The sequence below is a fragment of a genome, unplaced genomic scaffold, assembly GCF_019419815.1.
Source record: "Pyrus x bretschneideri cultivar Hongxiangsu unplaced genomic scaffold, Pyrus_bretschneideri_v1 Contig1, whole genome shotgun sequence".
NCBI lineage: Eukaryota > Viridiplantae > Streptophyta > Magnoliopsida > Rosales > Rosaceae > Pyrus > Pyrus x bretschneideri.
The window spans coordinates 6,318,386-6,378,153 of record NW_025999390.1 but is presented as its reverse complement, the minus strand read 5'-3'; the positions used below and the strand labels follow the sequence as shown (position 1 = coordinate 6,378,153).

The window sequence follows — 59,768 nt, the reverse complement described above, 5'->3', positions numbered from 1 at the left end:
CAAGTGATCTTTTGAAAGTGAAATCTAACATGTTTCAACATCTATATGCACTACATGATTAGGATTTAAGAAGATAGTTATTTGCAAGTGGTGGATTGTCTTGGTGATTCGGATCTTCTTCTTCAACGCAATGCGTTCCTAATTAATTATCCTTCATTTCCCTTAGTGTAGATTAGTGCTGAATATATCGTTTTTACTTTTTTAAAAAAATAATTTTAATATAGTTTTAGCAAGTGGTGGATTACCTTAGTGATTATGACCTTCTTTTTCAACACACTGCGTTTCAAATTAATTATCCTCTATTCCCCTTAGTGTAGATTAGTGTTGAATATGGTACGTAATCATGGCAGTTGTGTAAAATTCTCAATTAGATCAAGGTCCTATTACAAAGTCAACTTCAAGAGGGTCACTAAGTCTTCAAAAGAGGACCCCAATTTGGAATTTGCTACATCTTACTCTTCACGTGTCCTAGGAAGAGGGTCACTAAGTCTTCATTCGAACATAGAAAAATTATAATAACCAATGATTAAGCTCAAAATCTATTAGTTTTATACAAAATTTTGAATCACGATAATGTTAGTCATTAGCTATGCTCACTAAATAATATGTTATTATACGTGTTTAGTATATTATTTATTTGATACAAATAAAGTTTTGAAAACATCAGTTTATTAAAGGTTAGGAACACTTATAAGTCTTAATAACTTGAGTACCAAAAACATCATTTGATGAACAAATTTAGAGTTTGCTAACCGTACTCATTTCAACTTAATTCATGTGAATTTCCAGGGGAGGGTTGTAACCAAGGAAGCTCCAAATAACTTCTTAAAAGTGGAGGTAGCTAGGAAGAGGTAGTCAGAAGGAATACTCATGAAATGCTCATCCCACTTTGTGAGTGGGTTGCCCAATCCCTATCAACTCTGCAAAATAGTTACACGTATGGACTTCACAGTTGTCGCACCAAGAACATTTCTGATTTCCTGGTAAAACATTTTGCAGTTTAGGGTAAATTAAAGAGTTTCTTCCGAGAGCAACTTACATGGTACATGTACATTTTTATTGTAATGTTCCGTATTAATGGTATACGCTATGTATGAAAAAAAACTCATACATACAGTTTTATTATTAATACAAAACGTTACAGTAATAGTGTATTCATATTATAAAAGTTGTTCTCTATAAGATTGGGACAAGGGGCATGCCCACTTCTGAGAATCATCTTCCTAGTGATGCGGAAGAAAGCACTGTGAAGCCTTCATATCTTGAGCAGGAGCAGCAGAGCCAATTATTCTCATGGCATCTTTGCTCTCTACCTTTCTTTTCTCCCAGTGTCGTCTGCTTTTGCATTTCCATGTCAATAATCTCTTGTTATTTGGTCGTAAAGGTTTCCATTTGGAGGGACGTAAACGAAGTAGGTCGTGGGCCCTGCAGGAATCAAAACCCTGGACCAGTGTACTACGTTACGTTGATATACATTTTGCAGAATAATATTGAACTATATATACAGGTATAGCTAGCTAGGGTTTGAACTTTTGAGTGGCAAAGCAAAGATGCTGCTTAGTAACTATCATTCAATAAAAAACCATGTGTATGTATAGTTTTTCTTGGCATGTGACAGTAGAGAGTGACAAAACAACTCCGTAAATTATAAATAAAAAACAAATCATAAACTTTGAATGCATCAAGTTTTAGTTTTTTAGCAATTACCTTTACCATCTGACAAAAACAATTCTACGTTATTTTTTTTCTCTACAAGACAAGGATGGTTTGAATCATGTGAGTTTTTAGGGCTACAGTAATTTGTAGGTGGTACATAGGGCTGGGCGGACTGGGGTTGGCAGTGCCACCTCCATCCCCCACCTCTATTGTATTCGAATTTGCCCCATAATCGCATCCATTTGTAAACGGGGATTCTCCGCCCCCGCAGGAGAAGGTACCTCCAAATTCGCACCAGTGAACCAACCTATCACTTCTTTATTACATGTCGAAAAACTTAATGCTCTCTACAAAACATAAGTAACTAGCTAAAAGCGTACATGACCTTGTGCTAACATAAAAAAATAAAATTTTCTCCATAAAAGTTGTAGTAGAAACTGTAGATGCATTAGATGGGGGATAAGATTAGGGTTAAAGTGTTAAAGACCAAAACCCTATACTTAAAGTGAAACCGCATACTTTTCTGTGTTTATTAATACTAATTCGTAAAATTATATAAATATACATATATAATCAGGTCAGGTTTGAGTTTAAGAATAAAAAAAACCATCATCGTTCCATATCTGGTTCAGATTTAAACAAAAAAAACTCTAAACCCACCTCATACTCATTTAATGTCTTCCATACCGAACACCGCGGAGTTTTTTGTCATCTCTCGTGGTACGGGCTGCAACTAAACATCCATACATACAATCAAATTAGAGAATTAAAAAAATTAATTAGTCCTAATCAATTGAACTGTAAACTGACTTTTGCCGGTGGAAAGTTCATTGCTTTACGGTCCACGTTCTTTCGATGCATCGTACAGCCTTCAAGTACAATGTTCCAATGAATTCTTTTTATTTATTAATTTTTTTTGCTTGATTTACGCTCTAATGAAAGGACTAATGGCTGGATTGAAAATTAAGCTACGCTAATTGCTAAGATAAATAAGTAAAAATATATTCCATCGATCCAATTGTCCGCAACCACATGTACATTGGGGGATAAAGATTTTGCCAATTAGATACCAACGGAAAAGCAGGTGATGAAAGTCATTTGGAGGCTTCTTCTTGACGAAAAATCAGAGGTTGTTTTTCTTTGTTTTAATAGAGTAAGTCACTCTCAGTTAGCATCATCCATCATCATTTTAAGAGAGATCGCCCCTTTGATTATGGGGTACGGAGGTATCGTACTATTCAAGTCTCTTGTTTTCATGCTTTTCTTGAAAGTTTCAAAGAAGTTGTAATTAATGGGATTTTTTTAATTCTCTATTCTCGAAGATGGATCAAGAGACTGGATCTAGTCGTAAGAATAATGTTTTTTTTTTTTTTTTTTTTTTTTTGAAAAGTCGTAAGAATAATGTTTTGACTAATAAACAACCTACTTGATCAATGCGATGTAATGTCTTTATTTAAACTCTCAATTAATCAAGTCAATCAATGAGTTTATTTGATTAATATTAGCCATTTAGCGAGTTTTTAAATTATGGAGATACATAAGTGAAGGAGTATACTACCTTAAAAAACTTAGCTACACCAAGATCCGCTTAATTTCTTGTTATTAGTGTGAGTGTAAAGTGTTATATCACTGAACATAAACATATAGAAGCCCTCATGATAAAATTAAGAGTAATGTTAGGGAAACTAAATTTGTAGATTAAATTTTGTAAACTAAATGATATGAAAGTTGGTGATTGGATTATTATTTAATCGTTGATAAACGTGCGGTGATACCTCATTTGATTTGCTAATTTAGTCTCCCTATCATTACTCTAAAATTAAAGTGTTACCCTAATTCTCTTTTCAATTAAGTTTGAAGGATCCAATAAGTCCAAACGCAAAAGAGTTTTCAAGGATGCTTCTCTGTGATTAATGTCCAAAGTGTGTGAAATCTATATAGTCAAAACCTCCACAGGTACGGTGGTTGTACAATTTTGACCAAACCCAATATTCTTTGTGCTACTAAATCTAAACCGTTGGATATTACATAAGATCTAATACCCTCTTTCTTCTTTTAAGTATGCTTGTCTTTTTATTATGTTACTGGAAGTCTTCGATTTCATATTGTTTAGACCAATGATTTTTTTTTGGCCATACAAATAGTCGGACAACAAAACCATCACGCCAAGGGATTGTAGACATACGGAATGTGTGGTGCTATTCACACGCTCATTTTTACCTTTTATATATCTTTCTTAATTTTTGACCTACAAATCAAATAATTAATTAAAGAACATCAATGATAAAAAATTAACAAGAGTGTGGTGGAAGTAAAAAAAGAATGTGTGAATAGCACTATCCATATGGAATATGGCTATAAAGTCTGTGATTTTAAAGAAGAACAATTAAATATTAATATCTTTCTTTTGGGTGATAAAATTTTAGGACCCATTTGCTAAGTATTTCGTTTTTAATTTTTACTTCTTTGTGCTTGAGATATGATGAAAATGTATGTGAGAGTTGGAGGCTGAAAAGGGTGGTGTAGAGAGTAGAAGAACTAAAGAAGAATTAATAAAACAAAATCATGAAAGTAAAAAATTTAGTTTTTATTTGTGTCTTGTGTTATACATTTCTTATACATATATCTCACAATTCTTCTATGACCCTCATTTATTTGATGTATTGTTCCTCTATTTTTGACACAAAAATAAAAGTAAAAATAAAAATGGTTATCCACTACAAAAAAAAAAAAAAGGTTGCTTTGCGGAAAAAATTCTGAAAACTAAAATGCCGAAATGATTACCCACTACGAAATTTGACATTTCTCAACGAAAATTTTTACCAGCATTGTCGTCGGGAAAATTTTCGTCAGGAAAGCATGGAGAGGCAATTTTTTTTTGTAGTGAAGCATCATCGGCTATATTTGCGTTTGGTTTAGTGGCACCGAGTTATTACATGTTTGAAGTGCCTGAGTTTAAAATTTAAATCCCAATCCAATAGAGTCTTCTTCTATCTGACTATTAACATCAGTAATCACAAATGTTTTTAACAACCCTAAGCACTAAACAGATATGCTAAAGACTAAGACTTTTCAGCTCCCTAAGTTTTCAACCCCCTCCCCAAATAAGAGGAAACCGGTGTAGGGCCCTTGTCCGTAAAAAATTAAGGGGTCAATTAGCCTTTGAAATCTTTGATCACCACATAAAAACAAATAAATTTAAATAAGAAAATGCACACCAATTACTCGAGAAAAATTACACTTAGGGCAATATTATATTATGGTCCTGCCTCGTACAATTAATAATTCTGCAATTTCAATTAAAAAACCATCACATTTTCTTCTTCCCAACTCCAATTTCTCCATCAGTTATGGTCATTTTCTAGTGTGGAGACTTTATTAGTTACTACTAATTTGACTTTCAAAAAGATTAATTAAACACAAACATGAGTGGGTTAGAAGAAACAAAGATAATAATTGCATCTTAAAAAACCATTGAAACTAATCCATTTGCAGCCAAGCTTTGTTTAGGAGCAAGAGAGGAATTTGGCTTTCTTGTTCACAATAATAGTAGAAGCATATCAAGGAAATCTTATTAGTTTGGGATCGCCTTGTTCACAACAGGTCTTCTTGACCCTCGCAAACCGAAGAGGAATTTGGTCCCGATCCTCGCAAAGCGGGAAGCTTTGTTAGGTTGGGGTTGCCTTTTTATAGTAGAAGCATATCTATGCAAAGAAAAACCAAACAGATGTTTCATAATTGGTATTAAACCATAATAAATTGGAAAAAAAACTACAATGACGATAATCCGGCCCTTTAGGATACATAATTTTGTGAATTAACCTTCAAATAATGCTCAAGTCTTGTATGGTCAAATTGGCTAAAGTATTATTTTTATCTAGAAAATAGCCGAATAACTCTGAAACCCCTATTCTGTAACGCACATAATGTAAGGGTATTCGCACACCATTTTTACCCTCCACACACCCTTATTAATTTTTGTTCATTAATCTTCTTCAATCAATTCGATATGACGGAAAAAAAATTAAGAGGCGATGTGTGAAAGATAAAAATGAGTGTCTGGATAGTACTACCCAGAATTAAATTGTTAAAAAAATACACATATAAACTAATAAATTAATATGAAAAATCTTTTGTGCTTGTCTTTGGAGGACTGGGAGGATATATTTTTCATTGTGATCGGAAGACGACATGAGTGGTACACCACGTGTTTTTATATAAATGATGGAAAATTTTATATTTTAATTTATTAATTTTTTAATACACATATATCGTCATTTGTATAATGACACGTTGTGTATTATCTCGTGTCTCGGTTACATTAAAAAAATCTCTCGACCGGGAGGGCATGGAAGCTTCCAGCCTTGAGCAACCGCATTGGACACGTAGTCCCACTAAAAAGGCCGGATTAGAGGATTAATTGACGGATTACGATCGAGATAGATTTCCGTTAGGCGCAACATATGTCACCCACGCGGGCAGGTTGGGCGCGTCCTCGTCACGATCCAGTCCTCGTCACACATTAAGGCGTACAGGGCCTAATTTCTTATATGACAAAGAAAATAAGAGTAAATTGCCCAAATACTTCCTGAATTTGGTATTTAAACTTCCCAATTTTTATTGTAAATTAATGATTCAAACTTTTTTTTTTAGCAAATTTCTCTTTAACGTGCATAACATAATTTTTTTTTTATAATTAATCATTAATATACGTGTTTTCATAATATAAGTGTAGTTGTAACACTTTTATGTATTTAAAAAAAAGTGTACTTGTAACACCTATTAATATTCTACATATGTACACCTATATTATGATAACACATATATTGTCACATCCTAATCTCGATTCTGTCATAATACAATATTGTCCGCTTTGGGCCCCAACCACGTCCTCATGATTTTGTTTCTGAGAACTCACACGAGAACTTCCCAATGTCACCCATCCTAGGAAAGAACTCGCTTAACTTCGGAGTTCCGATGGAAACTGAAGACAGTGAGTTCCCAAAATGCCTCGTGCTATATGGAGGTGGGCATGTACATATAAGGCAGATCACCCCCTCTCCGTTGGTCGATGTGGGATGTTACAATCCACTCCCCTTAGAGGGCCCGACATACTCATCGGCACACTCGCACCACACGACAGAGTGGCTTTGATACCATTATGTCACATCCCAGTCTCGACTCCGCCGTAGCATGATATTGTCCGCTTTAGGCCCCAGCCACGCCCTCATGATTTTGTTTCTGGGAACTCACACTAGAACTTACCAATGGGTTACCCATCCTAGAAATGCTCTCGCCCAAACTCACTTAACTTCGAAGTTCCGATGGAACCCGAAACTAGTGAGTTCCTAAAAGGCCTTGTGATATATGGAGGTGGGCATGTACATATAAGGCACATCACCCCCTCTCTGTTGGTTGATGTGAGATGTTACATATACTATATAGGCACATCACTCCTTTCTACGTTGATAGATGTGGAATGTTACATATACTATATATTACTCGTATTTTGTTGAGGGATTCTTCAAATAAATTTATTTGAGAGACAGCAAGTGATGCTCAATCTATAATGAATTCTAATAATTTGATCGTTGAACATACATTTCTGATGCATAAATCACCTTACAAAAATTCATCAAAATCGAAAAGCATTTTGACAACTCAAAATGAACTCCTTGATCTGACTAATATTGATGGCACGAGGTATTTTATGTTGATAGATGATATTTCTCTAGTTTAACTTTAGAAGTATCTTTCTCTTAACATTAGTTGATGTCTAAAATGTACGCTCGTTAACAAATATTTTTTTAGTACATCAATAACATCAGTTTGTTAGATATTTAATCGTTAGAAAGAAGAAGAATCGGTGATGATTGATCAATACAAAGTTGCATATTTCGTCACTGCAAAAGATTCATCTGTCTCATTAACTAATATTATTCTCCAAATAATATATATGTTAAATTTGACCTTTATTCTTCGATTTTAAAACCTGCCACCATCTTTTTGGGAAGAATAATTCGTAAAGAAACTCTCTTCAAGACGAAGAGGAAAAGAAAAGAAATATTTCTGAAAATTGTCAGCCACTTTCCAATTCCCATGCTTCTTGCATACGTTAGTGATTAAATTATATGCTTATTTGTTTTCGAAAACAAATTTTATTCCTTTTTTTTTTTTGAGCACTACTGTTTTTGAGGTGTGATTTCTGCATGTTTTTTCATTTCATTTGCTCTTCTATTCAATGTAGTTGGTAATTAGAAGCCAAAAAAAAGTGTGGAAGGTGAAAAGAGAGTTAAAATCACTTGTTTTTAGACAATGCTGATACATTCTAAGCTTGATTAGGAAGAGGGTTTCAACCCGACACAAATGAGATCAAGAAGAAAGTTCTCCCCACCAAGAGAATACATCACTTACAGAAGAGTAGCATCATAGAAAAAAGTTTGGATGTCAATTTTCACACTTTTTTCGTTTTCTCTACTCACTCTCGTATTTTTAAATTTCGGCAGTTGAACATGTCAAATGAGCATGAAGACATAAAAGCAATGTAAATACACAAAATAAGAGTGTGAAAATAACTTTCCAATTAATTTTGGTAAGCAAAGAAATAAATGTTCAAAAGCTTCCTAACATGATTGCAATTAGATCTCTATATAGCTTGGTTTAATTAAAAGAAAAGTAAATTGTATAAGAGTTTTGTGATGACTGTGTCACCTAATTAACGCTCGGAAGCTGCGCCTTTCATAGTGGAACACTAGAACCACAAATGGATGATGATGCGGTTTTTCGATTTGGATTTTGTGATATTTTAATTGTCCATAGGGAGTACATACGAGTCAATTTCTAAATGAAAGACCAAATTATTTTGTGATAGCAATTTATAACATATTGGATGACCTAAAAAATGAAAAATTATTTTGTGGTATTGGAATATTATTTTGTGTATAGTCCATTCATGTTATAAACTTATAATATGGATAAATTATGATTTAAAAAAGGTGACCAACTATTATCTGCCGCATCATGCGGTCTTCAAAAAATAATTTAAAATTTTAGTCTCCCCAACTTATCTTAAAAATAAAAATAAAAAGTTGGGTTGAAAAAACCAGAACAAAAATTGGGACATGTTTATGCTTGACTATTTTCAGCATAGAGACGGCATGCAATAAGCTCGTAACGAGCACCATATGCTGACATGATGGAAAACCTTCAACATGTTGGCATTATGTTTGCAAATTAACTTTGAGCATATTATCACCACAAATTATTGGCATCCATCGATCAGTGTTTGTTCCCCCAATGCATGGGGAAAAAACTCAAAACCCCTTTTTACTTTAGGATTAAGCAGTGAATTTTTTTTTTGCAAACATCAACGTTGACACCAGGGGCGGAGCCGCATGAATGCCACAATAACCATGGCTCATATGGAATTTCACCCATTTATGTATATTGCACGCTAATTTTTACAATAAATAGTATATGGTATCAACAGTCATGTGAGCATCTCTAAAGTAGGCAATTAAATCTCTTAGATCGTGTGAGTTCCATCTTTAATAAAGAGCATAGATAACAATTTATCACTCATTGATAAGGTTAGAGAGATTAATTTTTTTTAAATTAAATTTACAAATCAAATGATATGGTTGTAGATAATTGAATTATTATTTAAATATCGATTAATACGTTTGTTTCTTATGATGATACATCATTTGATTTAAAATTTTGATATCTCTAACATTATCCCGGCTCGAAAAATAAAAAGATAACAAAACAAAAACAGAAGAAAAATGACCGTCACGGACTCCCCCACACTATTCCTCCACGCGCCGCATTGCGCAAAGGGGTGGCAGGTCAAAGACGCTCGAATATGGGCCCACTCATGGATCCCCACCTACAACCAAACTCAGATGTATATAAATCAAGCCAGTGTGGACTCCCTAGCTCTCCTTCATTCATTCATTCACTCCCACCATTTCACCCGCCCCAGCCGCGGGCTTCGAGACCGGAAAACCCTCCTCGGCTCCTCCCCTCATCCTCTGTAAACTTTTCATGGTAGGTGGCCTTACGTCTTCTCTCACTAGGACTCTCTCTCTTTCTCTCTCTAGACTCTAGGGCTTTATATTTTTCAGACTACATATACTCCGCCTCCTTTCTCCGATTTTTGCTCAAAAACTAATCAAGTCCTCTCTCACTGCAGCTCTGACCTCCTCCGAGCTCCCCAGCGACTCCTCCACCATGGGCAGCGATAAGGCCATCAGCCTCGAAGAGATCAAAAACGAGTCCGTCGATCTGGTATATATATATATCCATATCTATATCCTGTCCTTTTCTCTCTTGAACTCTGCTGCATGTGTTTGGTTTCCTGGAAAAAAAGCTAAAAGGATAGCAAAATTCCGATCTAATAGAATTTTTGGGGAATTTTGTTTTCTCTGTAACAGTATCGTGAGTTCATCTCACTCGCTTCGAAGATTTTTTTTTTAATAATTTTTTCCGCTTTCTTTCTCAATTTTTCTCGGCATTTTGCTTTTATTTATTTATTTCGCTAATTTTCTCGCCTGCCAAACGGTTGTTGATATTTTACGATCAGAGTTTGGGTAGCAGGAGATTTCGCATCGTCCTTTCAATTCTTCGAAAATAAAATATTTATATTATAAAAATTTATAAATTATCTCTTATTTTTCGTGGTTAAATCGGCGGCGTGACTTATCTGGTTTTTTAGTCTGTCATTCCGGCGATGATCTTGGAGAGACGACACACCAAACTTTCAGCCCATCTGAATCGTTGGGGCCGTTTGGACTCCCCTTCCGGTGGGACCAGACCAGAGCCCAGAACGAACGGCTCAGATGTTTCCCTACCATATCTCAAGCACTTTTTATTTGTTTATAATTTTTAAAAAAAATTATTATTAGTATTTTCAAAATTTCATTCTATAATCCTAACTTTCTATAATAAAAAAGAAAAATAAGCTTTTTAAAATGCGAATAATTTTTTTTTTTATGACATTTTCCGTTTTTGCTTTCGGAGAATGTTGTTAAAAAATTTATATGATCTGCGCTTTTTGGGGAGCGTGTGTGAGATACGCACCCGAAAATCACATGAAATCAGCGGCTTGACAACGCAACGCTGATGTACCAGAGAACATGGCTGGCAACCGAATATTAAATTACCCTCACGGGCCCTATTTGACGCGTGTTTGATACGCACCTCTTTTTTCGGTGATGCTTAAATAGTTTTATATAAAGAATAGAATAATTTTTGATATATGAGATTGAACAATTCCATATGAAGACCTGTGTTGATTTTATTCTATACTTGGGGCGTATTTTATTTGCTTTTTTGATTTGGGATTTGGGCGTTTTGACTGCATTCCTTGTACTACATATTTGATATTTGCTTGGATCTCTCATTTATAATTTAATATATTTCTTTAATTTTTGTTTTTGTTTGGTCAAACGTTAAATGTCTATTGAGGAATAGCTAAATTGTTTAGTAAATGATAATATCACACTATTTTTTTTTTCTGGTCGGTGAATAAATAAAGGGTATTGTTATCTTTCACTTAGTATTACGATCTAGTGATATTTCTCTTCTCTTATAAGTTAGATGTCTTATATTCGATTATTGTCACATGCCAATTTGAACCGCATTAAAGCTAAGCTCATCCCTTGCTTTTTAGTGTAGATCATTAAATTAAATGAACTGAAGAAGATTAATGATAAAAAAATTAACACAAAGATGTGTGAGAACTAAAAACGAAGTATAAATAACATTACCATAAATATAAAAACAAGTGACATAAACATGGGTGCGTGTGCATAGAGTAAAAAGAGCGTGTTTTTATTATTCATGATTGTATTTGTACCAGTGTTCTGGTTTGGTTTAAGCTGCATAAGGTCAAAAGTGTGTTCACAAGCAGTCGAAATATCATTGTTAACTGTTTTAATTATTTTAATTTACTATTTCTCGAAGTCAACAAGGGAGACAGAAGTGTTTGACTTTTTGTCCTTGAAACAATTGTCTTTTTCTTTTTTCTTTTTTTTTCCTTCGGGGAACCTGCGTGTTTTTTATGGTTCACATGAGGCAGTGAGCTAAAGCAGATCCCATCTGTCCACACATATATTTCGTGAATCTATTGACTATTAATCCGTGAAGCCTAACTGTTGAGGATTTTGTTGACTGAAGAAAAATCTTAAAATATCATCAACTTTTTTTTTGCTAATTACAAGTAAACTATGGTGCATTGGTGAATTCTTTCAGTAAGTTTTTAGTTTGAAATAATTGTATGTGTGTAGCACCGAACGTATCATGACGGATGCGATTTAAATATCGGAGCTGCATTCAAACGATTCAGATAAATTTTGAAATGGAAATGTTTCTGTTATAGGAATCATCTAAAAATTTCATGTAAAGAAAATAGGTATTGTTTGAATTTCATATTGTAGAAAACAGTTGGTTGCGTGCAGTTACCCCTAAGAAGTGAGCTGTTGATTCATGTGTATTTGTTCACAGGAACGGATTCCAATAGAGGAAGTCTTTGAGCAGCTGAAATGTACAAGAGAAGGTCTGACTGCAGACGAAGGAGCCAACAGGCTTCAAGTCTTTGGACCAAACAAATTAGAAGAGAAAAAGGTTTGTTACAGTTTCTGACATATTGAAATCTTTTGTTCCAAGTTTTTTTTTGGTATGACATGTGATGATTTTGTCTTCTGTAAACAGGAGAGCAAACTGCTCAAGTTCTTGGGATTTATGTGGAATCCTTTGTCATGGGTTATGGAAGCTGCTGCTTTGATGGCTATTGTCTTGGCAAATGGTGATGGAAGGCCTCCTGATTGGCAGGACTTTGTTGGCATTGTTGTTCTTTTGGTCATTAACTCTACTATCAGTTTCATCGAAGAAAACAATGCGGGTAATGCTGCCGCAGCCCTTATGGCCGGTCTAGCTCCCAAGACTAAGGTGAAGAAGTAAAATTGTTGAACAATGCTTATATTGGTACTGCCAATATTCTTATGAATAGTTTCCTGATTTTTTATGGTCACCTGATGTAGGTTCTTAGAGATGGTCGATGGACTGAGCAAGATGCTTCAATTTTGGTGCCTGGAGACATAATCAGTATCAAATTGGGGGATATTGTTCCTGCTGATGCCCGCCTTCTCGAGGGTGATCCTCTGAAAATTGATCAATCTGCCCTTACTGGCGAGTCCCTTCCTGTTACTAAGAATCCTTCAGATGAAGTCTTTTCTGGCTCAACATGTAAACAGGGTGAAATTGAAGCAGTTGTTATTGCTACTGGTGTGCACACCTTCTTCGGTAAGGCCGCACATCTGGTGGACAGCACCAATCAAGTTGGGCACTTCCAGAAAGTTCTCACTGCCATTGGGAACTTCTGCATTTGTTCAATTGCCCTGGGGATACTAATTGAGATAATAGTAATGTACCCAATACAGAGGCGCAAGTACAGGCAAGGGATTGATAATTTGCTGGTTCTCTTGATTGGAGGAATCCCAATTGCCATGCCAACTGTTTTATCTGTCACTATGGCTATTGGCTCCCATAGGCTTTCTCAGCAAGGAGCTATCACCAAGAGAATGACTGCCATTGAGGAAATGGCTGGCATGGACGTTCTCTGCAGTGATAAGACTGGGACTTTGACCCTGAACAAGCTCACAGTTGATAGAAATCTGATTGAAGTGTTTGCCAAGGGTGTGGAGAAAGAGCATGTTATGCTTCTTGCAGCAAGGGCTTCTAGGACTGAAAATCAGGATGCTATTGATGCTGCAATTGTAGGAATGCTTGCTGATCCTAAGGAGGTAATTGGTCTCTCACTTTTCTTTACTTTATCATTACTTTATGGTCCAAGCCTTCATAATCTAATCTTCTGTGTCGTATAATAAATTGGGTAGGCACGAGCTGGTATAAGAGAAATCCATTTCCTACCATTCAACCCCGTAGACAAGAGAACTGCTCTGACCTACATCGATTCTGATGGAAATTGGCATCGGGCTAGCAAAGGTGCCCCCGAGCAGGTAACCTTGTCTTAGCTCAATTCTAGCCATTGATTTGGGGAAGAATGTCCCTCTCCGGACATAACAAATGCAGATATTTCTTATCCTCAGATATTAGCCCTTTGCAACTGCAAGGAAGATTTCAAGAAAAGGGTGCATGCGGTGATTGATAAGTTTGCTGAACGTGGACTTCGTTCTCTAGCTGTTGCAAGACAGGTTTGAAAGGCAAACATTTATCATATGCTTATTGTTGTGTCAACTGAATTCTTGATATCATTTCTGTCATTAATTTATCTCCAGCAAGTACCAGAGAAAACAAAAGAGAGTCAAGGGGCACCATGGCAGTTTGTTGGTTTATTGCCGTTATTTGATCCTCCTAGGCATGACAGTGCAGAAACAATTCGCAGAGCTCTCAATCTCGGTGTGAATGTGAAAATGATTACAGGTAAGCTTCATTGCCCCTTTAAACTGTGTATTAAACTATGACTACATGTAGTCCCTCCTCCCATTTTTCTCCTGCCTGGGGAATTTCAATGCTTTATTCATTCTGTATAATTTGTCTCCCTATTGTGTAGGGGACCAGCTTGCCATTGGCAAGGAAACTGGAAGGAGGCTTGGTATGGGAACAAACATGTACCCGTCTTCCGCATTACTTGGCCAAGACAAGGATGCAGCCATAGCTTCCCTCCCCGTGGACGAGTTGATTGAGAAGGCTGATGGATTTGCTGGAGTGTTTCCTGGTGGGTTCTACCAGAACTTCTTTGTTCTTTCTGCTTTCTAATTAAACAAGCAATCTGTTTAATGAGAAGCTTTCTTGGTAGTAGTTTGCATTTCCAAAGCACTTGTTATTGGTTTAAATTCAGCCTAGACTCATGATGGTTCATAGCATTCATAATGATTTATAATTTAAACCAATACCAAGTACTTTGGAAATACTCCAGTACCGAGGATAATTGTGAGTGCCGCCAACAAGTAAAGAGGACAGAGCAACATTTAATTCAGTACTTGTTGGCGACACAGACACAATTATCCACTATTTTTTTCATTATTAATTAAATGTGCACAGTATATGAATGTTCTGAACTTGATATTGACCCTTGTTCTAACACATCCTTTTAATATTATAGAACACAAATACGAAATTGTAAAGAGGCTGCAAGAGAGGAAGCACATCTGTGGAATGACTGGAGATGGTGTCAATGATGCTCCTGCTTTGAAAAAAGCAGATATTGGTATTGCCGTAGCTGATGCTACTGATGCTGCAAGAAGTGCTTCAGATATTGTTCTCACTGAACCAGGATTAAGTGTGATCATAAGCGCAGTACTGACAAGCAGAGCAATATTCCAGAGGATGAAGAACTATACTGTAAGTTACATTTATGTTTATTGAGTGGATATAGTGGTAAATCTTCATGAATATACATATAGTTGTAAATCTTCATGAATATATGCATAGTGCTAAATCTAGTGTTTTATAAATCTTCCCAGGCCATTCTAATTATTTTGTTCCATTTGCAGATCTATGCTGTTTCAATTACCATACGTATAGTGGTAAGTGAAGCAATGATCGGTATTTAGATGCTAGTGTTTTCCTATTTTAGGCTGTGTGTTGGTTCTCACGTTGCTAAGATTTGTGCAGTTTGGATTTATGTTCATTGCTTTGATATGGAAGTTTGACTTTGCACCCTTCATGGTATTGATCATTGCCATCCTAAATGATGGTAAGATCATCCGCCTATCTGTTTGTATAGGTTACCATTAGAACACTATAGCTCTAAATGAGTCTGATTTGTTTCTGCTAGGAACTATCATGACAATATCAAAGGATCGAGTGAAGCCATCTCCACAGCCAGACAGCTGGAAACTGAAGGAGATCTTTGCTACTGGCATTGTCCTCGGAGGTTACATGGCACTAATGACTGTAGTCTTCTTCTGGCTTATGAGAGATACCGACTTCTTTTCGGTAGGAATATAATCTTTCTATTTTCCATTAATAAATAAGGTAATCAGGTCACAGTTGTTTTGGCAAGTGTGTTCATTCTTCTGATTTTATTTACTTTTTTTCATAATGCAGAATAAGTTTCATGTGAGACCTTTGAGTGATAGGCCTGAGCAAATGATGGCAGCGTTGTACTTACAAGTGAGTATTGTGAGCCAAGCCCTTATTTTCGTCACAAGGTCTCGCAGCTGGTCGTTTGTTGAACGCCCTGGACTTCTCTTACTTGGAGCTTTCATGATTGCTCAACTGGTAAGCATTTGTGCCAACAGATTACCTTGATAATGTTACCTAATTGCGCTACTGGATGCAAAGGTTTTATAATTCGTAGTAATTTCCAATAATGTTAAGAAATTTGTGCCTTTTCAAAGTAAAAGTTCCCCTGTTAGCAAGCTTAATACCTGTATGATGTTTCACTTGGTCGCAGTTTTACACGTAGGACAAAAAAGAATTTTCCCTTTTCTTATAATAGCTCATTCTGCAAAATGGCAGGTTGCAACTCTCATAGCAGTGTATGCAAACTGGGGTTTTGCACGGATAGAGGGAGCTGGCTGGGGGTGGGCTGGTGTCATCTGGCTTTACAGTATAGTGACATACGTCCCTCTTGACTTGCTTAAATTTGCAATCCGATACATTCAAAGCGGGAAAGCGTGGAATAATCTTTTGGAGAACAAGGTATGTTGCATTCCACTACATTGTAAGCGCTACTCTACATTATATAAGTTAGATTCATGTTTCTTGCCACAATTTACCTTATTGTGCCTTCCCAACAGACTGCCTTCACTACAAAGAAAGATTATGGAAAAGAGGAAAGAGAAGCACAGTGGGCTGCAGCACAGAGGACCCTTCATGGTCTTCAGCCACCTGAGACGAACAACCTTTTCAATGAGAAGAACAGTTACAGGGAACTTTCCGAGATTGCAGAACAAGCCAAGCGGAGGGCTGAGGTTGCAAGGTAAGGACCAGTTGTACTCGTACATAGATAAAGAAGCGCACATGCCTGGATAATGATATCTGCCGGTTCTGTGTCTTGTTCCCGTGAAAATGCTTCATCTTGCATCATTTCCCTTTGCTGGTTTGACTTGTTCTTAATTGAAATCAAGTTCTAAGAGAGTTTTCCATTTTTCTGCAGGCTTCGGGAGTTGCATACTCTGAAGGGTCACGTCGAGTCAGTTGTGAAGCTCAAAGGACTCGACATCGATACAATCCAACAACATTATACGGTTTGATGAGCCTTCCAAAAGGGAAACACAGAGAGGCTTAAGCTTCTACCTTGGAAGAGTGAGAAGCGATAATTAATGACGATGATGATGAAGCGCATATCAATAACCTTGTGTCTATAGATTAGGTTGCAACTAGTTTACTTGATGTTAAATATTGGGCAGAGGTTTCTCCTCTTTCGTAGCCTAAAAACATGAATTTTACAGCTTTCGTTGCTTTTAATCAAATATCGCCCTTTTCTTGTGACTGCTGCTTGCTTTTGCATTATTACTGCACAGAGTAGGAGCCTACAAAGCAAGTAATAAGGAAGGACCCATTATTTTATGGGTAGGACATAAATCTTAGCTTTCACTTTTTTGATGGTCGATAAGAAATTTGCAAAATCCGTGTTGGAATTTTACAAGTTTGATACTAAATTGTTACAGCATTGTGACTTACCCAAAAATTGCATATTTCATCTCTTGGAAGCTTTTCTCAAAGCTGTAGAAGAAAATTGTGTTTTAGAGTCGGTATTAATTATCTTATTGGGCAAAGCATTATTTTGGTTCATGTAGTTTAGTGAAGTTTTACTTTGTTCAATTGTTGCAGCTTAATTCATGTTGTTTACTAAATTTTGCAATCCAAGGACAATAATTTCAATTTCACAACGTTTGTAATGGAATTAGCAAGTGAGGGGCATGCACGTAACACTATACCTTATAAAATTTGTGATTTATTAACGTAATAATTATGTTATAAATAAGACGATGGTATACAAAGATGAGCATTAGAGTTCTCAAGTTCAAATACTCTGTCCTCGATATTGCTTGGATTAAAGAAAACAAAAACAAGGGAATGCTATAGTTTATGACAGTTTTCATGGGTTTTACTAATTTATTTATATTGTTTTTTTTGTGGCAAGGGAAGGGACACAAAAAGGGGAGAGAAATTTGAACCTAGTAGATGTCGGATAAATGCTCTCTCCCACTAGAGCTACAATCGCGGGTAAACCTATAACGATGATTATTATGATAAGCAACTAGTACTTATCGAACTCAGTGGATTAGCCTAGCAAACAAATTTTTTGCAAACAAAACCATAAATATACGGAATAATCTAGTTCACAGCAGCGCAATTATGCCTAATCTCCCCCTGCTTTCCAGTCTTGATCCCTACTCGTCCAAGCTTTGTCATAGCTGCCACAAAAGCTCGTTCGAAGGCGGCGGCATCCGCTGCGAATTTGTTGACAATTTTTCTTGATTTGGTTTCAGTGAACAAGGACTGATCAGAAGTGAACAACCCTTTCCCTTGCTGAAGGTTCTTGTAGTACACATTGTCGAATCTCTGCGGTGTGGTTGGGTCCATATTAACCGCAATTCTCGGATCAACATTTTTGGGACACTCTTTTCTGAGCTCCCTTGCATATGCGATGTTCATCGTTGGATCGATTCTGTTCTTGCTCTTGAAGTTGTAGATCCGGTGAGTGAATCTGTTGCAATGTGAGAATCCAATTGTATGTGCTCCTGTTACACATAGATGTTTTATTTAAACTACGCTCTGGACATGAAAAAATGAAGTGAAAATATTTTTTTCGGATTCAGGACGTGACAACTTTTCTTTATGTACCTGAGAGTGCGACGAGATCAGTTAGAGAGAGACCGTGTTTGGCGAACAATGAATCAAGCTCTTCTACCTTAAAATCAGGATGGGGAAGATGTTGTCTCACGCTTGCTTTTGTAGAAGTCCTCCCATCAAGTCTTCCCAATTCAACTTTGTAGAATGGTCCCCCAGTCTGCACCCAAAGAATATATGCTAACCTTTCTCTAATTCTCTACTTAGTATTATTTGATTAGTAAAAACAATCATAACTTTTGACTTAATCAGTGACTTATAGGAAAAAGATATTCCTTTTTCAAGCAGTAAAAAGGAACGAATTGCTTTTGAACTTGATTAGCATAGAGGTTAAACGTTCATAAAAAAAGAGGCGACTCTAGACCAACAAGGCTCTCCGCTTTGCAAGAGTTGGGAGGGAGAGTGTGGGAAAGAACATCTATCGTACGCAGCCTTACCTTTGCTTTGCAAAGAGGCTGTTTCCACAATTCAAACATGTGACCTTTTAGTCACAAATGAACAACCTTTGCGTTGCGCCAAGGTTCAACCTCTGAGGTTAAAAGTTCATAATCCACAAAAACAAACCCCACATTGAAGTGAAAATGGATTATGCACTGAACAGTAATAGTTGTGGATTATTACAGTGTATGAAAAGTTATCATTTTTCTCAGTAAAACTGTAAAATTGTGAGAGAGAGAGAAAAACCCCACATTGAGGTGAAAATGGATTATGCACTGAACAGCAGTAGTTGTGGATTTTTACAGTGTATGAACAGTTCTCATTTTTCTCAGTAAAACTGTAAAATTGTGAAGCTTTAAAGCGTTGAAGAGACAATATTGTGCTTATTTTACCAGTCTTATGACATCCCTTGTGGCCAAGGCCAGAATGTCAGCACAAGAAACCTTGTTCCTGCAATTAGGCACTCTATCAACAGCAGCCTTGGCTTTGATCACCGTGTCAAACCCGTCTCCGGCGAGTGAAAGGTTATCCGAATTATCCTTCTCCGCTGAGTTGTTCCGAAACGCTAGCATTATTGAAGCATCACATCCCTATCCAAAAAACAAAATACTTCACACACACTGCACATACATCTTTGATAGCACAAAAGAACTTCGAAGCAACGAAAAAATGTAAGTTTTATGTATGAAAGATCAAAGTTACCTGAACAAAACAATCGTGGAAGAAGAGCCGGAGAGTGGCTGGGGCTGTCACAAAAGTCTGCTCAAACTTCTGCCTGACTGCAGCATGAACAATTGATTCAACATTAGGGCATGATTTTCTGTAGTGCTCTACATGAAGTTGAGCAAAAGTGCTTTTGAGGAGGAGGTGGAGAAGAAAGAGTAAAGGAAGATAGAAGGTGCTTTTGGAATTCATTTGAAAATTTGAATACAGTAGGTTCTTGATTGCGTTAGTGTTATGCATGTGAAGCATGTCTATATAAAGGTTAATTAACGTGAGGTGGCTTTGTCTGTGAAGAATATTCAAAGAAAATAATGAGAAATTAAGTTTAAAGAATAATAAGATAAAATTTTTAAATAAATAAATAAATAAAAACTCATAAAGGAGTTGGTTTAAAAAAAATGATGTGACAAAATGGCAAGCACGCTAGCATGCTGATAAAGATGTTTGGATTTTTGGATGTTTAGTGTTTTCAATTTTAGATTCTTCCATACAATCGTACATATTGTTCTATATTATATATTGTAATTTTCTTATGGTCCTCATGAAGATCAAGAGTTGATGAGTGCTATAAGTTTATAGGATGATCATGTAACTGAGTGCTATAGGAAAAAAGAAAATATCTTTCGGAATAATTGTCTTTCTCGTTTCATAAAATCTTTAATGGTGGAATAATGAGTATGATAGTTACTTTTGCAAATAAAAAAATTCATGCATATTGAAAGTTGTACTTACGTGTGCTAGGATGGTACCCAAATAAAGTAAAACCCGTTCTTTTGTAAATTATATGACCATTTAAATAATCAAACTGCCTTATTAAATTTTTTTTGTCAGAATTATGAAAGATTAAAGTAAAGTAATTGGGTATTGTGGGAGTGTCATTGTCCAATCTATGTGCTATTTGGCATATGAAGCAGACAGTACTCAGAAAAATGCATATAAGGCCATAACTGCTCTACAGAATATGTGCTAAATCCAAATTTACTGTCTTTCATTCCTGTCACCATATGGCCTTTGAGGAACAACAAATGATGTGTATAAAGATTATAAAAATAAAGCTTTAAAGTAGGTTATAAAGAATGGTTTATAACTGGTGTAATTGTATAAAGTAGAAGGAATTCTATCGGATTTAGAAGATTTTTTTTTTTTTTTTTTGTATTATTCGTATAATACAACAAGATTTACCCATCAAATCTCCTTCTTCTAGCTGGCCACCCTTTCTATCTCTCTCCCAATAGTTAGTTTTGCAACAAGATTTACCCATCAAATCTCTCTTCTATAGCCGGCCACTCTCTCTCTCTCTCTCTCTCTCTCCCCTCCCCCCCCCCCAATAGTTAGTTTTACAACAAGATTTACCCAACAATTAAAATCGTAGTGAGAAATGTTGTAGTGCTTTTTTTGTAGAGTGAAATTGTTTATGGGTATAAGAATATAAGTCACATAGTATATTATTTCATGTGTTATAATAAATATAGACGATAATGTTGATATATCATACTTTTGGAGTATATTAATAAAAAAATAAATTTATATGTTATAATTTGAGTGAAACAATAAAGTTACGTGATCGTATGAATACAACAAAAATTACTCGGTTTCTACAATACCAACCTTCAAACATTGCCACATGGATAACCCAGAAAATAAAATATTAGTTACAATGGAATATTATCTTTGTTTGAATATAGGGCAGCCCACGTGGTTCAATAAGTAATATTGGTGAATCAAAGTAAAAAAGCAACCTTCTATGTCTTGCCAAATGCTATTTGCCGGCAATTGCATCATGGGCATATCATATGTAATAAATTTCTCATATTTCTTACATAGAAAGGGAAAAAAAACTTGTCATAGTTTCAAAAAGAGGAGAGGAGATGCCAAAACAAATACAGATAAAGTTTTAATAGGTATATCGAAGTAATTTATTTCTTATCCATATGTTAATGTCTGATATTTGGATTGATACTGATTTCTCACTTAGATTTAAAGATACAATCATCCAACATTTTTGAGAGTTCAAACATGAAACATAAGCTTGTAGAATCTCTTAATACCCTAAACGAAACAATCATGTCTATAATTAGGTCAAAAATTGGAAAAGAAAATTTGTGAAAATAGGAGTCGAGCGAAAATAAAACACAACTTTGACCTTAAAATATAACGAGTCAGTTGATTGGCCATGGAAGTTAGATGAAATTCAAAACATTAACGTTCAGATAAAGAAAATTCTTGTATATCAAGAATTATCTCAACAGTTTAGATGTGAGATTTAAATTTGATAGTTTAGAGGTGAGATCACTGTGAGGCTGTGGGCTGAGCTATACCTATATAGATTCGGGCTCATTCATAATTTTTTAAATCACCCATCTAATTTTAGCCCTAATCTGACTTTGGGACCCTCAAAGCGGCGTGTCGTTTATACCAGTCAAGACAACGACATCCAGTGAGAGTGAGTCAGTTTCCCTTGGTCAGCGCACAGCCTAGAAAGCGAGGGAAAAATGGCAGCAGCGTCGTTTAGGTGGCTACTGCAGCTGCACAAGGACGTGCCAAAAGCCGCTCGGTTCTACGCCGAAGGGTTGGACTTCACCGTCAATGTCTGCACTCTTCGATGGGCGGAGCTCCAGTCCGGCCCACTTAAGCTTTCCCTCATGCAATCCCCCAAGTAAATTCTCTCTCTCCCTTCTCTGAGACTCGGTGCTCGATGCACACCAGGTGTTTGATGATTTGTCTAAACCAACTGCTTACACGTTCTTTGCCGCAAATGTTACAGTTCGTTCGTGTTTTTCGTAAAAACGGTATAGTTGAAAGAGACCCAACTCAAGTTTGTGTCGATTGAAAGCGTAAAACATCAAAATTTCTTGGTTTTTTTTGTTTTATTTATTTATTTTATGGTTCTTGCAAGTTTTGCTAATGTGGCATAGTAATTGGATTTGAGCTTTGGGTTTGGAATGAAATGGCATCTGCTAATGATGAATGTTTGACAGGGATCATGTCACGCAGAGCGGAAACTCTTCACTGTTGTCCTTCACAGTGCCAGACATTAATCAAACGGTGACCAAGTTGATTGCGTTGGGAGCTGAACTCGATGGCCCTATCAAATATGAAGTTCACGGCAAGGTGATGACTAAATTTCTGAACGAAACCATTGCGATCATTTATTCATCTATCATCGCTAGTCGGGTACTCTGGATGCATAGATTTTAATACGATCACATTACAGGTTGCAGCCATGCGATGTATTGACGGGCACATGCTAGGCCTCTATGAACCTGCTTAGGAGTTTCAGAAGCAAACCCCTTGAAAAAGTGCCACAAGCTGAAGACCAAAAATAGGGTGCTTGGAGCCTTCGTTAGTGAATCATGAAAATTTTACCCCATTGAGAAGATTTGAGAAATTGCCAATTCTCTCGGATTCCCTTCAACGATTGTTTTTGTTTGATCATCCAGATATTGTGCATAGCGTGTGAATTATTGTGGGGCTTGGAAAGAAAGCAAACAGTGTAACCAAACCTGTTCGCCACTATGACGCTATCCCAGACCAGTAATGCAATGTCATCCGGGGAGACACTTACACATTGTGTAATTGGTCTAGAACGTCATTGTGGCATCTGAAAGTGTGCAAGATGAAAACAAGCGACTGCAGGAATTGCTGTTCCTTTTTCTGTCACTCTTTTTGGTAGAAATCTAAGAATATGAAAGATGCTGTCAATTGATTCAAGTAAAATAAATAGCCTTCGATTAACCTGAAGGGGATGTGAGAAATCTCTGGCCAATCTTCCCCTCTCTGTAATCGTCCTTCTGGCAGAGGAGATTGCTCCAACTCTACGATGCTTCCCTTAAATTTTTGTAAACTCCTATCATTTCCGTTCAGCAGTTCATGAGAATGCGACGGGTGGTGAGATGACGAGGATATTATAGGGAAAACGAAGGTCAATTAGAACGTAAGAAGCTATCAAAGTCTAAATGGCCTCAATTCAAATGATGACACAATTTAGATAGATCAAGGCAGCAAGATACAGAATTCCAGTGGGAATGAGCAGGTGAAACTCAGATATACAAATTGCCGAAATTGAATCTGTTCCTATTGTACTCTACTGCTAAACAACCAGAGCTATTCCTGCACCACTTTTGGCTATGGCTTTGTACAAATCCAGATGTTCCGACTGGTGTAGCATTACGAAGAGTTCCCCTCGCATATTTCCCGAAGAGTTTGGGGCAAATTCAGCACTATGTCAGCGTATGCTGGAGTGGGATCACAAAACAAATACAAAAAAGTAACAATCAGAAAATGTAGATGCTCACAAAGCATACATATGAACTGTTCAGTAAACTGTCCACGATCCATAAGTCTTGTTTATAAGTTTCCATAGAAAATTAGCACCTTACTGACATTAGCAATAAAGTTGCAGCGGTTTTTTTTTTTTTTTTTTTTTATATATTTCAAATGTAATCCTAGACCAAAAACTTTATCAGAGTTTGCCAAGTATCATCAGGTAGGGTTGAGAAAAATGTTCATCCAAATTTGAAATGTCATTTATATTGGTAGAGCAGTAAGCGAGCGAAAAAGTCATCAACCAGAAAGAATACCTTCTGGTAAGCTCTTAGTTCGCAAGGCATCCTCTGCATAGAAGAGGGTGGTTGGACCTTCCAATGTTCCGTTTTCCTTTTTGTTCATGGATGATATATTTAGACTGCTTTTTCTGGGTTGACACACTGGCCACGCTACCACACTGACATGAGTTGGAAGCACAGAAACAAGCTCTGCATATTTAAGCTTCACAACTACCTTGCTGCAAACAGAAAATCACATTCTTCAGGATGATGGAAACACATTTACTCGTGATGATGTATGCATAACCATGCCTGCTACCAAGATGGCACTCAACCACACGTAAACTAATAATTGATTCGATTATATGATAGGATAATGGATATAAAAAGCAAACGCTATCATCAACTACTTTTGTCTTGTCAAAAGAATACATAGAAGTGAACAAATCTATCATTGTCCTACTCAAGACAAAGCTATATTAAGTGCCAGATAGATCAAGATATGTTAACTCAGATGCGTTAGTAACAAATTACCGAGCTCATACAAGTACTCTAAAAGGGACTGGCAAGGAGTATGAATACGCTGACATATAATTACGAATGTGTTTAGAAAATCAAGATATTATTCTATTGATGCTTAAAAAGCCAAATACACAGTATAATGCAGGGAACAAAGCACCAACCAATCAAAATCAAGTATTGAAAAGACGATTAAGCTGTAGGGAAGGGTAAAATGAATTTCTTTGATCTGATTCCCATATAACTCCTTGACAAGCCTAACCTGCATGACAATCAGTGAACTTAGAGTAGTAAACAATTGAATAAATAGGTGTAATGGAACAAAGCTATAGTATCCAACCCACCCACGCCTCAATCCCATGTCTCTAATTTGCACATCTCATCCAGCATATGTTTATCTCTTCAATATTTGGCAACAATGCAGGTAACCCACCCTTCACCCTCCTCTAACCAACTATTTTTGCATATTCTAATAATTACAAATTCGTTTTAGCTTACATAAGCCAACAGCATACCTGTTCCCTTCTGTCCACATAAGCCTGTAACATCTCTCCAATGTAATCTATAAATTTCTGAAAGCACATCATAAACGACAAATAATCAGACCAGGGGCACAATATTGAGTCAGCAAGGCTAATGCACAAACCCAATCATACCATAGCATTGGAGGAAAGAAGATCATTTTCTGCTTCTCGTATTGGCAAGAAGTACGGAATGGTGTGTTCAAGGACTGTCATTTTCTCAAGAAACGACTTGCTCTCAAGCACACAATGGTATAGGTCACAAGGTTCTCCTGCGTCATTGCAGATACATATGAGTCAGCATCCCCACCGCTAAAGGCCAAAGTGATGAATGTGTTACAACCTTATAGCACATATTTTTTTTTTCTTCCCAAAAGTAAAGTATTTTTCTATAACCTATCTTGATGAATGTGTTACAACCTTATTGGAGACTGATCCAACTGTTACACCAATCTTGATAAATAGAATTATCAACGATTACCTTCAGTTCACTTATGGAATATTTTACACCACAGAACAATGATCTCAGATGGGAAAATGATGTTTTTTGTGCATAGATAGAAAAATGACATGATACCATACTAGACACTTAAAATACTAACTAATTGAAAATAAATTAATTACTTCGCAGCACACCTGCATAAGATGTCTCATACAGTATGCCAATTCTTGCCCCTTCCAAACAGCAAATCACCTGTCCACAGATTAAACCAATATTCAGGAAACTTCTCACAAAAACAATACTCAATAAGTTTATGAAATAAAGATTACTATATGCATATGCTATATCTAACATATAAACTCTACAATTAGATTATAACCAAATAAATAACCTTGAGTCCTGGCATTATTGTTTGTATTTATATTCACTCTTAATTAGAAATTACATCTACAAGAAATTATTAAATTATCAGGAACCGATTGACAACAATGCACAGTTATTCTACTACCAGAGAAGCTTATTTGCTGGCAAAAGGACAGTCCTCCTGTTACTGATTGAAACAAACTTCTCAAAATTACCTTATTTCCGGTTTTATACGTAATTTTTTCTTGACCAGGCAACATGTTTATGTCTCCCGCCATTGCCTTTCTTTCAGCCTCCATGTGAACCTGATTAAAATCTAGACCAATTAGATAACGCAATTTTTCACCTATATTATGAAAAAATGAAACACAGGAAAACGAGATATCAATTCCATCACCAAATTCTAACATCAAAGCTTAAGGAAGCCACGGTAAATCTCAATCACTTTAAAGTATTGAATGGAACCGTACCCGCTCTCTTATTGTTGCTAGTAGTCCATCGTTCCATTGTTCACCATCCAAATAAGTCTCTGCAACAAAGAATATATTTCAAGTCTTACTCAAACCAAAAGATAAACCAAAGTTTTTGCACAAGTCAACCCAACCAACACACAACTCCTTAATGAATAGGAAAACTTGGTAAAAAAAATTCAGAATATTCAATAAGTTATATTGCTTAAATCAAGCTTATTATCACGTTGGTTATTTATACATTCTGCTTAAGTTACATATAATAACCATAACTTTGAGCAATACAATAATTCCAACACGGGTGAGCCATCAAGACAGCACACTAATTTGTCCCTTGTAGGACTGGAGCCATAAAAGTCTTCCCCTTCAGTCGCTGGTATCCCCATCAGGAGAAGGTTCAATCACACACTTTGCCACGACAAGCTTTTGGTCAACTAAAATACCACAACCTGCTAGTGGTTGGGTTCCTTAGGACTGTATATACTAAAGATGACTACAGTGCACAGATGATGTGGGACTTGAGGTATCACACCACATATGTGCTCTCCTCCAACAGCATTTAGGTATCACACCACATAGTAACTTGACATAATGCGAAGCTAGATTCTACTGATTCCAATTACATTTGAAATGAAACATTAAACATAACACTTTTTAAAAGATACCTTGAGTTTGTGAAGCCCGTGCAGCTTCAAATTCCTTCTGTAGACGCTCATAAATTATCTTGTCAGCATCCCTGTTAAAACAATAGAATCATGAATAAATTAGTAGTAGTAATATACAAGTCCACCAATAATGTACTATTTCTAACTGGAGTAATGATGAACAAGGGCTCCTTTTTCTATGGAGGCAGTCAGGCAGACACACAGAATCGCCTTCGAATTCTTAGCCTATTTTATTAAGGCATATATCCACACCTCATAAAGAAATAAACAAAGACAGGTGCGTGTGCCAAGTATTTTTTTTCACTGGTGTATTTAATAAGTAAGCATGTATGTACACATGCGTGTGTCTGCAATATATGTATGCACAATTGCGCATATATGCTTACACATACAAGATAAATAATACTAAAGTTACTTGCAAACAGATTAGACAACTCTTTACTATAAAGTCAGTTAAGACATCTTTAACATTTAATCACAAGAAGCCCGACAACCATAGTGTGGTTTTTTATATTGAAATTTCATGTGGATATTTCAAGAACATAAAATTGCATTACCGATTCCAGAATCCAGAAGTAGCTTGTTGTCCCAAATTCACAAAAATCACAGGAGAACATCAGGTTATTCAGAAAACTTGTTAGTCCTTTTAGAAAAGATACTTGGAATTTCAGTGACCTACGAATCATAATCAAATTCATACTCAAAATAGAAATATATGAAGAAACAATGCTACCCACATTTTTTAGATAATCAAAGGAACAACTGGACTTCATTTGGGGCGAGGCAAAAGCATATAAAATGCCTGCAGTTATAAACATAGACATACAATAAGAATTCTTAGTAGATTTGTTACTTCCTTCTTCCACTCTTCGGTGATATTCTTTTCTCCTATTTCGTTGCACACGTAATCTCTAAATACGATTTGGTAAGTGAAACTCTACAAAAACATGTACCAGAAAGAAAAGGAAAACAAAGAAAAAAAGTTTACAAAAAGCATATATCATTGAGCCTCGAGGAAGCATCGCCAGAAGGGCCTTGAGTATTTGAAGTCACTCAAAAATAAATTCTCAAAATACAAGCACTCCATAATCTTTGAAAGCGACGCCAGTTCCATAATATACCATGATCTCACAATAATAAAAAACGGCATGGTGAATAAAGACCTAACAATTGCTCCACGAATACTTTACCTAGAAAGACGCTCCGCTAACTCACTATGCCTTTTGAGAACATTTGTCCCTGTCAAATACAAGAAAAGCTTCAATGGCCTTCACAATAAGCAAGAATTCTTGTAAACGTTTGTGATAAAGAACAAAGACAATAAAATACGAATACGAAAAGGGTTGCTCACATCTAGCTCGTATGGCGTCTAAAGAAATATCTTCCTCTTGCATATAACCCTGTTACAAAACAACACAAAAGTATAATCTTTGTGGCAAAAACATACAGAGCTCCGGAGCACTATAAGTAACAACAATTTGACTGTGACCATCACCAAAAACACACTTCAACTCAAACAAAATTTAAAACTTGAAAATTGAAAATTCTACACCGCAAGATAACATAAATTGAGTAATAAATGATAATTAATACCATTTCTCCTAGGGCATAGGAACGTCCGCTCAGCGATTCAAGCTGCTGCAGTATTTAACAGAAATTGGAAGCAATTCGTATAAAATATGAAGAAAAAATTCGAAAAATCCAATCAATTTCTCAGCAAAAATAACAATTTAAAGTAAAAATAAACGGAGAATTGCAAACGAAAGAAAAAACTGACCCTGCGAGATGGGTCTCCGAGATACGCCATCTTCCTCGGTCTCCGCCTGAAATGCTCTTCTGCGTCGTCGCTGTAATCCATTCCTCACAGGAAAGAGAGAGATGAGAGAGAGAAGAAGAAGAAGAAGAAGATGCTCAGAATGGGTCGGACTAACCCGGAATCACAAAAATTAGGGATTTTGTAGAAAGTCGGGTAAAATTACTTGACCCGAACCCGAGAATAAAGTCAGGTAACGAACTGGGCCGCCAGGTTAAAACTTGCATGTCCTTCGCTCGCAGACGGGCCGCCAAGAAACTCACCTTATTTTCTTACCTCCGTTATAAATATATTTTTTTGTTGAAAAATGAGTTTTCTTTTCTAAAAAAAATAAACATATTTTGTTGACCTAACCAAGAAAAACAGAGTATTCAGTGTTTTTGGACAACAAAAAGAAATAGGTACAAAATTTGGACAAATTCACAAATATTGTAAGATTAAGCTTTCGAATAACATCCTATAATTTAGATAATTTTGGTTGAATTCTAATTTTTATTTATTTTTTGATCAGATAATACATTTTAAATTGAATTTGAAAAGGTTGTTAAAAAAGTGAGGTGCTAAAATATGCATTAGTAATAAGTCACATAAATAATGAAATTCATGGTTAAAGAAAGTTTATTCATATTTGGACGTCATTGTTGCACGTCATCTTGACATTTCTTGTCACTAAATTGATCAAATATTTTTTTTTCAAATTATATTGTTTTGAGCATTGTAATTATTTTTGTTTCAAAAATTATATGTCACTCATTTTAAAATATAAGTAACGATCATCAATTTAAGTTCCTAAATTACAAAGTTCATATCGTATGTACATTTTCTTAAATAATTATTTCGTTTTCAAATTTTTTTAAAATTAAAAGTTTAAATTTATACTAAAAATAAAATTATTATCAAACAGATTTTTTTGTAACTAAGAGTGATACGTGGACCTAATTTTTTTGTTAATACAAACGAGAATGCTACTCTAATCTACGCTAAAGAGGGAGAATGATTTGAACTCGAGATGCAATGATTTTTGTTTTGAAAAACGATAACATTAGTGGGTTAAATAATTAATTATTAGAATAGGGGAATTGGTTAATATCGACACTGCATCATGGTGCATAAGCATAATTACTTTCCGTTACTACGGCAAAACATCATTGCCACCAAAGCAATTTACCACTCCGTAGATAATTACTTTTCGCTACTAAGGCAAAACGTCATTGCCACCAAAGCAATTTACCACTCCGTAGATAATTACTTTTCGCTACTAAGGCAAAACGTCATTGCCACCAAAGCAATTTACCATTGTAACATCCTACATCGCCTAGGGGAGTGGATCATGTAAGCCTTATATGTATATTCTCATCTCTACCTAGCACGAGACCTTTTGGGAGCTCACTGACTTCGGGTTCCCGTAGGAACTCATAAGTTAAGTGAGTTCGCACGAGAGCATTTCCAGGATGGGTGACCCACTGGGAAGTTCTGCTTGCGTGTGTTCCCAGAAACAAAACCGTAAGGGTGTGGTTGGGGCCCAAAGTGGACAATATCGTGCTATGGTAGAGTCTGAGTCCGGGATGTGGTGGGGCCCGAGCTAAGATGTGACAATTTGGTATCAGAGCCAATCCCTGATCGGATGTGTGCCAACGAGGACGTCGGGCCCCTAAGGGAGGTGGATTGTAACATCCCACATTGCCCAGGGGAGTAGATCCTATAAGCCTTATATGTATATTCTCATCTCTACCTAGCACGAGACATTTTGGGAGCTCACTGACTTCGGGTTCTGTAGAAACTCTGAAGTTAAGCGAGTTCGCGCGAGAGCATTCCTATAAACAAAACCGTGAGGGCGTGGTCATGGCCCAAAACGAACAATATCGTGCTATGATGGAGTCAAACCCGGGATGTGATAGGGGCGGGGCCAGAATGTGACAACCACTCCATAGACTTAATTCTTAAAAAATAAGATTTCAAATTTAATGTAATAAAACCTCCTAAAACACAACAAATATGGCAAGTATTTTTTTAAATAAAACTAAAAATCCAGAAATGAGAAGAAAACAACACCGAGAAAGAAGAGAAGGAAGAGAGAGAAAATCAAAAGAAGGAAAGAGAGAGAGAGAGAGAGAGAGAGAGTATCAGCAGAAGCGATCGAGCTACACAGAGCGGAAGTTCGAATATAAATCAGCAAACACCAAAAAAATACAAAAAAAATACAAAAAAAAAAAAGCAGTGAAGAAATTTCAAAAATAAAAAAGCCCAAGAGAGATAGAAAGCGAAAGGCAAAGTTCCGAAGTCACTGAGGTTCGATTTTTCTCTGCAATTCGTCGAAGCTCGATAAGGTCAGAGTTCAATCAATCTCCCAAAACCCCTCGCTCACAAACACTCTTCCAGCTTTTCACTATTTGATTTGTCTGTTTTTTATTTTGGCGCTTCATTGCGCTTTCTCCTTTTGTTCGAATTCGATTTTCCTGCAATTCGAGCTCTGTTTCTTCACTTCAATACGCCGAAGTCACTGATCTCGTTCCCCCGACTTCAAATTTCGCGTCTTGAAGTTGAAAGCTTGCGAATTGGGGGAAATTAAATTCTGGGTTCGGATTGGCGGGGTGGTGTAATTCAAGTTTGCGAGGAGTTCGAACCCGAATTTTTGGTGATTCCAAGTTAGGGTTTTTTATTTGTAATGGTTATTTTTATTAATTAAGCTTGATTGTGTATAGTTTTGTTGGGATTTAGCGAGCTTTGTTACTTGGGTTGATCTCTAGGGTTTTGGGATTGAGAAGATGGGATTTGGGTTTGCATTGTATGGCTCGTGGGTGGGGCAATTTTGGGTCTTTTGGATACAGGGTTAACCGAATTCCGGTTCGAGATTGGGGGTTCTGGGTTTTTTTTTATATGGTAGATGGTTTGCCTCTGTTTGTGGGGATATGCAGAGTTTTGAGGATTGATTTGCAATGAAGGATATGGAGGAGTGCAAATTCTGGGTTTTCTGGAAACAGTAATAACGGTAATTTTGGCTTCTGGTGCGGTTTCGGGGGAGATTAGTTGTTTCTTGTGGATGGTGTATGAATCTGTTTCTTGAGAAATGCAACCTCAGCAGTTCTCTAGAATTGATTTGGGTGATCTGAAAGCACAGATAGTGAAAAGGATTGGGGCCGAGAGGTCAAAGCGGTATTTTTATTACTTGAACAGGTTGTTGAGTCAGAAGCTGAGCAAGAAAGAATTTGACAAGTTGTGTCACCGGGTGCTCGGGATTGAGAACTTGCCACTGCACAATCATTTCATACAGTCAGTCTTGAAGAATGCATGCCAAGCCGAGACCCCACCACCAGTCCATTCACCAGTTCCTGCGAAACCTGGGATACAAGCTGCAAACAGTTCTCCAAGTAGAGAAGATGGGCAGGAACAAAGCCTCTTTTCGCATCAAAATCAAAATGTACCCGCTTGGTCGAATGGGGCGTTGCCAGTGTCCCCACGAAAGGGTAGGTCCGGGATACGCGAATGGAAGCTAAGGGATAGGCCAAGCCCACTTGGACCAAATGGGAAGGTAGATACTGTATCACTTCATCCGACTGGTGCCGATGATAATGGCGGTAAGTTTATTGTTGAAAACGGGGATGTGCATGCATTTGATTATCAGAGACCAATGCAACGTTTCCAGCCAGTTGCTGAGCTACCTGGCAATGAAAGAGATGGTGCAGTTTGGCGGCCCATAGAAAAACTGCGGATACACAGCAAAGACCAGACTGACTTAGCTGTCATTGATCAGGAGGAAGAGGGAGAACAATCAAACCGCATGAGTTTCTCAAGAAGTCCTCTACTTGCGCCACTGGGGATCCCACTCTACCCAGCCAGCGTAGGTGGGGCCCGCAAAGCTTTTCCAGTTGGGAGCAGCGGTGATTTTGTTAGTTATTATGACAGTGGGGGATTGTCCGATACGGAGACACTTAGAAGACGCATGGAGCAGATTGCTGCAGCACAGGGTCTTGGAGGTGTTTCTACAGAATGTGCCAATATGCTGAATAATATGTTGGATGTGTACGTAAAGCGATTGATTAGATCCTGCGTTGAGTTGGTGGGAGGAAGGTCTACATCAGAGCCAAAAAAGAATGCTGCACCAAAGCAGCAGCAGCAGCAGCAGCAGATTCAAGGAAAGATTATCAACGGCATGTGGCCAAGCAATCACATGCATATGCAGAGCAGCAGTGGGCCCGTGGAAGAGCAAAGATCTCGGTGCTCAATATCTTTGCTTGATTTTAAGGTTGCAATGGAGCTAAATCCACAGCAACTTGGAGAGGATTGGCCATTGCTGCTGGAGAAGATTTGTATGCAAGCATTTGAGGAATGAAAGATCCTTATGAAGATAAGTTCATCCCAAAGTTGTGTTTGGGTCGGTCCGTTCTGGTTCAAAGGTCCTGAGATCACCAGTTGTTGGAGATAATTGGTTCAAATAATTATAATCCCATTGCCAGGATGCACCAGATGGTTCCTGAGTGGGTAAAGTTCCGGGTATTGCACGGTGAAATCATCTGTTTGAGCATCAAATGTCTGTAATTTCTTGCCACTGAGCCAGGATCCATCCAGAATTATCTAACTGCAGCCATTCAGGGGTGTTTTCAAACTGAATCCCCATGTTTGGTTGTTCTGTTGTATGTTTAACATAGATGCTGCTGTATTTGCTGCCGCTCCAGATCTCACGCTTTCGTGTAATTGCAGCCAATGGAAGAAATATAAGAAAATTTTGCAGGGACTGTGTTCTGTAGCTCGGTGAGAGGTACAATTGCTTGTGTAAGAGCTGCAGTATGCTCTGTATGTATTTTAGAATCTTAGATTGATTTAAATTTCAATATCAATAACACATCGACATCAATTGAGCTGTCCTTGACGGCATTAGTTTAACTTCCGTGTTCATAAATGACACTCAAAATATTTAACTGCCAAATTATCGTTCACTGCTCATGTGTTCTGGTTGACATATGTGAATGTATATTTAACCTTTGATCAAGCAAAACAGTTGTTGTGGATATATTTCTGCAGGTACACACAGAAACACAATCACTCACATTTCTAAATCTTAATTACTGTCAATTTGATTTTAATTAGTAAGCTGTTATATATTTCCTGTTGATGAAACGAAACATGTTTACATATGTCCCATGCGTTCTCTTTCATTTCCATTTCATCTGTAATCCTTGCTTATCAACACGCACTGTTTCTGTCTTCTTTTCTCCTACTCTTCTTTTTCAAGCTTCAACTTCGATCATCCTTTTTGTGTTAATTTCTCGTGGTAATTCTGATCGATTGCTGTAAATTAATTTTGGTATTTCCATTTTTATCTTTTATTTCATTTGCATCTATTGTTTTCTGTAATCATCTTGTAATAAAACTTACTGACCAGTAACAGGACGTTTGAGGCATGGTTTTCTGCATCTACATTGTTCTGCAATTTCTGGGAAGCTTCAGATTCATAAGTAGCACAACCTTGGTATTTACCGTTAAATCTTGGTTATTGTATTTTTTACCAATGACTTGACGGTTAAACCGTTTTCACTTTTCTGTTACAAACAATGAAGCAAAAGCAGAATTTCAGGAAAAAAAAAAAAAAAAAAGGGTTTCTTCAACATATTTGATGTGGCTGTTGGGATCATTTTCATAGGTTTCACTTGTCCTTGGAACTGTTGTCATTGGTTGCTTTTGATGGGTCCCGACACATCCTAGGACTTACGTCCCTGCTGCTGTTACGTTTGCAGTGGAAAGAAAAAGACCAGTCTGAGATACATGTGGCTTCATTTGACGACACCCATGTTTACCTGAGAAAGTAGAAGCTTATGGAAACCCCTCAGTTATTGCAGTTCCACAGTGGATAAAAGGGCTCTGGATATTTTCCTGAAATAGCATCACAGGATTTTGCAAACTGCTTTCGACTTTTGGGCTGTTTCCTGGTTTTGCACCATATTTGCATTATTCTTCTTATGTTGCTTTCTCTTATGTATCATGTGTCGCACAATCTCTTTGATTCTCTGGTCACATGACGACAAATAGTTTAAGGTGCTCCGGAGAAATGGACACTTCGAGTTTTTTAACTGTTAGATTTTAGTTTTTGTGTTTTTAAACAAAGATCTAACAGTTAAAAGTTCAAAGTATATAATACTCCGGAGTATCGTAGAAAATCCCCACTTGACTGACCATGAGATGAAAGAGACTTAAGAGTATACAAGTACGAATTGAGTTTTCTTTCCCTTTTTATTTATTGGTTACAAGTTACTTATGTGGGTCCTAGGGTAAAAATTCGAAAATTCTAAAGTATAATGTACTTTCAAGTTCTACTATTGGACGCAAACTCAAGAATTCGAGACAACGGAATGGGTGGATATGAGCCTCTTAAAAGGACAAGCTCATGAGCATGTGATTGAACATACAAACGCACAAGTACAGTGCAGGACCAGATAACTGTTGGCATCTCTTGTAGTTTGGAAGATCAAATGTTGGCCTTACATGTGACCTTTCTGGGCGGTACCAAAGTTGCCTGATGGAGACCGAATCGTAGGATCTAACTTTTTCCCATGTCACTTGAACAAACACAAGACCGCATCAAAATTGTTCTGTCGGACAATCTCATCAAATTACTTACTCGAATCGGAATTTTCAGTCACTTTACAACCCCCTTTCAAAATTTGTCCAAGATCAGATTCCGGTGACATTCGAATGCCATGACTAACAGACGGCGGCCATCTCATCCGATAATACGCATCGGTTTAGTAGAATGAAGTTTGAAAAACGAATGGTAAATTATCAAACTGTACTGAAAAAATGAGCTCTGTTGTAGATTATGGAGAAGCCTATAACGATCATTGCCAAAAATGGTTGGGATAACTAAAAACCCGACATCTTGAGCATCAAAACGATGCCTTCTAAACCGAAAACCGAAAAAGAAACACGTTTGAAGAAACAGCACCACTTTGTATAATTGTATGTATTCACAGTTCCACAAGTGAATGCGGATTCAGGCTTTAAGCCTGACAGCTTGGATTTATTAGTTGAATGAGACGAGACGGAAGAGAATCAATATGTACATGGAAAGGGTAAACTTTATAAAGAAGAAAGATACAATGAGGAAGTCTTTCCTCCAAATGATTTAATGACTTAATTATGTGGAGGGTGGCGAAGGCGAGGGTGCTGTTGCTGGTGCTGCCGCTGCCTTGCATATTGGGCACCAATTCTTAAGCCGCAGCCACTGGTTTACGCATACAATGTGAAAGCTATGCTCGCAGCGCAATCTTCCAACTTCATCTTCAGCCACATACTCTTCCTATGAAAAGATAGACTGATAAGTATTACTCTATATATAGAGAATTAAATTCAACTAGTACGACCCGAAACAAATCTAAAGTATATCTGATTAGATCCACACTGAATTTTATGACATGTTAAACAACATTTGGAAGCATGCTGAGCTAGTTATAACTTCTAACTTATCCGAGGAACTGCCTTGCACCAGTGTAGGTTCAGGGTGAAAACTTCGGGAGGCAACCCCTCTACGATAGCATTAAATAATCATCAGGTGCCCAATTTTCTTAACTTAGAGGTGCTGCTACATAATTACACTTGGTTTTAAAAGAAAAAAAGATCAGAGCTATTGGAAAAGGACCTGGCAGATACTGCATTTGACATCCTCCTTCCCATCGCAGCTTACGGATGCATTTTCTTGGGGTGTGGACTGATAGATACTTTTCTTAAGGCAATCGGACAATGCTTCTTCTGGCAATGCTGTGCTGACAGTACCCATCCTCTCTTCTAGAGCTAATAATTCCTGACATCCAAGTAGGTGAATACCGTATATGAAACAGATGAAGATAAAAAAGTTACACCTATTATAGTATTTTAAACCGAGCATTAGTTGATTATTTGAATTGATTCATTACAGAGGAACTGATCATAACAAAAGGTTCAGATGCACCCTGACCAGGTCAGAATATTATTCAAACATAAATGAACAATGAGACATACTACAGATTATTTCTCTGTGAAATGAATCGCAGTGCACAACAATAGCAAACCTCATATGTCATGTTGTCGATATCCAATCTCATGTCCCTGTGATGATCGTAGATGTTTAGGCTATTCAGGAACAAATTGGTCTCGAGAACAAGTATTTGCTGAAATATGAAAAAATATCAGTTAAAGAACAAAAATTCAATCATGCGAACACAAAAATCTACAATAAGTTAATAACTACCTCAAATGATAGCTCTTCATCGTGTTCAATTCTCTCGAGTGCTAGCAATACCTGCACAATTGTTTGAAATAAACAGATTAAGAAATGAAGGCACAACTACGTAAATTCTTTAGTGCTCCTTCCTATACAAGGCAACACATTGTAAGACCACAAAAATGTTCATCAAAATTTCATATAATACCTCCGCTATCCCATCCATGTTGTAGCGTCGCAGTCCATCCTGATTCATTAGAGAGCGGGAAAACCCAACATCTGAAGCACCAGCTCGCAGAATGCCATGAAAAGTACCACTGCTACTACCTGGCCGGCTATAAGAATTCTGCCGAATTAAAGGAACTTCAGCAGATAACTGTTGTGATGAAGTAGAAGCATTTGAGTTGATAGACATTTCAGGTTGAGACGTATGTGGGCCAACTGCAGAGAATCCATTGGATGACGAGTTGTTTCCACTTCCTTGATGAGGAAGCAGCCTTCCCCTCGAGTGACCAGTGACAGTTCTCCGAGTCCTCACTGATGCAACACCATTGTTATCCCTGTTAGAAGGCATATTTCTAGCTCTTCTTGAATCAGAAATTGAGATGCCATGGCTAGAATTGGAATTTTGTGCTGACGATGACCCATTCATCTTCTTCCCCTTAGCAGCAGAACTACTTTCTCCTTCGGAAGTTCTTTTCTTTATGGTCTCTCTCCGACCAAGGCTTGAATCTGATGATGAACAACTGGATGGGGCAACGTCAGATACTGAACTGCATCTTAGACTTCTTAAACCATTCCTGGCTGTGCTAGCCCGTGTCTGGATGGTGCTTTTAGGTCCCGTAGAAACACTGGAACCCACTATGGAATCTGGGCTGCGCAATCCAGATCTCTGATTAAAACTCCTTCGAGACCTTGTATTTGATGCTACACCGGAGCTTCCAACTTCCATCAAGGTGATTTCACTAGACACAGAATTTTTAGATTCAAGGTGCAACCCTCTTTGAATTTTTCCCGGTGGCGGAGCAATTTCTGAAACTTCTGGATCATCCTGAACACTACTGGTTTCAGATGAATCAGTATCCAAATTAGAAGATAGCTTTTTATAAGGTTCTGCAATGGAGTTTCTTGTGTTGCCAACACCAACGCAAGACCTCGAGGAACTTCCAATTATCTCTTTCCCACTTGACGAAGAGCGAAATGTTGGCCTTGAAGGTTTGGCCTTTTCAACTTGAGCACTTTTCACAGAGTTCAATCTTCCACTGCATCCCAGTCGGCTACAGAGCTGAGCATTGCGGTCTCTATTGGGGGTTTCCCTCAAAACAAGACCAGATCCCTTTTTAGAGATGAGTCCATTCTCAGCTCTTTTACCCGAAAACTCATCCATGTATGTTGGTCGTATGTTTCAATTCTGTAACAACAGTAACAAAAAAATTTATGATCATTGATGCCATTTTACAAGTAAAATTACATCAATTTCCAAGTTCCATGAAGAATGTTAGTGATAGACAATCTAGATCTAGATGGTGAAGTATCATATGGTAGTCAAAGAAACTTTGGTGCTCAAAATTGGCAATTTTTTTGGTAGGGGGAGAAAACAAGGAAACAAAATTGCAGACATTTCAAAACTAATAATCCTAAGAAAACTGTAACGGACAGGTATAAACAAAACAAAATATGTTTCATATGTTACATGTACAAATACTATGTCACATATGTAGGCAAAACTACACACAAAAATGTTAACGGAGAAATGAGTCACTCATTCGTTGCGGAAAGTAACAAGAATCCAATGTAAACCAAAAAGTTACGAAGAATCCAACAAACCTTCGTGGCTCCAAAACTTGGAATCTGATTAAGGTTCTAACTTCAACTATCTCATTAAAGTTTAAATTTCCAGATCTTTTGATGACAAAGTAAGCTGGAGGCCAGAAATACCGATGCATTTCCTCTGCTGGAAGTAATAGTCCCCACAAACAAGTTTCCTAGTCAGAGGCATGGAATCCTTATTCTACTATAAAGGATAAGCCTTTCTTTCACCTTTAAAAATTCGACAGCGGCTGAGATGTCATTGACATTATAAGAGAATTTTCTTACTTTACCATAACCGTTTCGTTGATTATTCCATCATACGCGAATAAAACTGTCCTCGACAAACTATTTTGGAATTCATTATCTGTACGCATGTCTACTCTATAAAAATGCATAAACGTCATGACCATTATCAACAATTTTGTATCCTAACTCCAAACTGCATCACAACAATTCCAGAACTCAGAGCACTAGCAATACATGAAACATCGAAACAAGTATGATTTCTATGCAGAGAACAGAATAATAATTAGACAAAGAAAATACATATAACATGCACCAAAACAGATGATCAGAAGCCCAAACACGCAGGATTAAGCATTAAAAAGCAACAATAAGCAAATTAAGACCTCTGTTGGGATTAGCTATGCCATTGATGATACAAAGAGAAACCCAATATTTTTTGTTTTCCTGTGAAAGAGAACCCAAAAACCCAGAATTCTGATTGTGTCAAAACATAAAAAGGAAGAAAAGCAAGGAGTAAAAAAAGGACTCCAGATGGCCACATGCCCCATAATATCATCCCAAAAAAGTGGCCACAAACCCCTTTTTTTCTTGAATTATTCTCCACACAATGATCCTATTTTCTATTCTGATCAAAGACTCCCTCCCCGTGTTTTCAGGACTTGAAAAAAGAGAGGAAAAAGCTGAATTTTTTAGGAAATAAAAACCAGTAAAAAGGAAGGGAAAGTTTATCATCATTTCTCCTCCATATATATTCCAACAAACCCAACAGAAATTTTCACTTTTGGACTTGAAAAGTGCTTATTTTTATTGGTAAGGAAGATAACCCAGCTGAAAAAAAATGATCAGAATTCAGAATTCCTCACCAAAAATTATATATTTAAAAAAAAATGAAAAAGTTGGAGAAAAAAGGAAGAAGATGATGATGAAGAAGCAAACGCAGCAGCTACCCAAACCAGGAACGATAACCAAAGATAAAACCCAGATGGAATTTTTATTTTTTTTTTAAAAGTTGAAGAAAACCCAATACAATTCAACAATCGTTGAGTTTAGATAGGAGTTAAAAAACTAAAATTGGTTATCCTTTGTTCTAATTTACCTATTTCCTTCTCCTCCTTGTTCTCCTTCTTCTTCTGCTTCCTTCCAATACCCAGAAGCCAAAAGTTCAAGCTTTTTAAAACTCTAGAGAGAGAAAGGAAAAAAGGCTTTTCCTCTTAGAGAGAGAGAGAGAGAGAGAGAGGCAAAAAGGCCCGTGTGAATTGAATGATTCAATGCTTAGGGAGAAGTCCCTTGAAATATTGGACTTTCGTTTTTTTTTTTTTTTTATTTATTTATTTAATTTTAACAATTTTGGAGTTTATTTCTTTCCTGCTTTGGAAGCTTAATTCGAACAAACAAACAACAGCCAAAGTGCTGTGCCGTCCGAATGAGAAAATGAGTTCGGAGAATTGTGAGCCGTTGGATCAGATAAAGAGTCGACGATCGACGGCTGTGGAGGCATGTGACGACATGATCAAATATTGGTTTACCATGTCACCCCTCACCGGCCCCCACACCAACTTCGCGACCTCAGCCGCCTTCCAACGTCAAATTATAGTTTTTTTTTTTTAAATAATTAAAATTAGGACTTTTTATTTAATTAATTTTTTTTTAGGTCCAAGTAAATTACAATCCGCCTTGAGATTGAAGACTTGAAGTGGGTCTCTTTCACTTTGCTTATCAGATTCAGATAGATGGATTTTGATGCGTGTGAATAAGTGCGTCAACTTATGTGGATGAAAACTACATATTCATAGAAAAATACACTATTTATCCATACATATCTAATACGCATTCATAAATCTATATTCAAATAGTAAAGAATACTAACTTGTCAGCGCTTGAACAGTAGTGTACATATAACTTCATGTTATGTCAAAACAAACCGAATGCAAATTTATATGTTGAAAGTTATTTGAAAGTCTAATCTTTCTTTTTGTATAAAAAGTATCCTTGTGGATCGAAGTACGAGCGCAATAAAAAATAAGTATAAGCGGTTTAGATTAAAATTGCACTAAGAATAGAAACACCATAAACGAACGATTGAGAACAAGTTTTAAGTCTTGGTTAGAACTCGTTTGGAACTACTTTTAAAATGGCTGAAATTGTTTTTTTGTGATAATATTTTTGGAAATAATCCTTAGTAAAAATGCAAAAGTGAATCCTGGAAAAGCACTTGAAATGCTTCCTATAAAAAACACATAACTAATGCTTATTGCAGGAAGCACTTTAAGTGCTTTTGGAACATATAAACATTTTTATCAAAAATACATAATAATCAAAGAAATTAAACATTTTTCCTAATAAATAAAATATTTGAACTTAGAGTATTACTCAAATATAGTAACATATAAACAAAAAATTATACGCAAGTTACTTTTTATATTACATAAGATTTTACTACTTTAAGGTACGATAATGGGCTACTTAGATTCATCTTCACTTCTAAATGTGAGGTTATGTTTGAATCTAGTTAACGGCGAGTTCAATATCAAACTATATTGCATGTTCATTGCGTGACTTAATTCAAACTCTCACATCTTAATCTAAATATATCGTTATACATAAGTTACACTAAAAAGAGAAAAAAAATACCTCAATACAAAACATAGTGAGTTGATGGAAAAACTCTTAACCACTAATTTTATTCAGAAAATTGGATTGGAAGTGTTGTGCATTTTTATTTGCTACTCAACTCATTCATTAGAAATTATTTTTGAGAAGAAGAGGAGGATAATCAAAATTCATCAAAATTAAAAATAAATAAAAAGAAAAGAAGATTTGAGTACACAAGTTTTTTATCCACAAAAACAAAACCCGTGAATTTGGCAAGGATCGAATCCACAGAATCTTGAAACTTGAAAGGGAAGGAATTTGGTGATCACGACGTCGTTTATATTTGTGGATCCACACTCATCACTTTTTCGACCCCCAATTATATATATATATTTTTTTTCTCTACATTTTAAAGGATATTTGGCAATTCCACGAAAATACTGTTTCAAAAAAACTCTTTTCATGCAGTTTTAAAAGTTTCTTTTGACGAAAGAAAGATAAATTGAATAACGTACACTAAATTAATTTGAATTATGATTATAGGAATTCAAACTTGACAAGTGTAAGTTTGAATGCAATTCAAATTTTCATTTCAAGTCTTTTGGTTATTTTGGAGAGATTTTTCAAACGCGAGATTTTTGAAACGTGATCATGCATCGTAATTTAAGTGAAATAATGACAATACGTGATTTTGTTCTCAATATATTGAAAGATTGCTCCAAAATGAGAAATATAAGTCATGTTATTCACCCATATTATAAAGCGTGCAATGATACATCACGTGACAAGTGTTCATGTTGTTACATGTAAAAACTTCTTGTTATTTTGAAAAATCAAAGCACATAGATTGAAGCAACTTGTTTGTAAACTCATTATGTATATGATTGTGATGTTTTGCTTGCACATCTTTCGTGTGTTTAATTTCCGCTTGTATTTTTCTCTCATCCATCGCAATAATAATAATAATCAATTACGCAATGAAGAAGATGAAGTTAGGTTGCCAAATAAATACACGTACTGTGTCTCCATCTTAATTTGTTATACGAGCAGATCTGTTTAATGTACATCTTTGTTGCAACATTACGCTTGTAATTTGTATTTTATGAATATTTTATGCATGGCTGATGGCCTGCGCGAAATGAGTTAAATCAACAAACGTTTTTAAAAATTTATTTTAAAAGAAGAGTTTAAATAAAGGTAAATTTTACGTGACATTGCAGTCATTAACTTTAAAAATCTGTTAACTTGTCATTAAATCTGAAATTGACTTCTATATTTTATTGAGACACTCGTATTTGAGATATATATTGGTTTGGAAGATCATAATTTGTTCGTAAACTTCAATCTTTTATGTAGTTTGTAGGATATAAATGATTGTGGTACAATTTTAAAAATATTCGTCATATCAAGAGATTTTATACTTTTATTGATTTTTGTTGTAACCTATAGGATTGCACGAGCACCCTTATTAGTATGTCGCTCAACACCAATTTTAGTGGTAAGAATTCCACGTTGTGGCCGTGGAGACCTGGGCTCGAACCCCAGCAGCAGCCACATTTCCAATAATTCTTTTTTAATTTTATCTCTTGGTCCTTCTAAGAACTCACAAAGCTAGGATTTCCTATTTTTTAATAATTTTTTTTAAATCATTATTTTTTAATTTACATACCAAAACGAACCTCAAATTTTGATAGTTAATTTATTTGCCATGTGTAGCATGAAAAGGTGTCCATCATCTCATACCACACCACCACCTGTGAGGCTGTGATGTAACTTTATGTTCCTCCTATAGTTTTTTAGCAACTAAATAAAATTAAGAGGGTTTTAATAAAAAGTTCGTGGTATTGTTAATTTTAACGAAAAATCATATTTTTATACTAAAATGTCAAACTTGGTACTATTCACTTTACCATTTATTTTATCATTATCGTTAAAACTCAAAATTTTCAAACATTTTTCATTAGTTTTTTTTTTTAAATTTAAATATTCTTAAAAGTTAAAACCATAATATTAAAAAAAATAGTTGATTACTTCTTTATTCAGTTAATTTAAGTAAGAACAATTAATGGCCTGCAGAAGAAAAGCAGGATGTGCCACAAATGGACTACACAGAGCAATTGCCATATATTATAGTTTAAATAATAAGAAAAAGCATTAGGGTTTAGACTTTAAAACATAATGAACACAGCAGGGATTAAAGCTTTATTCCACAACATAATATAGGGCCACATCAATATTTTTTATATGTTGCTTTTTCTTGTTGGGGTTTTATTTTTATTTTATTTACATTTTGCCAGGTAGTGATCTGATTAATTATTTAATGGACCTAATATTCTTTGGTTTTTATAATATTTGTGCACGTACGTAACAAACTTTGTTTAGGTTTGGAACCGATAATGATCCAACAGCACACTCTTGTCCAAATTATAAGCAGAGCAAAATTAAATTTATGGAAACCACTTTTCTACGTTCGAACTACTTTCGACTTCCCATCCAACCCACACACAACAACTAATATACAAAGCAACTGCTAACAACTTACACAATTATATAATTGTAATCACAATTAGATGAAAATTGCTCCTAGGTTAATGTATCATATGATGAGGTTTTAGGGTTTTATCTAGTACGATATAGATTTTGCGAGAGAGTTGCGCAGTTTGAGTGAACATTTGATCATAATAATATAGCGGGTTGACGTGACACTCACATCTCACAACTATATATTACACAAGATTTGTCTCATAATTGAAAAATCTCTTATTAATAGAGATAATGTAAATTGATTTTAAAGATCAACGATCGAAAATGAACCACTAATTATTGCCCATGTTCGTCGTCAGGCTAATGATTTGACCCATTGCCTTGCAAAATTTGCTCTGCGCGATACTGGCATTTGGTCTTGGTTCGAGGAACCTCCAGACTTTCTGACGGATCTCTTTGTAATAGATTGTTAAGGTTGACTTGTTGGGGCTACTTCCACCCTTTTGTGCTTGTATTGTGATCTCAAACCTTATTCATTTTTTATGAAATTTATCGTTGCTTTTCCAAAAAAAAAGAAGAAGGTTATTTTGACAAAAAGAAAACTTTTGATTTATTTACAAAATTTCTTTCAATGTAGAAAGGTCTCAGGTTCGATTTTTCATCTAAACTACATATTAATAAAACATTGTTTATCAACCAAAAACTAATAAAATTACTATTATACCCTTTAATACAAGACTGAAATAAAATATTAGAAAAGAAAACAATGTGAGCATTAAAGTAATTTTGTATAAATAAGTTTTTACTTTTTTTTTTAAACCTCACAGTTATGTCACTTTATTAATACCCTCTCAACTCATTATCTCTCTTTCCTAACTGCCAACCCCTATTTTTTGTTGGAATGTCTGCCAACCTGTTAAAAATAAATAACTCCTTTCATAAAAAAATTAAAAAACAAATATTTAAAAAATATATTTTTCAACACAGAGTGTGTGACCTTTGTTTTTTCTCAATTACGAAAACCATTGAAAGGGCGATCCAAATTAAAAATGTTGTTGTACGTTAAATGAAAATAAATATTAATGACCTTTCCTTTTTTCAGAAACAAATATATTCCACGAACCGTATTCAATTTGATGTCATCCATCGATGATGAAGCTGGCCCTTCCACATGTTTTATGAACAAATTGGTGGAGATATCATTAGTGCCATTCTTGCGCACGTTTAGATTTTGGTTGATCACGTCTTTACAGCATCCACTCATTATTTCAGATTATGAGCAAAATAATGCGGGCACATAGATCGTTCTGACATTGTTTTTATCTTTGCCTGTGATTTTTAAATCACAATTTCTGTAATTGTTGAAGGATTTTTTGGTGTTCAACTCCTTAATGTTAACTTAAATACTCAAAGGAAAATTAGAAGTTGATTGATTGTAAATTGAAATTATTTTGATTGATTTTGGCCATGACTTTTAAACTTAATTTGACCTGATACTGACTCATCAACGTTTTTATATATTTGACAGTATTGTGCATATAATGTATACAAATTTCTCATTCAAAAGTTCTGATTAATTCGACAAGGTGAGCTAGCTGTATTAGGGTATGAGCATCGAACTCAATATCAAAATATATATTCATACAAACCCGTGTTTAATATTGGGTTTAAGAACTAATATATGGTTGATCCACAATATAGATACCCAACAAAATATGAATACTTTATTTTTTTTCGTTATCAATGGGAAATATTTGAAAAAGAGATTTGAACTTAAAACCTTACAACTTGACCAAGAGCTAACTGTAAATCAAAGGGGTCGTGTACTTCTTTTTTATATTATTTTTATAGAAAACTTCGACGGTACAAAGATAATTTTATTGATATCGAAAAAGGGTATACAAGAAAAAAATAGATAAAAAATGCATGAAATGAATGAAGGACATAAACATTACCCTTCTAGAAACAAAAACACCAATGATACAAGGAAAAGAGGGAGAACATAAAACCTAACCCCTTTAAAGCCGAACCTAAAGGTCTAAACCTGCAAAACTAAACAAGCAACATCACAAGGTTAAGGAAAAAAAGAAAGTAAGACAAACATGTATGCCGAGATGTACATTAATTTGAGAAGCTGAAGCCAGGAAAACCAACATAGTCTAAAAACAAAGCAGCACAAACCGCCACTAGAGGAGAATCATGTCATACCAAAGTTGGAGAAGACAAACCAATATTAGCAAAATTAAAATTGTTGCATGTAAGAGAGAGTTTTTATTGTTTGAAACAACATAAGAAGCTTTAACCAACGAAAGTTTAACTCATGACCTTCACAAACAAAGTAAAAACTAAACGCCATTAAAACGAAATGATCGTTGACAAAGTGAGGTTTTGTATGGCTGGACAATTTATTTTGAGCTAGAAACCCTTTACTTTATAGAGACACTAAACTAGATTAACGTCCACACTTAACATCTTCTGTTACGTTAATACCAAGAAGATCATATTGTAATTATCAATTAAATTATTAGTTATGATACAAAGAAAAGGTCAACTTCTGCCACATGTCTTGAATAATAGTATTCGATCTGATAAAAACAAAAATTAGAATGTTTAGATGGCTTGATTTCATGGCCTCCAACCAACCCTGATTAGCACCACCACCACCACCGCACCACCACCCAGTTTTGAGTCGTGCGCACGTAATTTTCGCTTCTTTTTATTTCTCTTCCAACCAATGTCTTTCTCTTCCTTCATATATTTCATCACCTTCCCCACCATTTTCTCATTTTCTGTGATTTTCTTATAAATTACGTACCTTTGGATTGGTTTACTCTTCCTTCAACTTTGGATTCAATCAAGGTACGTTATTCTTTTTGTTCCTACAAATTCACTCTTTCCGATCATGATCATATATTCCTTACGCCATATGCTTTCCTTTTGTTTTAACTTGCAATCTTGGTTTTTAGATAGTGGAAGAATTTTTGTGAATGATGACTCTATAATATGCTTTCAATTGTCAATGTTGTATTTGTTTGGTAACTAGGATTGATCATGGTTTGGGTTGGCTAAATTCGGACGGCGCATCCATTTTATTGATAAGCCAACTTGTTTGGTAATTAGGGTTGAGTACAATTCGTATTTGTTTGATGGATGTTATGTGTTTGTATTAGTGTCTGGCGCAATATTTTCAATTGGTTTGCCATTTATACGATCTGAGGTCTTAAAACAAACCAACCAAAAACCATATGAGATTTGTTTAGGCAATCAAATTAGGTAGCGTTTCTAAATGAACTAGCAATACATGCACCGGTTACAGAAAACATGTGGTTCCTTTAACAAAACAAATTAAAGAAGGAAAAGAAGTGGTTCATAAGAAAAGAGTATAGACCTAAGAAAAATGCATGACAAACAGGAACGGGAGAATCCACAAAGACATGTTAGCCCACACAAAAAAATGTTCTCTCATTGAATGATTGGAGAATGCCATTCATGGTATAGCATGAGTACATTATCACCGTTATATTTTATCACACAAGTATATTACCGTCGAATATTTCATGGTGGCATCTGACTTCAGCCCCATTGGTAACTTTTATATATGGACCCGGATTAATCATACGTCCTTCCTCATGAAAGGTCCAGCGCTTAGATTCGTATTTGATGCAGTAGGATTTGGTCCAGGCTTGGGTGAGCCTGAACCGCATGTTTATTTGCTATGTGGATCACAACAGTAAATGACATTAAACATCTAAGGGGGGTGATGGGCCATTCAGGCCAATTTTCATCATTTCTTGAGATACAAATATTTAATTACGATAATACGTAACATAATGTAGCGTTAAACATTAAGTTAAGTGTTACCTATTCAAAGTTGTTAAAAATTTGATACCTATTAGTTCTATTTCTCTTTCTTCTGATGAGGATCTCTTATGCTGTTTGAAGACTTTATGATGTTAAATTGAAAGACGTTATATTGTGAATTAAGTTTTCTTAATAACATAATCGATGTTTCTTAAACCCTTATTACAATAGTAAATGTTTGGACATACTTATAATCAGTCTTGTGTTTAATTTAAAAAATTTCCTGCTGTTATTCGTGAATTACAATTTAATATGTATGATTTTAAGATCCGACATGGTTCTCTTCTTAATGTTCTTCAGTTTTTAGTTTTCAAGTGCGTCTTAATACTCATTTCTAACTTCTGTTTTCTTTAGATAATGCAGGGAGGTAGTGGTAGCATCTGAAACTTCTCATCTCGATATATCCGTAAATTGAATTGTCGATCTTTAAAACCTTGTATATATGGCGACAAGATCTAAAGATAGTAGCCCTACTCCAGGGAGGGAGAAGAAGAGCACATCATCCCCATCAACCACCAAAAGGCTCACCAAGTCCCAAACTACAGTCACTGAAAAATCCTTGTCAACCTCATCAGCAAAACAAGTCCCAAACTATCTCAGGCCGACGTTAAGCGCCTCGAGGCACGAAAATTCGCTGAGGTCATCGTCCGCCGGTGCCAAGAAACATGGCCCTGAAGATCATGCAGCATCTCAAAACCCTACATTGAATAGAAGAAGATCTTTTGACAAGCCACCATCGGCTTTTAGGATTCAGAAGGCATTGATCTCCCCAGGAAGGGACGCGCCACTGCGATCTTCGTCATTTTCAGCGAAAATCTCCTCTAATGCTCCGAGACCAAGAATAGAGAGGACGAAATCGAGCACTTTTGGGTCTGGAAAGCCGCAGCTTTTGCCTGCAAAGAGTGTGAAGAAGAGCAGCACAAGCAGTTCGGTTAAGAAGGAGAGTTCATCGGGTTCAACAAGAGCTCCGAAGAGCAGGGACATAACGCATACACTTAATCTCGAAGCGAATTTAGATGCTATAGTGTCTTTGGAACATCATGAGGTTGAAGAGGTAGGTAAGATTTCGACTGAGGAGCATGATAAAGTGATTCTTCCGGATCCAAAAGGCGAAGAGAGTGAGCACGTTGGTGATCATGATGCTGGTGTTTCTGAGGCTGAAGCAAATAGCGGCGAGGATGAGAAGGTGAAGGCTAGTGAGGGTTCAAATGGTAATACGGAGGAATTGATGGAAAATGTGGAGGAAAGAAACGAAGGAAGCGGAAGTGTATTGACCGAAAAAGAAGAGAAGCCGGGGGATAATGATCAACAAGATGGGGAAGAGAATGCAAAAAAAAAAGATGACAGCGGCGAGACAAAGGCGGAAGAGGGTGTGGCAAGTGAAGATCTGGAAACAAAAGTTGAGATGAAAGAAGAACAGGAAAAAGAGAGTGATAGTAAAGAAGAAAATGAAGGGGAGGAAAGCAAAAATGTTGAGGAAAAGGCATTGGATGAGAAGGAAAGAGAAGTGGTTGTGGATGGTGGAGTTGAGGAAGCAAAGCCAACGGAGGCAGGTGAGGCGGCTGTTGAGGTGGCAGAGGAAACACTAAAGCCGCGACAAGCGAGCGGGGGATCTTCACAAGGAGGAGGGAAGAAAGACTCAGCTCCTGCATACAATGATGTGATTGAGGAGACTACAAACAAGTTGATGGAGAAAAGAAAGAACAAGGTGAAGGCATTGGTTGGTGCCTTTGAAACTGTCATAGATTATGAATCCAAATGAAAAACCCTAATTTCATAATACGATGCTGTAAAATCTCTGTACATTTGACACATAGTTTGACATGCTGTGGTGAAGTGAGGTCAAAAGAATTGAGATGAGAAAAAAAGTTGGACTGGATTGAAATGCAAGAAAGATGGGGAGGGTGTAATTGGGACTTTCATATTTTCTCTGCATGAATTTGTTCATATTTACCTGTATTATGATATACCATACATTTTGTACATTATTTTTTATTTTTTTATTTTTAGTTTTTAGCTCAAGTTTATTGACTCCCCTTTTCCTCACTTTCAACTCTGGTGTAACCTTACCTCCATTCTTTGATGTGAAACTTACAAAATTATTGCACAAAACATTTTGAAATAACCAGCGAAAATCTGCCATGTGTCATTCGAAATGTGTGCTATGGTTATTCGTGGCATAGAAAATTCTTTTCTCCACCAACAAAAATGTAAGAAAAAATCTGCAAATTATTCATAGACGAGTACTTGTATACATATTTGTAAAATATATGATATATCAAATACAGAACTAAATTATTGTATTCAATAACCACCAACAATTTTATTATTCAAATTTGGAAAAAAAAAAATTGAATCCAAACAAGAACAAATAAATAAATGAATTTTTCTATATATAAGATATTTTCTTGGTGCCTAAATATAGGCCAGGTCACCCTTCTCTCTCAAGCTAACTAATATCCTCTAAAAATTATCCCGTCTGCAGTACCTTAGCTGCAAAGAAACTTGTCTCTCAAACATCAGCTGCCGGTGAAAATTCGCTATGAAAACATCAGCCCTGCGATCGACGTCATCATCATCACCATCGTGATCATCCAAAGACTGATCCTTCGGAAGATTACGGGCCCTTGTGCTTTGAACCCTTCTCAAACTGCGTTGATTCCCATCAGTACTAGTATTTTCATCTTCAATGCAGCTGTACAGCCCCAACCGGTCATTGAAGCTCAAACAATGCCTCGTCGAAGCTCGAGAAGAGCAGCAACCGAGGATCGAAGCCAAGCGCAGTCGGTTTAATTTGAAGCTGAGTAGAATGAGGTTGATTTTGTTCACCGCCCTCTTGAGGCTGCGGCTTACGATTGTCAAGGTTTCCCTAGCCATTGCTAGCTAACGGTGTTGAAGTGAGAAAGTTATGGAAAATGTGAGCTTGGTTTTATAGACAAGTAAGAGAGAAGATTGTTGAGCAAGCTAACTGCTAATGTGGTCACTTGAAAGCGTGTTGGGAAACTATTTGGGTGTGTTTGAAAGTGAAGGCTGCAGTTTACAGCTATTTTTAGTGAGGAATTACAGCTATGTGATTTGTTACATGGAACTGGATCCCCTCTGGACCTAAAAAATCTAAGTCTAAGGATCAAATGATCCGGACCGTTGAAATTTGATTTAACGACTACAAACAAGGACCCTCTAAAATTTATAATAATTGTAGCCGTTTGATCAAATTTCAACAGCCCGGATTATTTAATCATTGGGCTCAGTTCCTTTGAATCCGGAGGAGATCCGGTTGCTTGTTACATGGGAAGTGTGACAGAGCTTGTGTTTTTCTTCTGTTCTTTTTGGTTGTTTGCCAATCAAGAAGAAGAAAATGGTTGTCGTGGGGCCCACTACTTTGCTAATTGAGTCTTGCACTACAAGAAATTGAAGGGTTTATGATGGCAAAAGCCTAACTGGTGGTCGCTTAACTGCCCTAAATTTTGAAGTTACAACAGGAAGATTGAATTGCAATTGATTTGAAATAGTTTAACTCTTCAAATGCTAAGTGGGTATAAAATTAAACAAAATAGCCAAGTTAGATGAGTTCATTTTTGCTCACCCCTTTAATCAGGTGTAGCTTTTATTTTTTCACTGTTGTCTACGGATGACATTTTTTATGTTATTTATGCACAAAATTGACATGCTTGTTAGCACTCTCTAATATAGATGAGTTCCACACATAATAATAGGGCACACATGCATTAAAGAGAATTAGAGATTCTTGTGTCTAAATAACATTTAATCGACCCACTACTCCACCTCTTCTAAGTTTTGTGCTTATCCCCTTAAAGACTTGTGCTTTAGAGGTTCGTTAAAAAGGCATCCATGTCCTGTTTTTCTTTAAAGTCATGTTACTTTTTGAATTGGCGTTTCTTGTATTCCACTTCAACCAAATAAAGAAAAACAGAACATGAGCACAACCTTGAGCTGAAAGAAACACGAAAACATGAGGACATAAAAAACAGAACAGACGAAAGACAAGTTCTAAAGTGCATCATGGTTTAATTTTTTTTTCCTTAATTTAATGATAAAACAGGGGGGCTCGATCGAGAGCAGATTACAGAAATTATTTCGTGCAAAACTGTATATGAAACCAACACGAATGTCATATGAATTTCCATGATCAGAAGACATGAACAAGCTCGGCTACTGCTAGAATTTCTCTCTAAAAAACCTGAAGAGAAACAAAACTCTGAAAAACGGGGTGTAGCTGACCAAAACCGAGAACATCCCAAAAGCTGGTTTAACAGTTCTAAACTCAGGAGTTTGCGACCAACTGCTCAGGAACATCAACATGAGAGCTTCCTACCCCAACCTTTGCGTCTACGACATCAGCTACTTGTTTGTCCACTCCGTCCTCGATCTGTTTTAGTTTCTTCGACCAACCATACATTTGTCTCTTGACTTCCCTCTCGTCTATTTTTAGGTTTTTGAATCCCTGTTCCAAGTTGGCTTCGGCTTCAGCTTCAGGTTTAATAAATGCAACCTGCCTGTGCCCAACATCTTCATATAGCTTTTCGATCCTGGCTTTCCAGACAAGGCCCATTTCTGTATCCATCTTCTGGTAAGGAGTTCTCAGAAAATACTCATCAATCCCACCTGCCTTGTCTATGCAACGGAGAGCATGGGTGGTGACTTTGACTCGAATGTGGCGGTCTAGGATGTAACTAAAGAGCCGCTTCTCCTGCACATTTGGTTTCCATGTCCTCCTCGACCTGTCACCACCAAGAAAGGAAAGTTCTGGTGGTTAATATAACCCATTCCAACAACTCAATTAAAAAATTACACAACCAGATGATTCAAAATTGCAGTCACATAAGTCACCCCTGTTCTATAAGTTGCACGTCATATACTCGGTTCTGGTGGTTAATAACTTAGCATAACCCGTTCCCATCAACACATCAGAAGATAACAGAACCAAATCATTCCAAACCTACAGTGAGAATCTGTATGCACTCCGAGAATCTGTATGCTATGCCAAATTCTTAAAGGAAACCCAACCCATAACCTTTGAGGCAACTCAGGCCTCAGCTAAAATAGCTCTGAGAATACAATTAACACCGCGAAAACGGTTCAAATGGTAACACAAACCCATAACTTTCATAATTTCAACTTCAAATAAAATGTTCGAACGTATTCAATGTAAGACATCCAAAAGAGCAACAACCCAGCTAACTAAAACGAAATTAAATCAAAGCCACTGATCAAGCCCAAAATTATACACATTTCATATCATTTTTACCATTTTCTTTGTCATTGTCAAAAATTAGGGCAGAAATTTATTTCTAAAGCTCAAACCTTTGGCATTAAATTGAAAAACGAAAGAGAAATTGAGGAAATAAACACGCACTTGTTGCCGCCGTCTTCGCTGATTTGGTTGCCGAACTGGATGTGGCGGCCGGCGTAGATGCCGCGCTTGGCCCGACCCATGATGATATTCGAATCGGGTATGCCTTTCTTCTTGAGCTCCTCTCTCAATCGGGTGGGTAGGGTTTTGCTTCCCATGGTGCCTTTCTTCTTCAGCTCCTCCTTCAGCCGCGGCGTTAGGGTTTTGTCGCCGAACTTCTTCATTACGCTCTTGATCGTCTCCTTCCCCCTCACCGACGCCATTTCTGATCCCACTGTGTCTTCGAATCCTAATTCCTAGGGTTTTGCAGTGGCGATTGAGTTCAGTTCACTTCCTCTGTTTTCTGATATATCCAACGCGCTGCGTTTTGGGAAGCAATAAGCACTGCAGGTGCAACTTTAATCTACGTTCCAATTTTCCATCAACGGCTCTGATGATTTGATTATTTGAGAACGATAAACACTTGATTGAGTTGATTCCACAATAAAGGGAATTCTTTCTCAAAACACTTCCATCTTACGGAACTTCATATTTATAATTAGATCCGCTTATATTAATTTTTAACATTAATAACACTGAATTTTGTAATCTACCACAAAATGGTCAAGATTTTTTTTATTACAAAAAAATTATCAACAGTAAAATAGTGGAAGAGTAGAATAAGTCTTATAATGTGCTAGTAATAATGTGATTTAAATCTGCATTTGGCGAAAATTAAACTTAAAATATTTCATTTACAAGTAAAGAAAAATATAATTATACCGTAGTATTAAGTGACAATAAAAAATATCTTTTGAACAACTTATCTTTTTCTAATTATTTGATTATGATGAATTCCAAAAGATGTGGTTAATTTAGTTCTGCTATGGGCTTTTATAGCTACAATTCCCACTTCGGCCCACCATGGCCCAATGTACATTTTAGAGAAAATTGAATATTTGTTTTTTGAGTTAATTTCTGTTTATTATCTTGAAATTTCATAATTTTCAACATTTGGTACATGAAGTTTTTTTCATCCAAAATCAAGAAATTCTGTTAACTGATAACGTGTCAATATGGGCCTAATTCAATATTTAAAAAATTAAAAATATACAAAAAAACAAAAAAACCCAACCTTCCCTCACCCCCGCACCTTCACCCTCCCTTCTCTCTTCTGCAAATCCCAGCACCTCACCCAAATCCCACCGTAGAAAAAGGTATGTAGGCTAAAAATTATATTTGTTATTGATACATGAATGTGGAAAAATGGAAGAGAATGCAAATGGAAGAGAATGCTTATGGAAGAGAATGCAAATGGAAGAGAATGCTTATTTTTTCATTATTTTTCTCTACAAGATTACAAGGATATATATACATGATACAAATGTGTAGGTAGGACAAGGTAGCCGTCCTAGTGTGTAGGTAGGACAAGGTAGGACGGCTGTAGAGGACAAGGTAGCCGTCCTAGTGTGTAGGTAGGACAAGGTAGGACGGATGTAGGACGGTTTGACGGCTGTAGGACGGCTAGTGTGTAGGTAGGACGGCTTGACGGCTGTAGGACGGCTTATTCTTCCAATAATAATATTATATACAATTACATAAGGACTCCAACCATATTCCTTATTTGTCTAACACTCCCCCTCAAGTTGGAGAGTGGATGTCAAGAACTCTCAACTTGCGTAACATACCCGAAAACTTTTCTTTCCCAAGAGGTTTGGTAAACAAGTCTGCCAACTGTTGTGCCGTACCCACATGCTTGGTCTCTATTGTGCCATCTACAATCTTATCTCGTATAAAGTGACAATCCATCTCAATGTGACGAGTTCGTTCATGAAAAACAGGATTGGCAGCTATATGTAACGCTGCTTGATTATCACAAAATAAAATGGAAGGACCATCCAAAGGAATGTTCAAATCCTTCAACAAAAAACGAAGCCAAACTATCTCGCAACAAGCACCTGCCATGGCCCTATATTCCGCCTCTGTTGAAGAGAGCGAAACGGTTTTCTGTCGTTTCGTCCGCCAAGAAATCAAAGAACCGCCTAAGAATACACAATACCCAGTAGTCAAACGGCAAGTGATAGGGCAACCTGCCCAATCAGAATCACAAAACGCAGTTAACTTGGTCTGGTTGTCAGAACGAAATAATAAACCTTGACCTGGAGTAGCCTTCAAATAACGAACAATACGAAGCGCAGCATCCATATGAGATATCCTTAGCTCGTGCATAAAACGGCTTAGAACATGCACATAATAGGTGATATCCGGCCGAGTGATAGTGAGATATATTAACCGACCTATTAATCGTCGATACTTTTCAGGATCCTTGAGAAGTTCTCTTTTATCAGATAATTTTGTGTCATCCATAGGAAAAGCAATGGGTCGTGCTCCAAAAAAACCATAGTCCTTGAGAATCTCTAATGCATACTTGCGTTGAGAAATATAAATCCCTTATTTGGAACGAGAAACCTCAATACCCAAAAAATATTTTAAATCACCAAAGTCTTTTATCCAAAAATGATCACGTAGAAAAGACTTCAGAGAATTAATGGCACTAGCATCATTGCATGTAATCACAATATCATCCACATAAATGAGCACAGCTGTGAAAGAAATACCAGACTTTTTAGTGAACAATGAATAGTCAGCTTTGGATTGTTGAAAACCGGCAGAAATGATGGCACTAGTGAATTTGGCAAACCATTGGCGAGAAGCCTGCTTAAGACCATAAAGTGACTTGTGAAGGCGACACACAAGATTCTCCCCCTGTCGCCGAAGACCAGGAGGAGGAGACATATAGATTTCTTCATGTAAGTCACCATGTAAGAAAGCATTATTAACATCAAGCTGATGAAGAGACCAAGACTGACTAGCAGCAAGAGCAAGAAGACAACGCACCGTAATCATCTTAGCAGTAGGAGAAAAAATGTCATGATAATCAATACCTTCAGCCTGAGTGAAGCCTTTAGCAACCAAACGAGCTTTGTAGCGGTCAATAGAGCCGTCGGAATTGTGCTTGAGTTTGTACACCCACTTACAACCAATGGGAATTTTGCCAGGGGGCAAGGAAGTTAAAGTCCAAGTACCATTAGCATGTAAAGCTTGAAGCTCCTCAGTCATAACACATTGCCAATTGGGGTCAGTGGCAGCCTCGGCAAAGGAGGAAGGCTCCACAGTCCGACTGACAGAGTTAATGTAAGAAAAATGTCTGGGAGAGTAACGGTGATAAGAGAGAAAATTACAAAGTGGATATCGCGTACCTTGTCTAGAACCGGGTTGCGAAGTCGAAGATGGGTGGGATGGCAGAATCACCTGCGAGTAAACGTAGTCTTTTAAATAGGATGGAGGTTTATGGGCACGGGAAGAGGTGCGGGGAAGGGGAGGATTGGTAGGTAGTGGGGGGGGGGTAGGGATGTCCGTGGGTAAAACGGTGAAAGGTAAGGAAGTAGCGGGGGGGGGGGGGGAAGGAGGGGATGCCGAGAGGGCAGGGGCATGGGGAGGAACGGGTAATGGGGCAGCAAGGGAATCTGTGGGAGGCGTGGAAGGGGAGGAAGGTGGAGGAGGGTGAGGCGTCGGGGCAGGAAGGGGTGGGTTATATGTAAAGTCCAGAGGGGGTGGGATGGGTAGGGTAGGCGAAGATGATGGGATAGGAGGGTGAGAAACGGCATAAGAGAAAATACTTTCGTGAAAGATGACGTCTCGACTAGTGAAAATGCGGTGATTGTCGAGATCGTAAAGGGTATAGGCCTTTTGTCCATGAGGATAACCGAGAAAAATGCAACGATGAGCCCGAGGGGAAAATTTGGTGGTGGGAGTGACAGAGGTGGCATATGCCAGACAACCAAAGACGCGGAAGTGGTCATAAGATGGGGTTTTCGAAAAGAGAACCTCAAATGGGGATTTATGATGGAGAAGACGGGTAGGGAGACGATTGATGAGATAAGTAGCGGTAAGAACACATTCCCCCCAAAACTTGATAGGAAGATGGGATTGAAAACGAAGGGCGCGAGCGGTTTCAAGAAGATGACGATGTTTTCTTTCAACAACGCCATTTTGTTGGGGGGTATAAATACAAGAAGTTTGTAAAAGCACCCCATGATCAGAGAAAAAACTACGAAGAGATAAAAATTCACCACCATTGTCAGTACGAATGCATTGGATGGTAGTGCGGAATTGGGTAGTGACATAAGCAAAAAAATTCTTAATTAATTGTTGAGTGTCGGATTTATGTTTCATGAGGAAGACCCACGTAAAGCGAGAAAAATCATCCACAATGGTTAAGAAATAATTAGCACCAGAAAGAAAAGATTGACGATTCGGGCCCCAAATATCATAATGAATTAAAGCAAAAGGGAAAGTTGATGAAATTGAACTCAAAGGAAAAGGTTGACGAGTTTGTTTTGCCAACGGACAAACATCACAAATATGACTAGAATCAAAAGTGCAATTAAGAGAGCTAGATGCTAAAGCTTGCAAACGAGTGGAGGAGGGGTGACCAAGACGCCTATGCCAGAGGGAGGAGGGGATGGTAATGATGTTGCAGAGAGGTTGACGGGTGGGGAGAGAAGAGGTAAGGGCCACAAGGTAATACAGATCGCCACGTCGCTTACCCACACCAATCATCGCCTTCGAAACCAAGTCCTGCAAAACACACCAAGAAGGAAAGAAGGTTATGGAACACGATAATCCATCTGTAAGTTTACCAACCGATAAAAGGTCCACTCGGAAATTAGGGACACATAAAACATCCTTCAAAGTAACTGAGGAATTTAAAGGAAGAGTGCCGGTAAAAGTAATGGGAGCGGAAGCACCATTAGGCAAAGAAACAGGCGGCAAATGTGAAGGAGAACGATTAATCAAACATGAAGCGGAAGAAGTAATATGATCTGTAGCACCACTGTCAAGAATCCATTGACCATGACGAGAGGTGATAGGTAACAAACCTTGGGCAAAATCAGTAGTGAGCACGGCATTGGCCTGAGGAGGGGTGGTGGTGTCACGTAGAGCAGCTAGAACACGGGAGTGTTGCTCGGCAGAGAGGTTAGGCATGGCAAGCTACAAGTCATGCAAAGTGGGCTGGGTCTCGTGCACTTGGTGGGTCGCTGGAGTAGAAGAGGAGGCGGGGGCATGGGTGCCTTGCACGTGATGGGCCTGGGTGAAATTATGGGACCGGGAAGCAGAAAACTGTGGCTGCTGGGGAGGACTGGAAGGTGCATGGCTGCGGGAAGAATTGGAAGCAGTGGCACGGCGCGGTGGTCGCCACGGTTGGCCATGGAGGGGATGGCCAACGGGATAGCCATGAAGTTTATGGCAGGTGTCTCGGGTATAATAATCAAAATTGTAGTAGGTGCAGTGGAGGGGAGGACGAGTAGAGGAGGGACGGGACGGGCCACGAACAGCCATGGGAACGGCAGAGAAAGCTGCCGAAAAAAAAATTAGGGCTAGGGTTATAAACCTGCTCTGTATACCATGTAGAAAAAGGTATGTAGGCTAAAAATTATATTTGTTATTGATACATGAATGTGGAAAAATGGAAGAGAATGCAAATGGAAGAGAATGCAAATGGAAGAGAATGCTTATTTTTTCATTATCTTTCTCTACAAGATTACAAGGATATATATACATGATACAAATGTGTAGAGAGGACAAGGTAGCCGTCCTAGTGTGTAGGTAGGACAAGGTAGGACGACTGTAGGACGGCTTGACGGCTGTAGGATGGCTAGTGTGTAGGTAGGACAAGGTAGGACGGCTAGTGTGTAGGTAGGACGGCTGTAGGACGGCTGTAGGACGGCTTGACGGCTGTAGGACGGCTAGTGTGTAGGTAGGACAAGGTAGGACGGCTGTAGGACGGCTTGACGGCTGTAGGACGGCTTATTCTTCCAATAATAATATTATATACAATTACATAAGGACTCCAACCATATTCCTTATTTGTCTAACACACCCCACCCAAATCCCATTTCCCTTAAACCACCCATCGGAAAACTCCGACCCGTCGAGGGGCGGCGGCAGGACGCACACGAAGGCTGCGAAGGCCAGGTCGTGGGTGCCGGTGAGGAAGACGTGCTTCTGATTCGGTTTCCTGGAGGGTCAGGCCAAGCCAGGTCATTGATGTCGTACAGGACCTCCACAAGTGTGTAAGCAAAGGGTCGGCCATTGATGACTGCTTCATGGGCCTTTTGAACGCTGGCAGCCGCCAACGGTTCCCCTGTCTTCATCCTTCTTGTGGAGCTTCGCAATCAAATACT

General features: G+C 37.2%; 9 protein-coding genes across 10 annotated transcripts; 4 read left to right on the top strand and 5 right to left on the bottom strand.

Moving 5' to 3' along the window:
- Positions 1-9,615: 9,615 nt before the first annotated feature.
- LOC103953576 (plasma membrane ATPase 4) lies at positions 9,616-17,118 on the top strand. Its single transcript, XM_048582227.1, has 17 exons — positions 9,616-9,705; positions 9,851-9,945; positions 12,163-12,282; positions 12,370-12,606; positions 12,699-13,460; positions 13,554-13,676; positions 13,767-13,871; positions 13,956-14,100; positions 14,231-14,395; positions 14,783-15,021; positions 15,174-15,206; positions 15,295-15,376; positions 15,458-15,618; positions 15,730-15,903; positions 16,144-16,326; positions 16,425-16,606; positions 16,784-17,118. Exons 2-17 carry the CDS (start codon positions 9,889-9,891, stop codon positions 16,878-16,880), a joined length of 2,865 nt encoding a protein of 954 aa, XP_048438184.1. The 5' UTR covers positions 9,616-9,705; positions 9,851-9,888; the 3' UTR covers positions 16,881-17,118.
- Positions 17,119-17,748: 630 nt separating this feature from the next.
- Positions 17,749-19,908, bottom strand: LOC103957549 (peroxidase 16). Its single transcript, XM_009369735.3, has 4 exons — positions 19,624-19,908; positions 19,314-19,511; positions 18,478-18,643; positions 17,749-18,374 (listed from the first exon to the last, which is right to left on the bottom strand). Exons 1-4 carry the CDS (start codon positions 19,891-19,893, stop codon positions 17,968-17,970), a joined length of 1,041 nt encoding a protein of 346 aa, XP_009368010.2. The 5' UTR covers positions 19,894-19,908; the 3' UTR covers positions 17,749-17,967.
- Positions 19,909-22,014: 2,106 nt separating this feature from the next.
- Positions 22,015-23,079, top strand: LOC103953578. Its single transcript, XM_048582216.1, has 3 exons — positions 22,015-22,300; positions 22,623-22,755; positions 22,859-23,079. Exons 1-3 carry the CDS (start codon positions 22,137-22,139, stop codon positions 22,913-22,915), a joined length of 354 nt encoding a protein of 117 aa, XP_048438173.1. The 5' UTR covers positions 22,015-22,136; the 3' UTR covers positions 22,916-23,079.
- A 534-nt stretch (positions 23,080-23,613) lies between these two features.
- Positions 23,614-29,104, bottom strand: LOC103957547 (centromere protein O). Of its 2 annotated transcripts, none has more exons than XM_009369732.2 (13): positions 28,946-29,104; positions 28,762-28,806; positions 28,520-28,568; positions 28,359-28,407; positions 27,169-27,239; positions 26,504-26,562; positions 26,249-26,338; positions 25,865-25,922; positions 25,364-25,500; positions 25,223-25,279; positions 24,872-24,969; positions 24,225-24,427; positions 23,614-23,879 (listed from the first exon to the last, which is right to left on the bottom strand). In XM_009369732.2, the coding sequence occupies exons 1-13, from the start codon at positions 29,024-29,026 to the stop codon at positions 23,812-23,814; spliced, it is 1,065 nt and encodes a 354-aa protein (XP_009368007.1). In that variant the 5' UTR covers positions 29,027-29,104; the 3' UTR covers positions 23,614-23,811. The 2 variants fall into 2 exon arrangements, with proteins under 2 accessions (XP_009368007.1, XP_009368008.1); XM_009369733.2 differs by having other exon boundaries at positions 28,762-28,803; positions 28,946-29,093.
- A 1,938-nt stretch (positions 29,105-31,042) lies between these two features.
- On the top strand, positions 31,043-33,862 carry LOC103953581. Its single transcript, XM_009365342.3, has one exon. It carries the CDS (start codon positions 32,049-32,051, stop codon positions 33,309-33,311), a length of 1,263 nt encoding a protein of 420 aa, XP_009363617.2. The 5' UTR covers positions 31,043-32,048; the 3' UTR covers positions 33,312-33,862.
- A 2,040-nt stretch (positions 33,863-35,902) lies between these two features.
- Positions 35,903-40,494, bottom strand: LOC103953582 (E3 ubiquitin-protein ligase MBR2). Its single transcript, XM_009365343.3, has 6 exons — positions 40,327-40,494; positions 37,381-38,583; positions 37,200-37,250; positions 37,021-37,119; positions 36,612-36,773; positions 35,903-36,272 (listed from the first exon to the last, which is right to left on the bottom strand). Exons 2-6 carry the CDS (start codon positions 38,557-38,559, stop codon positions 36,111-36,113), a joined length of 1,653 nt encoding a protein of 550 aa, XP_009363618.2. The 5' UTR covers positions 38,560-38,583; positions 40,327-40,494; the 3' UTR covers positions 35,903-36,110.
- Positions 40,495-46,875: 6,381 nt separating this feature from the next.
- On the top strand, positions 46,876-49,929 carry LOC103953583 (micronuclear linker histone polyprotein-like). Its single transcript, XM_009365344.3, has 2 exons — positions 46,876-47,165; positions 48,522-49,929. The coding sequence occupies exon 2, from the start codon at positions 48,610-48,612 to the stop codon at positions 49,927-49,929; it is 1,320 nt and encodes a 439-aa protein (XP_009363619.2). The 5' UTR covers positions 46,876-47,165; positions 48,522-48,609.
- A 701-nt stretch (positions 49,930-50,630) lies between these two features.
- On the bottom strand, positions 50,631-51,044 carry LOC103953655. Its single transcript, XM_018648987.2, has one exon. The coding sequence runs from the start codon at positions 51,042-51,044 to the stop codon at positions 50,631-50,633; it is 414 nt and encodes a 137-aa protein (XP_018504503.2).
- A 1,130-nt stretch (positions 51,045-52,174) lies between these two features.
- Positions 52,175-54,019, bottom strand: LOC103957543. The gene is made up of 2 exons (XM_009369727.3): positions 53,545-54,019; positions 52,175-52,909 (listed from the first exon to the last, which is right to left on the bottom strand). Exons 1-2 carry the CDS (start codon positions 53,802-53,804, stop codon positions 52,453-52,455), a joined length of 717 nt encoding a protein of 238 aa, XP_009368002.2. The 5' UTR covers positions 53,805-54,019; the 3' UTR covers positions 52,175-52,452.
- Positions 54,020-59,768: the final 5,749 nt, after the last annotated feature.

Bases quoted from the DNA above. Each gene is read 5' to 3' on its own strand.
- LOC103953576 (XM_048582227.1), top strand. From the start codon at position 9,889: ATGGGCAGCGATAAGGCCATCAGCCTCGAAGAGATCAAAAACGAGTCC. The intron at 14,396-14,782 runs GTGGGTTCTACC...TTAATATTATAG, and splicing joins ATTTGCTGGAGTGTTTCCTG to AACACAAATACGAAATTGTA. The intron at 15,022-15,173 runs GTAAGTTACATT...TTCCATTTGCAG, and splicing joins AGAGGATGAAGAACTATACT to ATCTATGCTGTTTCAATTAC.
- LOC103957549 (XM_009369735.3), bottom strand. From the start codon at position 19,893: ATGCTTCACATGCATAACACTAACGCAATCAAGAACCTACTGTATTCA. The intron at 19,512-19,623 runs GTAACTTTGATC...TTTTTTGGATAG, and splicing joins TCCACGATTGTTTTGTTCAG to GGATGTGATGCTTCAATAAT. The intron at 18,375-18,477 runs GTACATAAAGAA...TATGTGTAACAG, and splicing joins TGATCTCGTCGCACTCTCAG to GAGCACATACAATTGGATTC.
- LOC103953578 (XM_048582216.1), top strand. From the start codon at position 22,137: ATGGCAGCAGCGTCGTTTAGGTGGCTACTGCAGCTGCACAAGGACGTG. The intron at 22,301-22,622 runs GTAAATTCTCTC...AATGTTTGACAG, and splicing joins TCCCTCATGCAATCCCCCAA to GGATCATGTCACGCAGAGCG. The intron at 22,756-22,858 runs GTGATGACTAAA...ATCACATTACAG, and splicing joins AATATGAAGTTCACGGCAAG to GTTGCAGCCATGCGATGTAT.
- LOC103957547 (XM_009369732.2), bottom strand. From the start codon at position 29,026: ATGGATTACAGCGACGACGCAGAAGAGCATTTCAGGCGGAGACCGAGG. The intron at 28,408-28,519 runs GTGAGCAACCCT...TGTATTTGACAG, and splicing joins AGACGCCATACGAGCTAGAT to GGACAAATGTTCTCAAAAGG. The intron at 25,923-26,248 runs GTAATTTTGAGA...ATCTGTGGACAG, and splicing joins CGTATAAAACCGGAAATAAG to GTGATTTGCTGTTTGGAAGG.
- LOC103953581 (XM_009365342.3), top strand. From the start codon at position 32,049: ATGCAACCTCAGCAGTTCTCTAGAATTGATTTGGGTGATCTGAAAGCA.
- LOC103953582 (XM_009365343.3), bottom strand. From the start codon at position 38,559: ATGGATGAGTTTTCGGGTAAAAGAGCTGAGAATGGACTCATCTCTAAA. The intron at 37,120-37,199 runs GTAGTTATTAAC...TTCATATTTCAG, and splicing joins ATGAAGAGCTATCATTTGAG to CAAATACTTGTTCTCGAGAC. The intron at 36,774-37,020 runs GTTTGCTATTGT...CTTGGATGTCAG, and splicing joins TCGACAACATGACATATGAG to GAATTATTAGCTCTAGAAGA.
- LOC103953583 (XM_009365344.3), top strand. From the start codon at position 48,610: ATGGCGACAAGATCTAAAGATAGTAGCCCTACTCCAGGGAGGGAGAAG.
- LOC103953655 (XM_018648987.2), bottom strand. From the start codon at position 51,044: ATGGCTAGGGAAACCTTGACAATCGTAAGCCGCAGCCTCAAGAGGGCG.
- LOC103957543 (XM_009369727.3), bottom strand. From the start codon at position 53,804: ATGGCGTCGGTGAGGGGGAAGGAGACGATCAAGAGCGTAATGAAGAAG. The intron at 52,910-53,544 runs GTGCGTGTTTAT...TGGTGGTGACAG, and splicing joins AGCGAAGACGGCGGCAACAA to GTCGAGGAGGACATGGAAAC.